This window comes from Rhinoderma darwinii, chromosome 10 (genome assembly GCF_050947455.1).
Source record: "Rhinoderma darwinii isolate aRhiDar2 chromosome 10, aRhiDar2.hap1, whole genome shotgun sequence".
Classification (NCBI taxonomy): Eukaryota; Metazoa; Chordata; class Amphibia; order Anura; family Rhinodermatidae; genus Rhinoderma; species Rhinoderma darwinii.
In genome coordinates this window covers 52,659,816-52,731,904 of record NC_134696.1, presented here as the reverse complement: position 1 = coordinate 52,731,904, position 72,089 = coordinate 52,659,816, and the positions used below count along the sequence as shown (strand labels likewise).

The following is a 72,089-nucleotide window of genomic DNA, read 5'->3' as shown; positions in this document are numbered from 1 at the left end:
TTACTAGTTAACATTTCCCATATGTCTACTTTATGTTTGCATCGTTTTTTGAACGTCCTTTTATTTTTCTATGACGTTACAAGGCTTAGAACTTTAGCAGGAATTTCTCATATTTTAAAGAAAATTTCAAAAGGCTATTTTTTCAGGGACCAGTTCAGTTCTGAGGTGGCTTTGAGGGCCTTATATATTAGAAAATGCCCAGAAGTCACCCCATTTTGAAAACTGCACCCCTCAAGGTATTCGAATCAGCATTCACAAAGTGTTTTAACCTTTTAGGCGTTTCACAGGAATTAAAGCAAAGTAGAGGTGAAATTTACAAATTTTATTTTTTTTGCCGAAATTCATTTCTAATAAAAAAAAAAATTGTAACACAGAAGGTTTTACCAGAGAATTGCAACTCAATATTTATTGCCCAGATTCTGCAGTTTTTAGAAATATCTCACATGTGGCCCTAGTGCGCTAATGGACTTAAACACCGGCCTCAGAAGCAAAGGAGCACCCAGTGGATTTTGGGCCTCCTTTTTTTTTTAGAATATATTTTAGGCACCTTGTCAGGTTTGAAGAGGTCTTGTGGTGCCAAAACGGTGGAAACACCCCAAAAGATACCCCATTTTGGAAACTACACCCCTCAAGGAATTTTTCTAGGGGTATAGTTAGCATTTGGACCGCACAGGTTTTTCGCTAAATTTATCAGAATTAGTCTGTAAAAATGAAAATCTACTTTTTACTGAAAAAACATAGAAATTTTTAATATTTACAAGAAATAATAGAGAAAATGCACCCCAACATATGTAAAGCAATATCTCCCGATTACGGCAATATCCCATATGTGGTAATAAACTGCTGATTGGACCCACAGCAAGGCTCAGAAAGGAAGGAGCGCAATTTGGATTTTGGAGCACGGATTTTGCTGGATTGGTTTTCGGTTCCATGTCGCGTTTGCAACACCCTGGAGGGACCAAAACAGGGGAAACCCTCCAAAAGTGACCCCATTTTGGAAACTACACCTATCAAAGGAATTTATCTAGGGGTATAGTTAGCATTTTGACCACACAGGTTTTTTGCAGACTTTAGTGGAATTAGGCAGTGAAAATAAAAATCAACTTTTTACTGAAAAAGCATAGAAATTTTACATTTTTACAAGGAATAAAGGAAAAAAAGAACCACAACATTTGTAAAGCATTTTCTCCTGATTACGGCAATACCCCATATGTGGTAATAAACTGCTGATTGGACCCATGGCAGCGCTCAGAAGGGAAGTAGCGCCATTTGGATGTTGGAGCACGGATTTTGCTGGATTGTTTTTCGGTGCCGCCTTTGCAACGCCCTGGAGGCACCAAAAACAGTGGAAGCTCCCCAATTTACCCCATTTTGGAAACACCCCTCAAGGAATTTATCTAGGGATATAGTGAGCATTTAGACTCCACGGGTCTTTTGCAGGATTTATTAGAATTAGGCGGAGAAAATTAATATCACAATTTTTTTACACTAAAATGTTGCATTTTCTAATTTTCACAAGGGATAAAAGGAGAAATAAACAACCAATTTTTGTAAAGCAATTTCTCCCGGGTACGGAAATACCCCACATGGGGTGATACATTTTTTTCATTAGAAATGAATTAACCCTTTCAAGACTGATGCATTTTTTGCTTTCTTATTTTCGTTTTTCACTACCCGCCTTCCAAGAGCCATAACGTTTTTCTTTTTCCGTCAGTAGTGTGATGTGAGGGCTTATTTCTTGCGGGAGGAATTGTAGTTTCTATTAATACCATTTAAAGTGCCATAAAAAGTACTGGAAAACTGAAAAAAAAAAATAGGAAAATATAGGAATATAGGAAAAAAATCTGATTACATTTTTTGGGGTTTTCGCTTTTACAGCTTTCGCCGTGCGGTAAAAACGAAAACTACAGCGATTTTGGCGGTTTAAATTATTTACGTTTTTTACAGTGTTCACCGTGCGAGTTAAATAACGGTATATTGTAATAGTTCGGCCTTTTACGGATGTAGCGCTATCAATTCTGTTTATTTTTAAGGTTGTTTTTTTTTTAACTTTAAACTTTTTTCTCTCTCACTACTAATAACTTTAATTCTTCTACACATTTTATTAGTCCGCGGGTACAATATGCTGCGATACTAATGTATTGCAGTATATTGTTATTTTTACAGACTCCTGTAACAGCGCGATCGCTGTTCCTGTCAGTTAGTCCCGGGTGTCAGCTGTAATACACAGCTGACACCCGCAGTGTATGGAGCGGGCTCAGCACGTGAGCCCGCTCCATACAACACCCCCGCACCATAACGTGCTATTAAGTCATAGTGCTCAAAGGGGTTAATGCAAAGCGGATGGTGTGAATATTGCAATTTTCCACTGATATGCCATTTTAGTGCATAATATGTGGTGCTGAGTTTGTGCCACAGAAGACCAATACCTCATAAAACGTTAAGCGAGTTCTCCCGGGTATGGCGATGCCATATATGTGGGCACAAACTGCTGTTTGGGCACGCTGCAGGGCTCAGAAGGGAGGGACGCCATTTCGCTTTTGGAGCGCAGATTTTGCTTGGTATTTTTTCTGTTTAGGGTTTTGCTGGTATTTCAGTTTATAATGTGGGGGCATATGTAATCTGTGCGGAGAACATCAGGGTATATGTAATCTGTGCGGAGAACATCAGGGCATAATAAGAGGCTATAATAATGCGGTAAATAAATAATTCATAGATATGTGGCCGGTGTCGCACTGATAAATGGCGCCCGATCTTATCCGCTTTTAGAAAACACTGCACATTTTGCATCGCCATATTCCTGGGAGCCAGAACTTCTTTCTTTTTTCACCACCGGAGCTGCGGGAGGGCTTATTTGTTGCGGGACAATCTGTACTTTTCATTGGTACCATTTTGGGGTACATGCGATTTTTTTTATCACTTTTTATTACATTTTTTTGTAAGCTGGGTGACCAAAAACAATTCTGACAATGTTTTTTAGTTTATTTTTTGCGGCGTTCACCATACACTATAAATGACCATTATATTTTATTCTGCGGGTCGGTAAGATTACGGCGATATCATATGAATATAGTTTTTTTTTATGTTTTGCAGCGTTTGCACAATAAAATCACTTTTTTATAAAATAATTTATTTTCTGTGTCTCCATATTCTAAGAGCTGTAACTTTTTTATTTTTCAGTCAAAAAAGCTGTGTAAGGGCTTGTTTTTTGCGGGACGGGTTGTAGTTTTTATTGGTATTATTTTCAGGTACATGCGACTTTTTGATCACTTTTTATTCTCTATTTTGGGAGAGGTGGTGACCAAAAAATAACGATTCTGGTGTCATTTTTTGTTTTGTTTTTTTTGGGGTGTTCATCGTGCGGGAAAGATAACATTATAGTTTTATAGTTGGGGTCGTTACGATCGCGGTGATACCAGATATGTGTACTTTTTTTAACGTGTTCATTTTTTTCCTATAATGAAAGACTTATTATAGGAAAAAAAATGCAGTGTTTGTTTATATGATTTATAACTTTTATTTTTACACTTTAAGGCCCCATGCACACGACAGCAAAAAACCTCCGTTATTGCGGTCCGCAAAAACGGAGCCATTCACTTTCATTGAACACTGACACCTTTCCGTAGCACTACGGAAGGGTGTCAGTGCCGTGGAAATGTTCCGGGAATTATGGAACATGTCCGTTCTTTCGCATTTTGCGGGCCGTGCTCCCATACTTTGTATGGGAGCACGGCCCGAAAATGCGGCTGTCAGTCAGCGGCCGGCCGTGCCCACAATCTCGGGCCGTGATTGCGGGCACGGTCGTGTGCATGGGGCCTAAAACATTTTTATTATCTTTTTTTTACTTGTCCCACTAGGGGACACTTAGACTTGCAGCTTTGATCGCTGTAGAGTACATTACACTACACATGTAGTGCAATGTACTCTAACTGTCATTGTGACGGGACAGTCACACTGACAGGAAGCCTCGAAGGACCGGCAGGAGGCTGCTCCTCCGAGGCTTATGTACATGGCAACCCGGAGGTCATTGTCTGACCTCCGATTGCCGTGACAAGCATCGGTAGCCCCCACAATCACTTTGTGGGGGCTGCCGACATGCTTCAAACCACTTAAATGCATTTATGGGGTTAATTGCCGAAATCAGCGGCGATGGTCCGCTGACCGGCAAGGCTGGAGTGTCTGCTGTCGGGGACAGCTGACTTCCCGGTTCCCGGGCACTGTCCGTTAGGACAGTGTGCGCCAGGAACTACTCCGCAATAGTACGTCTGGATGCGAGAACTAACCCCTCTGCAGGACGTACTATTGCAGAGCAGCGCGTGAAGAGGTTAAGCATAAAGCCCAACCTTTTACTTCTCCAGTGCCTGGCATTGATCTGGGTGTCTGTGACTAAATTAATCATGATGGGCTGGGGTTTATTTGCCTGTTTCTGTCTTGCTTCCTGCTCCTCTAATACCATTAGGACCAAAATTGTTTGTTCCAAAAGGTATCAGAATACAGTTCGGTTTACTCGCCATCAATTTGTCCCTCATTCCTGTAGCATCTGTCAATTTACTGGTCATAGTCAGATGTTCAGGATTTTTCCATGAGAGCAAGTGCCCCAATACTCATTAAAGGGAATGTGTCACCAAATAATATATTTTTTTTAAGTAAGTTACTTATATTTATTATATTTTTTACGTTTTTTTGCTGTATTTTTTTTTCCACAAGGTGGAGAGTTTTAAAAATGAAATAATAATTTTACATGTTCTCCTATATTAGCCACCAGAGGGAGCACTTCCCAGAATTACAGGGTGAATAAGGGAAAATAAGCTGACTCACAGTTGCCATAAATGTGGGAGGGAGACTCACCCCCTCCCAATGTTTGGCTACAAGCCAGGAAAAGGGGTCTTCAAATTGCTAAGCAGTGTCCAGCTCCATTTTGGGAGAGCTTTTTACAATTTAGCTGGCAGAGCTCTAGGAGACACCAAAAGGCTCATAATGATGAAAGTCAAGAGGGAAGACCCTGTGGTGAATGATTTTCAGTTGACAGGTTCACATGGCGTGTATATGTCGTGTTTTTTTGGCGCATTTTACATGCCAAAAACCGCATTAAAAAAATGCTTGATTATGCTTTTCATTTACATAATTGGTAAAGCACGCTTTTTTACACATGCGTTTTTAAAAAACAAGTCATGTAAATAAAGTATCGAGTCCATTCTTTTGCATGTAAGACGAGCAAAATGTTCCCATAGTCAACGGGAGTCCTAATTATGCACCAAAAAGCGCACACAAAATGTGTAAAAAGAATCAAACGTCAAAAAAACGGATAGCACACTGAAGCATTTCACTGAAGGGTGCTTGAGGCGTAACTATTTTTTTTGTAGGTTCCGCTGGACCTATTGGACTACGTTGTAGATTCGGTGGACTACTGTGATGATTTACGGTTTTTGCTTAAATAAAATGGTTAGCGAGGATTGTGTGGGGGAGTTTTTATTTCAATAAAAATATTTTCTTAGGTCTGTTTTTTTAATCCTTTATTACCACCTTAGTAACGGCAGTTATCTGTTTGACGATGTCCATTACTAAGGTAGGGCTTAATGATAGCCGGTAAAAAGGCTAATACTAACCCCCATTATTACCCCGGTACCCACCGCCACCAGGGGTATCGGGAGGAGCCGCGTACGATCCAGTACACGACCATGCTACGCACGCACACACACACACAGTTATAGGTGTACGGCAGGGGCCGCGAGCAGGGAAGGGGTCACAAGGGGTCTGCGATCGGGGGGGGGGACACGAGAGGGGGGGCTGTGAGAGGGAGACAGACAGAGACGCACACCTTACCTGCAGTGTGGCCGGTCTTTATAATGGCATTGGCTTTCCCCCCTACAAACCAGCTTCTATGAAGGGTCATGCGCAGTACAGAGTTAGATAGCGGAAGCAGAGAACGCAATGAACGGGAGACGTTCATTATATCCTATGCCCTGTGCTGCCGTATTCCATCTGTGTATGTGTCGTTAAGAGACACATACTCAGATTAAATAAAACATGGCAGCCCCCAGTAAGGCCTCATGCACACGACCGTATTTTTTCCCACCCGTAAATACTGGCGTAAATACGGGTCCGGTGTCACACGTATTCCACCCGTTTTGCACCAGTATTTACGAACCCGTGCCCGTAAATATGGGTCCGGTGTCACACGTATTCCACCCGTATTTACGAGCACGTTTTTGGCGGCAAAATAGCACTGCACTAATCGGCAGCCCCTTCTCTCTATCAGTGCAGGATAGAGAGAAGGGACAGCCTTTTCTGTAATAAAAGTTAAAGAAATTCATACTTACCCGGCCGTTGTCTTGGTGACGCGTCCCTCTCTTCACATCCAGCCCGACATCCCTGGATGACGCGGCAGTCCATGTGACCGCTGCAGCCTGTGATTGACCAGTGATTGGCTGCAGCGGTCACATGGCCTGAAACGTCATCCAGGACGTCGGGCCGGATGTCGAGAGGGACGCGTCACCAAGGCAACGGGCGGGAGACCGGACTGGAGGAAGCAGGAAGTTGTCGGTAAGTATGAACGTCTTTTATTTTTATTTTTTACAGGTTTATACTGATCGGTAGTCACTGTCCAGGGTGCTGAAAGAGTTACTGCCGATCAGTTAACTCTTTCAGCTCCCTGGACAGTGACTATTTACTGACGTCACTTAGGAACGCTGCCGTAATGACGGGTGCACACATGTAGCCACCCGTCATTACGAGAGCTCCATAGACTTCTATGGACTGTCCGTGCCGTTATTACGGCCTGAAATAGGACATGTTCTATCTTTTTCAACGGCACGGGCACCTTCCCGTGAGAAAACGGGAAGGCACCCGTCGCCAATAGAAGTCTATGAACCCGTTATTACGGGTCGTGATTACGACCCGTAATAACGGGAGTTTTTACGGTCGTGTGCATGAGGCCTAAAGTAAGAAAGTTTTAATTAAAAAAACATTGTGTGAAAAAATAAAGTCAATATAATATTTTATTAAACAAAAACACAAATGTATAAAAAAAAACAAAAAAAAAAACTAATAGTTTGGCATTGCTACATTTAGAAAAAAAAAAGGAGGCATTCATAGGATTACAATAACTATCTATGGGGCCCTCCCACCTTCTGTAGATAACAGGTAAGATCTGGATATATGAATACCCATAACTGTACGTGTGGACAAATCACACATCCAAACAGGAATAAATACAACAAGTACACATTTGTACCTTGTAATAATAACAATACTTTATTCAGATGCACATAAAAACATATTGGCCATCAAGACCTAAAATAAGACACAATTTAAAATGCATAGATATGGAGCACATAGAGGCTATTGTGAGTAGAATATACTAAGTAGATAACATCAAAATATATAGAGGGTAACTCGGGAAGGCATATACAAATGAAAACATTCAAATACCACAAGGGTGTTACTTACACCCAAGACTTCACAAGAAATCAATTAAGCCAGGATAAGTATAGACCGAGGAAGGCACACCACACGTATACTGGTATACGTGTGAGTGTAAAGATATCAACAAAGAGTAGCCATAATGAAGCCTAATCCCAAAAAACTATACCAACCGGTATATGTCATGTTGAGCCTAGATATGAGCACCACACTGCAAGCCCCGACGCACGTTTCGCGGTAGCTTTAGCAAGGGGTACCGCTTGTAGTGCCATCAGATCTGCCTCCTCCCTTTTCTAAAGTTCAGCTGTGCACAACAAGATTCACTGGTAATCCTCAGATTACTAGATGTTCTGGAGAGCTTAATAATAGAAGCTGTGGTGAGAAAAGCCCTTTTAACACTGTAATGAAGAGGACCATAACACAGACTCAGATATGGCTAATTTACGTTCACAGGAAGCATGCACCTATACATCATTGACTTGCAAAGCACACTTAAAGAGGCTCTGTCACCACATTATAAGCGCCCTATATTATACATGATGTGATCGGCGCTGTAATGTAGATTACAGCAGTGTTTTTTATTTAGAAAAACGATCAATTTTGACGGAGTTATGACCTATATTAGCTTTATGCTAATGAGTTTCTCAATGGACAACTGGGCGTGTTTTACTATATGACCAAGTGGGTGCTGTACAGAGGAGTGTATGACGCTGACCAATCAGCGTCATACACTTCTCTCCATTCATTTACACAGCACATAGCGATATAGCTATATCACTATGTGCAGTCACATAAATACACTATAACGCTACTCATGTGTCATGACAATGAATATACATTACCTCCAGCCAGGACGTGATGTGTATTCATTCTCCTGACTACTTCTGTAGCGTCTGTGTGACTTACAGCACAGCAGGCGTAGTCTCGGGAGATTACGCTGTAAACTGTCATCCACAGCGAGATCTCAGTAACTTGTTTTAATAATTATTGTCCAAACGGCCAGTTTCATCGTGGGCAGCTTTGGAACACTAAACCCCAGATGCATAATGGCGATTTAGTGACTTCAAACCTACTGTCAGGTTCCCTTTAAAATTCCTTAAAGGATGTATATCACTTTTCTTATTATTTTTTGTTTTAAACCATTATAAAATGAATTGCAGTATTATTTTTATTTTGTAATAATTATTTGTACACATTTTGTACACACCTACAAGGGGAGGTAGTCCTATAAGAAGTGAATGGTGTGGTGGCCAAGCATGCACAGTCCAGCTCCATTCACATAGAGGACTCCGGGAACCCCATTATCCCAACAATCGGACCCCCAGCGACTAGCCATTTATCACCTTTACTTCGAATAGGTGATAATTATTGAGGAAACCTCAAAAAGTGTTTAAAAAAGGGAAAAATACCTTTGCATAGAATCTTATTTAGATTACCTATGCCTTATTTACACGAACGTGTTTCACAGCCGTGATACGCCCGTCGCACGGACCTATGTAAGTCAATGGGGCCATTCAGACATTCCATGTTTTTCACGCAGCGTGTCCGCTGTGTGAAACTCACAGCATTTCCTATACTTTAGCGTATTTGTGCATCAGGCACACATTGAAGTCAATGGGTGCGTGAAACTCACGCGCAGCACACAGACGCACTTGTGTTATGCGCGTGATTCGCGCAACAGTTCAAGAGATTAAAGGGAAAAATAAAACCACCCACTCATTTCATTTTCTAAACCTCAAAACCACGTGTCATAAGGATGCCATATGCGCGAAAATCACACAGCCATACACCAAACACTGGATGACACACGGAACTGCAACGCGCAAAAAACGCAGCATTTCTTGCGCGCGCTAATCACACACGTTCGTGTAAATAAGACCTTACAAGTAGTTTTAGCTCTCTGGGCAAAGCTGAACAGCCTTTGTTCAAATCTCTGTTAATATCAAATATGGTCACAGAAAGGTTAACATTTTTGACAATAGGCTGGCTGTTAACAGGTGAGCAGCAAGTTCTTCTATAGTTATAGTTGCTCATCAGAATAAGTGAACAGGGTGGTAAAGTTACAAATTATTTGCCATTAATAAAAGGTTTCCTCTAAGTGTAAGTACTGGATTACAAAGTTCAGAGACATACCGGCAAGTCACCTTGTTTCGCATGAGGCTGATCCTTGTTGATGTTTAGAAGCGGAGGTCTATTAAGATGTCACTACAGTGATGCAGGATATGCATTCCTCCCACTAGTCCAAATTACAAATGTTTGACATTCAGGGTATGGTCTCATGTGGCAATCTTGCAGTCTTTGCTGCAAATGAAAATGGGTCCCATGCTTCGGGCCTATTCACGTCACGTTATTTCCTTCAGTCGGAGGTATACGCCGGGAGGAGTACCGATGTATACCTCAGATGGGAGGCACTGACGTATCCCATTGTATAGGTATACTGTGGGATACGACGCCCAAACTCCCCAGGCTCAGCGCTTAAGCACTGAGCCCGAGGAAGCCTGGGACATCATTATCAATACATGGACAGTGATGTTAGGGGAATTCAACTATGGAGTTCCCAGCCAGAGTATCGCAAGCGCTCTGGCCGGGGACTCCTATATTGTGAAATCCTGGATGTCAATGTCCATATATGGCCAGTGAAGTTAGGAGCTTTGTAATGCGAGAATCCCTGGCCAGAGCGTTGGCACTGTCAATATATGGACAGTGACATTATGGGTTTTGAGAAGCCGGAATCCCTGGTCAGAGAATCGGCAACACTCTGGCCGGGGATTCCGATCCTGGAGGAACCCCTGATGTCACTATCCATATAATGACAGTGACATTAGGGGCTTTGTAACGCGAGAATCCTCGGCCAGAGGGTTGGTCTGTTCACAGCACATATTTCCTTCCATCTAATGTATACAGTTGGATGAGTCCCGGGATACGTCACTAGAACTCCCCGGGCACATCGCTACATTAAGCACGGAGCCTGGGGAAGCCTCTAACGTCACTGTCCATATATGTACAGTGATGTCAGGGGCTTTCAACTACGGCGTCCTCGGCCAGAGCATTGCAAGCGCTCTGGCCAGGGACCAAGTTGGGAAAGCCCTTGACATCACTGTCCATATTTGAAACAGGGCCTTGGTGGGGTTGTTTTTGCAGCATGGGGATGTTTGCAAACCCAATTCAGATATGGGGTGAATTTCAGTCACAGAAATATATGCAATGGAAAAAGTGCCACGTGTGAACCTACACTAATGCCACAATCCAGGTACAAAACACTTGGATTGCTTGTTCATTTGCGGATCGTTCCCCTGTTTACACAGGGCAATTATCGGGAACGAGCATTCTATGAACGCTCGTCTGCCCGATAATCATCCTGTGAAAAAAAACCTTTATGGTGCGACTTCCTTACATACAATGAATCATTGATCAATCACATTTCACAAGTGGTCACAATGAAGTAGAAGTAGGAGGGCTGACGTGAGACACTGCAGAAGTTCCCTCTAGAATGGCGCTTTTTTTTTTTGTTATATATATCCTTTAGGCCAGGATCAAACGCAGTTTTGGGCACAGTTTTTTTTTAGCCAAACACAGAAGTGGACACAAAAGAAAGGCGATACATCAGTCTTTTCTTGCTTTTTGGATCAACTCCTGGCTGTGGCTAAAGAATTGAGGCAATAACTGCATCAAAAACGGTGTGTGTGATCCTGGCTTAACCCCTTGGAGACACAGCCAGTTTTGGCCTTGTGGACACAGATGATTTTTTCAAATCGGACGTGTCACTTTACGTGGTAATAACTTGGAAATGTTTTTACTTATTCAAGCGATTCTGAGATGGTTTTCTCGTGACATATTGTACTTTATGTTAGTGAAAAAAATTAGATCGATAAGTATTAATATTTATTAGTGAAAAACACCAAAATTTAGGGAAAATTTGGAAAAATTTGCATTTTTCTAAATTTAAATGTATCTGCTTGTAAAACAGATAGCAATACCACACAAAATAGTGACTAGTTTACATTTCTCATATGTCTACTTTATGTTTGCATCATTTTTTGAACGTTCTTTTATTTTTCTACGATGTTACAAGGCTTGAAACTTCAGCAGCAGTTTCTCACATTTTCAAAAGGCTATTTTTAGGGACCAGTTCAGCTCTGAAGTGGCCTGAGGGCATTATATATTAGAAAGTCCCCATAAACCACCCCATTTTAAAAACTGCACCACTCAAAGTATTCAAAACAGCATTAAGAAAGTGTTTTAACTCTTTAGGCGTTTCACAGGAATTAAAGCAGAGTGGAAATGAAATGTATAAATTAAATTTTTATTGCCAAAATTTATTTTTAGTAAATTTTTTCCTGCAATACAGGTTTTACCAGAGAAACGCAACTCAATATTTATTGCCCAGATTCTGCAGTTTTTAGAAATATCCCACATGTGGCTCTAAAACTGAAACACAGGCCTCCGAAGCAAAAGGAGCACCTAGTGGATTTTCAGGCCCCCTTTCTATTAGAAAATATGTTAGGCACCATATCAGGTTTGAAAAGGTCTTTTTGTGCAAAACATAGGGAAACCCCTCAAAAAGATACCATTTTGGAAACTACACCCCCAATGAATTTATCTAGGGGTGTAGTGAGCATTTTGACCCCACAGATTTTTTTCAGAATGAATTGGAAATAGGCTGTGAAAATGATAATCTAAATTTTTTCCCATAAAATGTAGTTCTAGCTTAGATCTTTCTCATTTTTACAAGGGCTAAAGGAGAAAAGGACCCCAATATTTGTAAAGCAATTTCTCCTGAGCACGGCAATACCCCATATGTGGACATAAATTGCTGCTCGTACCCACGGCATGGCTTAGAAGAGAAGAAGCTTTATTTGGCTTTTGGAGCTCATATTTTGCAGCCCCTGCGGGACCAAAATCAGTGGAAACCCCCCAAATTGACCCCATTTTGGAAACTACACTCCTGAAGGAATTTATTGAGGGGTATAGTGAGCATTTTGACCCCACTGTTTTTTTTTTTGCAGAATTTAGTGTAACTATGCCGTGAAATGAAAAATTCTATTTTGATAAAACGTGGACATTTTCAATTTTTACAAGGAATAAAAAGGAAAAAATGCAACATAACATTTGAAAACCAATTTCTCCCAATATCCCATATGTGGTGATAAACTGCTTTTTGGACCCACGGCAGGGCTCAAAAGGGAAGAAGCGCCATTTGGCTTTTAAAGCTCACGTTTTGCTGGAATAGTTTTTGGGTGTCCTGTCGCATTTGCAAAGCCCCTGAGGGACCAAAACAGTGGAAACCCCTCAAAAGTGACCCCATTTTGTAAACTAAAACCCTCAAGATATTTACAAAGGGGTATAGTGAGCATTTAGACCCCACAGGTTTTTTGCTGAAATTAGTGGAATTAGGCCGTGAAAATGAATATACACTAAAATATTGAATTTTTTAAATTTCCACAAGGGATAAAAGGGCAAAAAGCACCCCAACATTTGTAAAGCAATTTCTCCAGAGTATGGCAATACCCCACATGTGGTCATAAACTGCTGTTTGGACACACTGCAGGGCTCAGAAAGGCAGGATCACTATTAGGCATGCAGATTTTGCGGATTTGATATTTGGGCGCCGAGTCACATTTGCAAAAACCTTAAAAAGGTACCAGAGTATAGTGGAAGCCCTAAGGAAGTGACCGCATTTTCGAAACTACAAGACATTTATCATATGCCTGGACATATGACAGGGCTCAGAAGTGAAGAGAACCATATGCATGTGAGGTCTAATTTGGTGATTTTCACAGCATTGGCCCACAATTGCAGGGCTCCATGGTCAAATAGTAAAACAAACCCCCAAGTGACCCCTATCTTGGAAACTACTAAAGTAGGGCATATTAAAAGGGATGTAGTGAGCATTTTGACCAAACGTGTTTTTTCATTAGAAATGAATGCATAGCGGAAGGTGCGCAGTAAAAAATACAATTTTCCGCTGATATGCCATTGTAGTGCACAATATGTGGTGCCCAGTTTTTGCCACCGAAGACAAATCCCTCATAAAATGTTAAGCGGGTTTTCCCAAGTATGGTGAAGCCATATATGTGGACGTAAACTGCGGTTTGGGCATACTGTAGGGTTCAGAAGAAAGGGAGCGCCATTTGGAGCGCAGATTTTGCTTGGTAGTTTTTCTGTTCGGGGTATTGTTGGTATTTCAGTTTATAATGTGGGGGCATATGTAAGCTGGGCAGAGTACATCAGGGCATAATAAGAGGGTATAATAATGGCGTGAATAAATATTTCAGAGATATGTGGCCGGTGTCGCACTGATAAATGGAGCCCGATCTTATCTGCTCTTGGAACACTGCACATTTTGCATTGCCATATTCTGAGAGACAGAACTTTTTTTTATTTTTTCTCCACCGGAGCTGTGTGAGGGCTTATTTGTTGCGGTACAATCTGTAGTTTTCATTGGTACCATGTTGGGGTACATGCAAATTTTTTGATCACTTGTTCTTCCATTTTTGGCAACCAAGGTGACCAAAAACAAGCAATTCTTTTATTCTTTATTTTAATTTATTTTTTTACAGTGTTCACCGTGGGCTATAAAGGTCATTTTACTTTATTATGCAGGTCGATATGATTACGTCGATACCATATGTATATAGTTTATGTTCTACAGCGTTTTTTTTTTAAACATTTTTTTTGTGTCACCATATTCTGAGAGCCATAACTTTATTCTTCATTAAAAAAAAAAAAGGAAAAAAAAAGAAATAAAAAGCTGTGGAGGGCTTCTTTTTTTTTTTGCGGGATGGGCACTGGCGTAGCTATAGGGGGTCGCAGCGGTCACAATTGAGACCGGGCCCCGAAGTCAGGGGGGCCCACAGCCCCCCGCACCACATCAATAAAAAGTTACTATAGTAACTCGGGCCACGGGCCCGTTACTATAGTAACAGACTGTACTTACCTTCCAGGTTCCGGATCGCAGCGGAGGTCTTGACGTCACAGCGCTATGCGCCACGCACATCGAGACAGAACTACCGCCGCGGCGGAAGAGGAAGGTAAGATTAGTAGCCCTGACTGGCGGGGTCCGACTCCCGGGACCCGCCAATCAGCTGTTTTGAAGGGGCCGCAGCACTCGTACGAGAGCTGCTCCACTTCTTTCCGGTCACACTCTGAATCGGTGTCGGCGATTCAGTGTGAGCAAGTAGTGAAATGAAGGGGAAGCTGCTCGCGTACGAGTGCTGCAGCCCCTTCAAAACAGCTGATTTGCGGGTCCCAGGAGACACATCAGCTATTGATGGCCTATCCTGTGGATAGGCCATCAATGTTTAGGGACAGCACAAGCCCTAAGCCTACGATGTAGCAGGCTTAGGGGCCCATGAGACAGGATCACAGATTGTGTGATCCTGTTTGCTGGGCCCTGTATCTAAGCCAATCCCATGGTAGGCTTAGATACATGGCCCATGCGTGATCCGGTCTGCTGGGCCCTGTATATAAGCCTACCACATGGTAGGTTTAGATACAGGGCCCCAGCACACAGTAATCTTATACAGTATAAGATTACTGTCTGCTGGACCCTGTATCTAAGCCTACGTTGTGGTAGGCTTAGATACAGGGTTCCACAGACAGTATCACACATGGGCCCTGTATCTAAGCCCAACACATGTTACTAATAGTTTTTCTTGTGTGTTTTCTTACAGGTTCGGTCGTTTGACTACGTCGGATTCCTGGACTACTTCGATGACGGCTTTTTTTTTATTATCAATAAAATGGTTAATGAGGGTTGTGTGAGTTTTTTTTTAATTTCAATAAAATATTTCTTCTATGTCTGTGTTTTTTTTTTAAACTATATTACTACCGCCTTAGTAATGGCCGCCGGCTGATTGACAGCATCCATTGCTAAGGCGGGGCTTAGTGTTAGCCGTTGCACAGGCTAACACTAACCCCCTTTATTACCCCGGTACCCACCGCCACCAGGGGTGCTGGGAAGAGCTGGGTACGATCCAGTACCTGACCATCTGTAGTGATGGTCGGCCACTGGGGTGGCCGCAGACTGGTATTATCAGGAGGGGAAAGGCCAGATACAGTGGCCCTTCCCACCCTGGTGATGCTAGGCTGCTGCTGCTTTATTGTATCTGGCTGGTTATGAAAAATGGGGGGGGACCCCACGTCATTTAAAAAAAAAAAATTGTAAAGAACGATGTGGGGTCCCCCCCAATTTTCATAACCAGTCAGATACAACACATCAGCAGCAGGCAGCATTACCAGGGTGGTAGGTGCCACTGTTTTTGTCCTTCCCCAGCCTAATACTACCAGCCTGCAGCCGCCCCGGTGCCTGGCCGTTACTACAGATGGTCGGGTACTGGTTCGTACCCGGCTCTTCCCAGTACCCCTGGTGGCGGTGGGTACCGGGGTAATAATGGGGGTTAGTGTTGGCCTTTGCACCGGCTAACATTAAGCCCCGCCTTAGTAATGGAGGTTGTCAATCAGCCAGCAGCCATTACTAAGGCGGTGATAATAAAGTTTAAAAAGACACAAGCACTTAGAAAAAATATTTTATTGAAATAAAAAAAAAAACCCTCATTAACCATTTTATTGAGAATAAAAAAACGCTGTCATTGAAGTCCGCGTATCCGAAGTCCTACAAGCAAACCTGTAAAAAAAACACAAACACAAAAATAAATCAGTAATACATAAAGAAGCAAAATTATTATTCTTACCTTTCCTGGGTCCAGCGCTGTAGCCGCAATGTCAGCGAGCGGAGTCCTGTATCTAATCCTATCATGTGTGATACTGCCTTCCGGGCCACTGTATCTAATCCTATCATGTGTGGTACTGTCTGCTGAGTCATTGTATCTAATCCTATCATGTGTGAGGCTTCATTCAGACGAACGGGAATTACGTCCGTGCAACGCGTCGCACAGACCTATATTAGTCTATGGGGCCGTGCAGACATGTGCGTGATTTTTACTCAGCGTGAGTCCGCTGAAAAAGTCACGACATGTCCGTTCTTTCGCAGTTTTGCGCGAATCACGCACCCATTGATGTCAATAGGTGCGTGAAAACCATGCATGCCGCACGGAAGCACTTCCGTGCGAAATGCGTGATTCGCGCAACAGCTGTCAAAAGGATGAATGTAAACAGAAAAGCACCACGTGCTTTTCTGTTTACAAACATCCAATTGGAGTGTCATAATGATGGCGGCTGCGCAAAATTAGCACGCAGCCGCGCATCATAAGATGCTGCCACACGGAGCTGTTAGGCTGGGTTCACACGAACACATTAACGTCCGTAATGGACGGACGTATTTCGGCCAGAAGTCCCGGACCGAATTCAGTGCAGGGAGCCGGCTCCTAGCATCATAGTTATGTACGATGCTAGGAGTCCCTGCCTCTCCGTGGAACTACTGTCCCATACTGAAAATATGCTTACAGTACGGGACAGTTGTCCTGCAGCGAGGCAGGGACTCCTAGCATCGTACATAACTATGACGCTAGGAGCCCGGCTCCCTGCACTGAGTTCGGTCCGGGTCTTCCGGCCGAAATACGGCCGTCCATTACGGACGTTAATGTGCTCATGTGAACCCAGCCTTAAGTTGTTTTTGCGCAAACAAAACGCCGCGTTTTTGCGTGCGCAAAAACGCCACGCTCGTGTAAACTGTCTGCTCAGCCACTGTATCTAATCCTATCATGTGTGATACTGTCTGCTGAGCCAATGTATCTAATCCTATCCATAGTTTATAGGGTTGTAGTGCTATAGATATGCTATGCTGTCTTCTATACACACATTTTTTTTGGGGCGGACACATATGTATTGGGGCTATTTCCCCTGACATTTTAAGCCCTTAGGGTATGTTCACACGGCAGTGTCCATTACGGCTGAAATTACGGTGCTGTTTTCAGGAGAAAACAGCACCGTAATTTCAGCCGTAAAGGCATGTGCAGGCGTCTTTCACTGCGTCCATTACATACTTAATTGGAGCTGTTTTTCCATGGAGTCTATGGAAAACGGCTCCATTTACGTCTGAAGAAGTGACAGGCACTTTGACGCGGGCGTCTTTTTTACGCGCCGCCTTTTGACAGCGGCGCGTAAAAAAAAAAATGACCATCGGCACAGAACATCGTAAGACCCATTCTAATGAAGGGGGAAAGATGTTTGCCAACGCTTTTGAGCCGCATTTTCGGACGTAATTCAATGCTAAAACGCCCGAATTACGTCCGTAAATAATGTGTGAACCCAGCCTTAGTGCCGCCCCGGCTGCTAGTGCTGCATTGTTGGGTCACTTAGGAGACCCAGCGGTGCAGCTGAAAGCTGCGGACCGTCGGCCACGAGGAGTTTGCGGGGGGGGGGGCGGTGGGCAATAAGAACTTTTGCATCAGGGCCCATGAGCCTTTAGCTACGCCCCCGGGGTTATAGTTTTTATTGGTACGGTTTTGCTGTAAATGCGACTTTTTATTCTATATTTTGTGAGGGGTGGTGACCAAAAAAATAGCAGTTCTGGCATTGTTTTTTTTATGGAAAAATATATTGCAGTGTTCACCGTGTGGGGAAAAACAACATTATCATTTTACAGTTTGAGTCGTTATGGACACGGTGATACCAAATATGTGTACTTTTTTTTTTTTAACGGTTTCATTTTTTTCCTATAATGGAGACTTATTACCCACGTAGTGCGATGCATTAGAGTTGTCAGTTATTCACCGACATCAAGCCCATTAGACCCCGCCTCCATAGCAACAATCGGCAACGCTGCGCATCGCAGCGATGCCGATCGGCTACAAACCACTAAGATGCCGCGATCGCTTTCGATTGCGGCATCTACGGGGTTAATGGCAAGGAACGGAGCTAGCTCCATTCCCTGCAATTACAGCACGGTGTCAGCTGTAACATACAGCTGACATCGGCGGCTGATGTCGCAGGCTCAGCTTCTGAGCCTGCGCCATCTGGTTTCTCGGGACGGAACAGTTTAGACCCCGCCTCAGAATGGGACCTAACAGGCTTCCGTACTTGGCAGACAGGAGGCAATTGTTAGGCCTCCGGTCTACCGGAGCAATCATAACCACATCGCTGGGTTCCAATCTGCTGGTAAAACCTCATAGATGCAGCGCTCGCTTTTGAGCGCTGCATTTTAGGGGTTAATCAAGTGGATCAGAGACTGGCTCCGGTCCTGGCCATGCAGCAGGGTGTCATCTGCAATGAACGGCCGACACCCGCTGGCTTCTGAGTCCACACCATCATCATCGCATACTATTACGTTGCTTTGCCTTAAGTAATAGTATACGACAGGTCGCCAAGGGGTTAATGCAAGACATGTTCTCATCTGCGTAACTTATTTTGGGCATTTTATTTTACAGCAGATGCAGTTCAATAAACCCACAGTGTAATTTACGTAATTCTTGAAGCTGGATTACAAAAACTGGGGTTCCACATTGTAATTATTTTTTTACATCTCCGGTTTTGTCATCAGGAACGAGGGACCGGACGTTTGCCAGAATTTTCAGACTATTTATCTGGTGCCCCTATAACAATGGCAGTCACAGTGCCATCTGCAGCATCTCAACTGTCAAAGACAGCAGCTGGGGAATTTCGGTTATAAAACTTTTTAAAGGAATCTTCCTCAGAAATCCTGCTTTCTGCAGACTTTTGGTGCGGATTGCAATTCGACACATGGATTGCAGATTTTGAATATACAACCCCTGGAGGTTGCACTCCTCTTAATACATTTTACGCATCTACTGCTTTCCGTGCAGCAGAAATCTATGCCAGTTATGAGCGGCTATCTTTTTCCACTATAATTTATGTCAGAAATTGGCGTTCATTATAGTGAATTTTTTTGGTCCATGGTTGGCTTCCGCCCCCATAGTTTTTTTTTTTTGTTTTTTTTTTAAGTGTTGACAATCCAACTGAACAGACACGAGGTGTCGATAATGATCTGGAGCGCCGCTACGTTGTCCTCCTTGTTGGGAGACTTGATCAAAATGTCATCCAGGTACACGGTGACAAACAAGCCTGGTCCGAAGGAACAACATCACCACAGACAGGATTTTTGTAAAAACCTTTTGGGGCTATAGCCAGACCGAACGAAAGAGCCACAAACTGGTAATGGTGAGGTGGCACCGCAAAGCGCAGGAAGTGCTGGTGGGACTGGAAAATAGTAAAATGTGCAAATACTAGTCCTTCATGTCCACTGGGTAAAGGAAATCCCCGGTTTCTATGGAAGCAATGCCTGCTTGGAGGGATTCCATGCGGAAATGGTGGACCTTGACATATTCGTCGGGAAGGAGCAGAAAGAGTCTATTATTCCAAAAAAGGCGGCGGCCCTGAATGGGGACTAAGGAACAGCAGACTGGAAGAAATGCTCAGGAGGAAGATCGGTAAATTCGATTTTGTATCCGGAGTATACTACTTCCTGAACTCAGACATCAGAAATGTGCGAGAGCCAGACATCCTTGAAGTGTATAACTCTGCCCCCATCCGAACCGAGCAAAGCCACACCTTGAGGCAGAGTTGGGCTTACCAGCTCTGGCCTTGGCAGACTGAGGTCGGGGTCGCCAGAAAGGGCTAGCCTTAAAGGAAGGTGTGGCCTTCTGGTCCTGGTGGGACGGTTGTCTGGAAGACTAAGCGTGGGAGAACCCATGAAAACGAGGACCTACCACGGACATGGGCAGTCCTTTTGACCCTGTTCTGGGGAGTGGAGTGGTGCTCCTGCAACCAGTAGGCTCAGAGATAATTTCCTCCAGACTGGTCTTGAAAAGATGGCAACCTGAAGAAGGGAGCGCGGTCAGGGGACCGCTTGGAAGCCATATATGCAGACCAACCTTTTAGCCAGGTCATCTTGTGAATAGCAATGGTAGGGGCTGAAGTCTGAGCCACCAGTTAAGCATCGTCAAGTGAAGCCTTACACAGGTATTTGGATGGATTACAGAGAAAATGGGACAGAAACCAATTCCTCCGGAGAAGCTCTTGAGAGGCCATGACTGAGTTGGTGTGCCCATTCAGTGGCAGCTCTGCTGACCCAGTTCAAGGCACAAATAGGACGTAAAGGCTGACATGGCAAAGGATTACATGTGGCGATCCAGAGGATCCTTGAAGGCAGTTGCAACCACCATTGGCAAAGTAGTAGTGTTGGCCAGGCGGGAAATCGAAGGGTTCTCCCACCGGAGACTTCCCACGTGGAAGAGACCTCTTTCTGAAAAGAATATACAACATCCAACCGGCTAAAGTGAGTGAACTTATGGAAACTGTGTAGTCAAGTTCAGAAATCAGTTTGAAAGACAGTCTAGAATTGTAAAACGTGAAGAAAGGAAACCGAATTAGGCCAAAAGGAGAAAGTATGGCATCAGTGACCTGTAAGATGTCAAGGACCGCCTTAATAAGTACCTCAACAGAAGTGGACAGTTAGGAAGACCGCTTATCATCTGATTCCAAATCTTAAAAGTTAGTCGAGCAGACATGGCCCTGTAACGTGAGGAAGACGTGGACGGGAAATTGTCCCCCCAATTTTAACCTATTTGTATTGGATACTCCTTTTTTTCCCAGACCTGCCAAGTCACAGGAACGTTAGTATGGGATTGCCAGAACGATATAGAAGCAGGCAAGGCAGAGGCCAGTCAGACACCCACATTCAGCCAAGAGCAGGGATCAGATGAGCGAGTTACAGTCATTGTCTGTCTGAGGTTTGCAGACCACACTTAGTTTATAATCACACACACCCATGTTCGGGTGTATTTACACATGATAGTTTTGTAGAGTTTTTGCAACAATTAGCGCCAAATTGCTGCAAAAGCCAGCCACAAAACCAGCAGAGTAAATACACATTAAGGAGCCTCTCACACACACGAGCGTGTTTGGTCTGTACATCAGACCGAACACACTGCAGGGAACCGGGTTCCTAGCATCATAGTGATCTATGACGCTAGGATGTCACTGCCTCGCTGCGGGACAACTGTCCCGTACTGAAAACATGATTATGTTCCCTCTAAATTGTAAAGTGCTGCGTAACATGTTGGCGCTATATAAATAAAGATTATTATGAGATTTGTTTAAATAATTCTGTAATACGCTGCAGATTTTCTGCAATGAAATCCGGTGCAGAAAACCCGGAGCTAATCTGCCAAGTCTGAACAAACCCTATGGGTTAGTCACATAGACGTTTTTGTCAGTCAGAAAAAAAAAAAAATGTGTCTCTAAATTCCTTCAGGATTTTTGAAGTCGATTTTAAGATGTCAATGTTCTTAGAGGCATATTTTGGGTGAAAAAGAAGATTGTGAAGAAAAATATGACCATCAGAGACATCTGAATGAGGTCTTATTCCAGACTTCCTCGAAGAAGTTCACAGTGCAGAAATGCTAGTGACGTTATCAATAAATAAGAACTACGGACCTCTAGCACGGTCATCCTCATTTTACTGGACAGATTGCTAGACAACAGATTTGAGTTTGGTTTATTAAAAAATACGGATCTCAAACGGATTGATTCAGGTATAAATTTTTTTTTTTTTTTGCAGTGTTCCCTTTTAGGCTGTGTTGACACTGTTTTTTTTCGACTAGGAAACCGCGCTGCAAAACTTGTCAAAAACGGCCCGAAAATGCCTCCCATTGATTTCAAATGGGACACGGAGGCGTCTTTTTTCCACGAGCGGTAAAACCGCCTCGCGGGAAAAAGCAACACGCCCTATTTTCGGGCGTTTACGCCTCTGACCTCTCATTGACTTCAATGGGAGGCAGAGAAAGCGTATTTCGCTGCGTTTTATGCCTGCGGTGCTCAATGGCCGGGGGCGAAAAACGATGCGAAAATCGGCGTGCAGGGAGAGGAAAATCTGCCTCAAACTTCCAAATGGAATTTTGAGGCAGAAATTCCGCCTGCAAAAAAGCCGAAGGCAGTTTTTTTCAAATTATTCTCCACCAAGATGCATGGCTTCAGGTTTTAAGAGTACGAAACGTTTTGGGATGTTTTCTTGGATTGGCAGTGTAGTGTGACACCTAGTGGCAACATTAATCAGTGCAACCAGAGAATTACTCTGTTCAGACACGCAGTTTGTGTGTCATTTGTCCTACATCTTATTTTAGAAGTAGCCAGCCGTTACATTTAATAAAATTGGGAACAGCAATTCCGCCAAGTTTCTTTTTTTCCTGGAAACAAAAGCACCTCTAATATGGACAGGAAAAAACACAAGAGGTTAAATAGCCCCACCCCACCATTCCTCCTCAGTATATGTCTTCTTACAATGTCTGGTAACTTTACATATCTATTACTCATCATAAATAAGGGTGCGATCATGGAGGGTTTACTAGAAACCGAATTACCAGATCTTTTCAATGGATGCATCTGCTCTCTTTCTGTCCAGGATGCCGACAGAGCGTGTAGAGGCGGCCTTCAGATGATCTGGGGGGAAACGTGGAGGTTTTCATAAGCTACACAGATCACCTTTTTAATCCATTTTGCAAGTGTATTTTTTGCCACCTTCTTTCCCTTATTAGGACCATTAAATTGAGTGAACAGATTAAGATCTTTCCTCCACAAATTTGTGGACTCAATATATAGTAGGATCATCCTGCAGACAAATAGTGTGAAACTCTTCTTCCTTTTTGTTGGATTTTGACAAAATGAAGGAAGAACTACATCTTAGGACATTTGTAAGTTTGCAATAACCTTGGAAAAGAAGGTGGGATCTGGATGGAAAATAAGTCTATCATCTAGGATTCTAGGAAGGGGATCCCCAATAGTGAGGGCTTGAGTTTCTCCTACCCTTCTAGCTGTGGTTCTAGCTACCAAAAAGGCTGCCTTCCAAGAGAGATGATTTATCTTCGCAGAAGATATAAGTTCAAAAGGGAGATAACATCAAACCGCTCAATACTACACTTAAATTCCAAGGAGGTAGAACTACAGAAGGTCTGGGAGATAATCTGGATGCTGCCACAAAGAATCTTTTAATCCATCTATGGGAGGCAAGATCTCGATCAAAGAAAAAGACTCATAGCGGATACTTGAACTTTTAAAAGGGGATAGATTTTAGTCCTTTTCAAAGGCCTGATTGCAAAAAGTCCAATATTAGGATGATGAACATCAAGAAAAGCAATCACCACACCAGGATAAGAATTTCTTCCAGATCTTCCCATAAATTAAGTTAGTGACACTTTTTAGGACTGCCTCAGACAATGCTTTGGCTTTCAATATCAGGCCCTCAGAAGCCAGGCTGCTAAGTGGAATTTTTGAAGCTCTGAGTGTACAATTGGCCCATGATAGAGAAGATACGGGAGTGACGGTAGAATCAAAAAGGATCAGTTATCTTCAAATTGTTTAAGAGACCAAACAAGGCCCTTTTTGGCCATAGAGCGACCAAAATAAGACGGGTTTTCTCTAGCCTTAGTTTCTGTAAAACCCATGGAATCAAGGTGATAGGAGGGAAAGCATATGCTAGACTAAACAACCTTTTGTGAGCTAGTGGGTCTAACCCTATGGATTTTTCTTTGGGGTTTATAGAAAATAATTTTTGAGTTTTGTTTCCCTGGTTGGCAAATAGATCTACTTCCGGAACACCCCACCCGCTGGTAATCGGAAGAAAACCCTTTTGATTCAGGTACCACGCTGTGGAATTTACAGCTTTCCTGTTCAGAAAGTCTGCCTGTGTATTTAGAGTCCCTTTTAGATGGAGAGCTGAAGTGGACCCGAGTCTTGGTTCCGCACAGTAGAATATTTGCGAGGCAAAGAGTTCAAGATTTCTGTTTTGTGCCTCAGATATGCCATCGTAGTTATGTTGCCTTAATATACTCTTTTGTATGAGCCTCTGACTAGATGTTCTGCTGATCTTAGGGCCTCTAATACAGCTCTCAATTTTAGAAAATTTGAGGAGTGAAGGCTGTCTGAGACCACGTACCCTGGAACGTTCTTCCGGATACCACTGCACCCCATCCCAGTTTGCTTGCGTCTGTTGTCACTGTGATTATGGGAGAGGAATACCTGTGGAATTGTTGGCTTTATTGACTCCATCTTGAACTTGTGGTATACCACAAATTCGTTCAACGGTTTTATATTTATGATTATACTGTCTTTCCCGTTGTGTTTCCGGACCAAGAAAAGCTGTGAGTAGCGGCTGAGACCTCTTTCCTGGATGGTTGCTAGAGATATCACCTTCATGTATAATAATTTTGGTAGGCAGGGGGGGGGGGGGCAGGAGAACTCTATTTTGAACCCTTCCAATATGGAATTTTTTTTTACAATTATTCCTCCTACTTCCCTGGCGTGATTGTCTATCTTGGTTAGGTCTGTTCTGGTTAATCCTATAGGATTGTTGTCGATTACGAAAAATGGTTTCTTTTTTGGAACTCTAGGTACAGGAAGGGTTTTCTTTTTATCAGATGCCTTCTCTAAAAAGGTATCCAGATCTGGACCAAACACATTCCCCTTGAAAAGGGTATAGCAGTTTGTTTTTGGACAGTGGATCCCCAGAACACATTTTTAACCACAGGGCTCTTGTGGTGCTGGAGAGTACGCTTTTTATGGCTTCTGCAGAGGCATCCGCCAAAGAAACGGTGGCTAGGGAGAGAAGGGGGATCGACTCAATAATGTGTTCTCTAGGAGTGCCCTCTCTGAAGTGAACCTCAAGTTGATCAAGCCATCTAAACACAGATCTGGCTAAACAGGTGGCACCGATATTCATCTGTACTAGAGCGGAGGTAGCTTCCCAGGATTTTTTGAGGAGACTGTCTGCCTTCCTGTCCAATGGTTCTTTTAGTTGGGAAAAGTCCTCAAATGGGAGAATAGACTTTTTCCCCACCTTTATATACATTTTTGATATTTCAGACCAGGATTTACTTTCCTCTTTGTCCAGAGGGAATCGCCCTCTAATTTCATGAGGTACGGAGATCTGTTTCTCTGGAAATTTCCATTCATCCTCAATAAGTCCTTTGAGGTATTGATGTATAGGAAATTACTTGTTTTCTCTGGGTTCTTAGGCCCTCAAACATCTAATATTGGACAGACCGTGACTCTTGGACTTCTTTCATCCCCATTGTACTTCCCAATGCCCCTAGCAGTTCGACCATAAATTCAGATGAGAAATATTATTTCTCTTTCTGTTGTGTGGAGACAGATGCAATCTCTCCATCCTCTAGTACACCTGATACTGAGGGAATAGAACTGCCACCTTCAGAACCTTAATCCTCTTCCACCATGATTTTCCATTTTTTTAGGTGTGAGAGGGGGGTTACTTGGGAGGAATGTTTGAGAAAAGAATATCAGGGAGGATCGGATCTCCTGTTTGTCCATCCCTTTAGTTTCCTCCAGTAAAGATGGCTGCTCATCCCAGATAACTTTTTCTATACACATTTTACAGAAATTCTTCTTTTTTGAAGATAATTTTTTAGTGCAAATAGAACATCTATGAAACGGCGTTCCTTTTTTAGGCTTTGAAGGAAGCTCCTTTGTCACCTACACACAAGAAATAGACAAGATAACAGAATTAAGCCGCCGTGTTGTAAGAAAAGAACAGATCTCAACCCCTTCCCTGGAACAAACCTACGGATCCAGAGGCAACACAAGGCTCAGAAGAACCAGATTTGAGGGTCGGGTTATCCATCCCAAGGAAAGACTTGACAAACCCAAAACCAGTTGTCAGTACCAGAGATTTGCTCGACTCCCTGTAGGCCTTCAAACCGTTTCTCATTTATGGGAAAGGAGATTCCATGTGGATCTTCACTGAAGCTAGCGGTGCGTGCCACTAAACAAGAAGTACGTAATGGCGCAGACCGGAAGTGACAATGCCAGCGTGCGTCGCACAGTGGAGCGCACGCTATGCCTAGAGGAGTCAACGCTACTTCCCTCATGGAAGTAGCATGGCTAGGGACCTCCGAAGAGGACCACAGCCAGCATCAACCCCAGCTTTACCGGAACGGCGCAGGAGGGGTTGTCGTAGGTCCCGGATCCAGAAGGGAACAGGAACAGCAAAAGTAGTATGTAGGACCAAACCCCCGCTGCCTGGTGGATCCATTTGTTACTAGTCTTCCCTGCCACCAGCCCAGAGACAGTAGTATCCTCTTGTTGCCAGATATGGACAGGAAAAAACACTGAGGAACGGTGGGATATGGGCTATTTAACCTCTTGCTTTTTCCTGTCCATATTAGAGGCGGGGTCTTACCTCCTGTGGTGCGGTCATGGAAGGTGCCTTGAGAAAAATACCATTGAAATCAATGGTAATGCAAACGGAAACTATACTTTCCGTTCATCTGACGGAACAGATGACTGTAAATCCGAACGGAAGTTCAATGCTGAAGTGTACTAGCCATTAATGACAGATTAGTATGCACTGTATTCACTAACTGTGCCTTAAACAATGGGTAGGCAACCTTTCTTGTATGGGGTGCTGATAAAAAAAATTATAATAAATCAATCATGCAAACATGAAGAGTCATAAGACAAACTGCGACCATGTATGTGACATAAACCAATCAGTTAATTAAACTTACATTTCAGTGTGACCCTGGTCTCTGACTTTCTTGGCAAAGATGATCCATCTGTGGTGCATACAAGGCTACTGAATACCAGCTGGGGAAACTGCACACAGGAGAGTCCGCGGCTATTAAACACCAGTTTGGAGAGGCAGGGGTGCACATAGAAGAGACTGTGGCCACTGAAAACAAAAGTTAGGGGGAACTGCACACAGGACAGACTGGCTCCTAAATACCAGCTTGGGGACGTTGAACACAGGAGAGCGCGACTACTAAACACCACCTTGAGGGGGGGGGTGCACATAGGAGAGACCACGGCTACTAAACACCAGATTTGGAGAGGTGCACAGGAGACAGAGCATCTATTAAAGCACCAGATTTAGAGGGGTGCACATAGGAAAGGCTGCAGGTACTGGACAACAGCTTGGGGAGTGCACAGAGAGCTGCCAACTTTTTGATTTACAGAAAGGTTACTGAACTTTGTACTTTGTCCTTGCGGCACTGATCATTATGCTGAACACCAGGAGAGAGCAGTGCTGCATTGTGTGCTTGCCAAGTGTTCAGCAGAAGAAGAAACACAGCGCCGCTAAGAGCATAATAAAGTGCCGCTCCCTCTCCGTGTTCAGCGCCGCCACGCACACAACAGTGCTGGACACCAGGCGAGGGAAGCGTGTCAGCAAACAGTTTTCCACAGAAGGAAACTGCATATCAGAGCATTTTTGCCCTTTTATTATAGCAATTGTTAGTGGCCTCATCATTCAAAACACAAAAAACATATATAAAAGTTCTAAAGTGTAATAAAAAGGACAGTGACCCTTTCACCTGGTTAGGTTTTTGTGTGTCATGCTCTATATGCTACCTGGGGCGTTCATTTCATTATGTTGTATATTACAATGGTGAGTGAGTAGTGTGGAAAAAGGACAAATTATTTAGAAGTAAGCTTCAATATTGCAGGCTGTCCCAGTACATTCATAGAGACCGTTGTGGATAGGATGTACCTATTGGGCTGGATTTCGTTTAAAAGAAAATATATTAGTCAAAAAAATTATATACACACGCATATATATATATATATATATATGTATATATATATATATATGTGTGTGTGTGTGTGTTCAAGGGTAATAGTAATTCAATCAGATCATAGTGGCACTTTAGGAGTGAAGCAGGAGCCTGACTGGAAACTATGGACAACTTTCCCCACGTAATTATTAGATTTTTCTTAAACCTCCTTATTGACTACTATATACACCTTCATAAAAGGAAATAATATACAGTACCCCTTCAAATAGGGTTTACCAACTGCTTTTTGTCGGTCATGCGATGGAGGCTGGCCGCTGCAGCGACATGTCGTCCATAGTGAAGTCAATATCGCTGTCACCTGATGCTGCGCTGGATGCCATGTCATTACACAATAACAACAACAGGAAGTAGAGGACCCCAGTGATCGGCGGCGTGGAGAAGTAGATTAAAAAATATTTGTCTGGCCTGACATTTCAACCACTCGTATATCACACAGTGAAAGCACATATAGCATTCTGTTAGAGCTTAGGAAAACCTTTATTATTTAAAATAAAGACTGGTGTAGTAGAAGCTTAAAAAGACTGGTGTAGGAATTCTAAGTAAGTCTAAGAATGCATGACTGGTGGCAGGGCATAAAATACACTTTATGGTAAAACTCCTCCTCCCCCCCCCCCTTTTGGATGCACCGAACGATAATAAACAGCAAAGTGACGCACCAGGTTTCTGTGTATTCTGATCATTTTGTACAACAAAAGATGCCTTATACAATACAGAAATGTTTAAGCAATGACATACAAAAAAAACCTTTAAGTGGCAAATAAACAAAAAAAAAACAGAACTATAGCTTTCAGATTCTGAAAGAAAAATACTTTTTTTCAAAAATGACATAGCACCATAAATATTAATAATGCAGGGTAAAATAAAAAAATACCTTAACTGAAGGGAGTGCATAATACATGACAAATTAGAAGAATCTGGAAGGAGAAAGATTGTATAATGAAAAGCAAAAAAGTCACTTTTAGAATTGGAGTAAAACGTCATCTTATGGGATTTTTTTTATTTCGACCTGCTTTTGAGACTAAGGCAAACTGGTGTGTAAATCATCCTTCGGAGAAGATTGGCTACTAGTAAAAATAAAGGGAGCCCAATGTACCCACAAACTTTCTACTTCACCCTTTTCTAAGCAATGCTTTGGAATTATTAAAATAAGGGGGGGGAATGATGTAGGAGATGGGAGTACACTCAGTTGGATTCATCACTTGATGTGGACGCAATGTCCAGATCGATAGATCCATTGGTGACGACAAGACGGAGTCTTTTGGAGGGTGTGAAGGGATTGAAAGACACCTTTTTCTTCTTGTCATCACCAGTTAATTCGGGTTCCTGTGAGGTGAACAAGTTATTCACAGTCCCCTCTCTTACTGGCACCAGGCACTCGTGTGCTCCTGTAACAGAATGCCTCCTTTTGAGATTATTGTTTAAACCCAGTTCTACATATGGCTTTAGCGATAACTTCGGATCTAACTGCATTTCAACAGAGCACAGCCTGTGTGGAGCAGAAACACGTTTTTGAGGTCTAGCACTTGCAGCTTCATTTGTAGCTTTCATATGTCCGTTAAAGGCCAAATGTCCCTTCTTGGCTTCGATGGGACTTTCTTTTTGAACCAGCCCCTTCTTATTCTTGACCTGCACTGGTCCGGATCTAAAAGAGAACACCTTACTTACATATGACCTAGTTAGAGGTTTTGATGTTCCATTTTTACTGGCTTGCTCAATAGGAGATCTATGTGCAGTAGAAACCAATGCGGGCTTCTTAGTTTCTAGGTGATTGTGTACGTGTCCAGTTCGTGGACTATATTTACTCTTGGATTGGTGGGTCTTCCTTGCAAAAGACTGGCTTGAGCTTGGCATGCATGTGTGGTCAGGTAGTGTAACTTTAGATCTGCTCAGATTTACAGTGATATAACGAGTTAGTCCAAGCTTTTTGGGTGAAAAAGGTTCAGATTGCATTATGACGGAGCCTTGATCATTACTGACACTTGTGTATTCAGGTACGGAAGCAGTTGGTGACGAGTCCTGTGTCTCCTGAATTTCGAACAATATTTCTGAATGTGAGCTATTAGAGTCTACAAGGGACTCTGGAGCATTAGGCTGTGGATGACCCATAGAAAGATCAACATCAAGGTTCTGCCAATCTGAATCTAGTCTGGGACTTGATGTAAAGCTTCCGGACACAGTTTTTTCATTTTCCATGTCTGGTTCCAGTTGGGATTCAATAGCATTAGTGATCTGTATGCCAGATTGTGGATCACTGCAGGTTGAGATGCTTTCACGACATTCCACTAAAAGTTCCTCTTCTGAATTATCTTCATTACACGACGCATGAGTCAAAGAACTATCTATAGCACCTTTAACCAAAGAAATCGTTTTAGTTTGCGGAGATGACGGAGATGAACGGTGTTTTGGGAGCTGAAACGTGTCAGAGCCCGCACATAATCTCCGCTCGCCAGGACTGATATTTTGCCTTCGAAGTCTTACCACGACTTCCTTTCCAAGTTTACAACACTGGCTATCACTTTGTGTCCTTGAATCAAAGTAACCTCCACGACACTTTCTGAAGTTGTGCAGGACAATACGCACATCCTTTTGAACGGACCCTCGGGGCAACGCAGACTTCACTAACATTTGTTGCTTCATGGTTTTCAGAGGTTTTAACTTATTACAAAGACTAGAGCAGGAATATGGAGATGAGGGATACCTGAGACTTGAGGAAAAAGTGCTATTTTTGCCATTTTCAGGGCTCTTTTTGAGGCTGTTGGAAGTCCTGGAACCTTTGAAGAAAATGCACATATTAGAAACACCATGAATAATTCCACACATAGTAATACAAAGCTGGCAACAGAAGACACTACAGGTCAACAATGTAGTCACCCATGAACTGATAGTCATCTTGTATTTTATGGACTATTCTGCAGTCCAGGTATAGATAAGGTTCTATTCACATCACGTAAACCAGCCCGGCAGAGGCCAAAACACTCTTTTGGACTCCGTCAGGTGAATGTAGCCATATAGATAATTTTGGCATATACGCCGAAAGCTTTTCCTGGCATACGCGCTTAACCTAGGGCTTTAAAGTGAAGTGAACAAAGCCTAAGAATTATAGAAGATTGCGTCGTACAGACAAATGAAACAGATCATTACCCATACGAGCTTACATTAGCCACATTCTTCCTGGTAAAATAACCCCATGCTGTAATGTTACACAAAGGTTTAGATGGTATGGTAATGCAGTTTCGCTCCATAAATTTCTTAAACACACAAGATTTTTTTTAATGGTCCGTCGGGAAACACCATTGATCGTCTCTATACACTACATCTTTCAAGAACCAGCTCCAGTAACTATCCTTTAAAAACTATGCAATTGTTTCCTAGCTGCGTCAGCATGCGGTCTTATGACTGACCCACTTCCAGTACCAGAGAAACAAAGCATTACAGAACACCTATTGAATCAGTGGTCCATTCATTTAAAGAGGCTCTGTCACCAGATTATAAGTGCCCCGTCTCCTACATAATCTGATCGGCGCTGGAATGTAGGTGACAGCAGTGGTTTTTATTTTGAAATACAATCATTTTTGAGCAATTTTAGATTTATGCTAATTAGTTTCTTAACAGACAACTGGGCGTTTAACTTTTTACCAACTGGGTGTTGTACAGAGAAGTGTATGACGCTGACCAATCAGTGACCAATCAGCATCATACACTTCTCATTGTTCCAGCCCAGCTTCTTTCACTGCACAATCACGCCGTAACAATGGGCTGGAACAAAGAGAAGTGCATGACGTGGATTGGTCAGCGTCATACACTCCTCTGTACAACGCCCAGTTGGTAAAAAGTAAAAAACACGCCCAGTTGTCGATTAAGAAACTAATTAGCATAAATCTAAACATCGCACAAAAAGGATTCTTTTTCAAAATAAAAACCACTGTTATCTACATTACAGCGACGATCAGATTATGTAGGAGATAGAGCATTTATAATCTGGTTCGAGGGACCCTGTTCTCATGCTCGGTGGGATCCTAGCAGTGGGGCCCCCAGCAATCAGACAAGAATCCCCTCTCCTGTGGACCGGTGATAATTTTAGATTCTGGGACTACCGCTTATAGGACCAGCTCCCAGGACCAAACAGGGCAGAAAAGGGTTAAAAAGACAAAACTCATGATGATAGTCAGGTTAAGAACGCTGCAACAGCATGCTTATTGTAATAACAGGTAAACAACGGCTTCGGTAGAGACAACAAAAAACCCTTCTTACTTGAGATGCGCTTTTTCTTCCTGGTAGCGCCATTCTGGTTTTGTTTGTCACTGTGACGCATCAGCCTTTGCAGACGACCATCGGTCTCTCGGAGCTGGTATTTCTCTAATGAGGTAGATTCAGAAGTCTCTTCTTTTTGCAGCCTGAAAGCTCCTTCCCCTTTTCTAGAGAAAAAGATTTCCTATTATTGCTCTTTGTATATAGGAGTTTACAATTAGATACTACCCACAAGTAATAACTGCACGGACTCATAAGCGTATGTTCACAATAAGCAGGTTAGTTGCAGACATTTCTATACCATAAACCTGAATGGGGTTTGTGAAAACCCAAGCACATGCTGCAGAAACCACCGCATTCACATGAATAGAAGGGATTTTCAGTTGAAGACATTTTTGCAACAAATCTGCTGCATATGAACATACCTTAACTAGGCTATCAACTGGGTTGGTCTAATTTAAAAGTGGGGTTTGCCTTACTAATGGGGGTGTATGTGATTGGATGTTTGGGTCGTAGTGTTAAAGAGGCTCTGTCACCAGATTTTGCAGCCCCTATCTGCTATTGCAGCAGATCGGCGCTGCAATGTAGATTACAGTAACGTTTTTATTTAAAAAAAATGAGCATTTTTGGCCAAGTTATGACCATTTTCGTATTTATGCAAATGAGGCTTGCAAAAGTACAACTGGGCGTGTTTAAAAGTAAAAGTACAACTGGGCGTGTATTATGTGCGTACATCGGGGCGTGTTTACTACTTTTACTAGCTGGGCTTTCTGATGAGAAGTATCATCCACTTCTCTTCAGAACGCCCAGCTTCTGGCAGTGCAGCACTGTGACGTCACTCACAGGTCCTGCATCGTGTCGGCACCAGAGGCTACAGTTGATTCTGCAGCAGCATCAGCAGGTAAGTAGCTACATCGACTTACCTGCAAACGCCGATGCTGCTGCAGAATCATCTGTAGCCTCTGGTGTCGATGTGTCCTTGCTCGTCTGACACGATGCAGGACCTGGGGCAGGAAGTGAGTGACGTCACAGCGTGATCTCTGGAGAACACGGCTGTGTCTGCACTGCCAGAAGCTGGGCGTTGTGAAGAGAAGTGGATGATACTTCTATACACAACGCCCAGCTAGTAAAAGTAGTAAACACGCCCCGATGTACGCACATAATACACGCCCAGTTGTACTTTTGCAAGCCTCATTTGCATAAATACGAAAATGGTCATAACTTGGCCAAAAATGCTCGTTTTTTAAAAATAAAAACGTTACTGTAATCTACATTGCAGCGCCGATCTGCTGCAATAGCAGATAGGGGTTGCAAAATCTGGTGACAGAGCCTCTTTAAGTGACAGATCCGTGACATCTGGCCCCATAACATATGAGATCTAGTTGGACGGGATGACTGATCAATTATAAAATCACCATTGGTCATGTGGTGCAAATCTTTGTCCGAATATAAAATGATGAGATGCGGCTCTTATTGTAACTTTTCATGGCCAAGGGGTCTATGCAAGGTGTAACGGACCATATACACATATGACATGTACAAATATGGCGATCAGCTGACTATGTTCTAGCGTGAGGTTGCTATAGCATCAGAGCATGCGTAGTAGAATACCAAGCATGATACGTACAACACGAGCGCTATCGTAATTATATATACCCAGCTACGTATAGTAGAGTGCTTGCTTCCTGTGGAGGGCGGAGTGACTGCGGACACTTTCCCTTAATAACCACTCTCCTCTGGACTTATGCTTTTGACAGACACGGAGTGACCGGTAGGTGTTGTCTTGATCTCCTAAAACTGTATTTTTGGTGATCTGTTTTATTATGGGTTACATGTATTATATTGGTACTATTAAGATACTAACGGACTTGTTAGTCTTATTGTTAAGGAGGTTTTAGACACTTATGTATATTAAATTAACTCACAGGATACGATGTCATTAGATCTCTGAGTGTCTTATTATGGATATGTAAGTTCATTTGGACCTGGAATCATTTGGCTGTGTGCACCGCCCTGTGTTGGGGCTTCTCTTATGCTGCTACTGCTGCTGAACATATACGATCTAAGCTATCGACTGACCATAGAGACAGAAATTATGTAAAGTAAACCAAACCACCATTGTTCCTTTCCAACAAGCAAAAAAAAAAAAAAAAACACCTCACCTCTCGCAAGTGCAGCACTCACACATCTCATTTTTCTCCCCAAAAAAACTGTCTCCATAGAAGCACGTGATTTCTTCTTCTGGTTTGATGTCCCTGAGAACTTTTACACAAGCAGCGTTTCCATCAGCTGGAATAAACTAAATAGAGAACAGATTAGAGAGAAGTTATTATAAAATGCGCTCTTTTACTTACTTTTCAATAAAAAAATTATATACGTCTAATTAAAAAGGGGTTTCCAAACTTTGGTAAATAAAAAAATGTAGAATGAGAAGTTCTGTACATTCTAATAAAGGTTGGGGCAGATTTACAGTCCAAAAGTTAGAAAGGCAGAAGCTGCAACAAATTTCTCACAATAGCACAAATTTATCTTTCTAACGTTTCCTCTTGGCGGACGTACTTTATACCAATCTTTTGCGTCAAAAGCTGCGATATTTGGTATAGCCGAAAATCATAACCCACAAAATAAAGTTGACATATTTATACCGCACAAAAACATTGCTTGCTCCTTAGCCCCTGAGGGGTTAATGGAGCGGAGATGTACAGGGCCATTTATATGGATACACCTAAATAAAATGGGAATGGTTGGTGATATTAACTTCCTGCTTGTGGCCCATTAGTATATGGGAGGGGGAAACTTTTCAAGCTCGGTGTTGACCATGGCGGCCATTTTAAAGTCGGCCATTTTGTATCCAACTTTAGTTTTTTCAATGGGAAGAGGGTCATGTGACACATCAAACTTATCGAGAATTTCACAAGAAAAACAATGGTGTGCTTGGTTTTAACGTTACTTTATTCTTTCATGAGTTATTTACAAGTTTCTGACCACTTATAAAATGTGTACAAAGTGCTGCCCATTGTGTTGGATTGTCAATGCAACCCTCTTCTCCCACTCTTCACACACTGATAGCAACACCGCAGAAGAAATGCTAGCACAGGCTTACAGTATCCGTAGTTTCCTCCCATTGAAAAAACGAAAGTTGGATACAAAATGGCCGACTTCAAAATGGCCTCCATGGTCAACACCCAGCTTGAAAAGTTTCCCCCCTCCCGTATACTAATGTGCCACAAACAGGAAGTTAATATCACCAACCATTCCCATTTTATTTAGGTGTATCCGTATAAATGGCCCACCCTGTAGAACCAGACACAACCCATGGACGGGTGTAGCACAGTTTTGGAAGAAAGCTGCCATGTTTTTATAATCCTGGACAATGCTTAACAAAAAACTAAAATCTATTCATGAAGCAGAGGGCAGAAAAAAGTTTAGTGAATAATAATGTTGGTAAGTTATGCAAAAAATTATACATAAAAACAGTCATGAACACAACCAGGGGGCTCATTCACATGACCATATAAAAACATAGCACTAAATGCAAACCTACAATACCAGTATTTTTCATGCAGATGGACCATGTTGTTTCTGTAGTTTTCTTTTTTAGATTGCTGACACAAATATGGGAGGTTAGAGCACCAAAGTTCAGACCCCACCAACAATGTTCAAAGAGGTAATCCAGACTAATTTCAACTCCTGTACCAAACCCTTACAATTTTACTTGTATTTTAAAGCCTAGCTCTATGCGGACCTCAGATGGCATATCACGTCACTGCTCAGAGTCTGGTTTGTTTGTTTTTTGCTGCGATAACGTGCCATACATTGTTCACATTGTTTCAGGAATTTCCCTCCCCAAATAGACGGTACGTCAGTCATCAGAGACGTCCTGTACAGGAAGCTAGCTATTCTAAAAAAAAAAAAAATCTAGGAGTTCGTGTGGTTCCACCATGCTTGTGTTTTCCACATACGCAGTCTTGCTCTGCCGAGCTAAAATGTCGGGAGTCGTAGTCTAACGTAATGCTGATGCTACAGACAAGCTCCACAGCAGAAAGGAAAAAAAAACAAAAATAAAAAACAGCGTACGCACGAAACGGTACGTTACAAATTTCCCTCAAAGTAATAAACTTGAGGTTTTATCTGGTCTAGACAGGTTTTGGAGTTTTTATTTTTAGGAAGTTTTTCATTTCTGAAGATCACAAGCACAAAGATTTCACATGTTGGACACTTTGTACGCCCAATTTTTCTTAAACCATCAGTGTACAAAGCATTATACTGGCGGCTGACACAATATGAATGGTCCCTTTTAAAATCAGGGGTTATATGTAAAATGTGCCAATAAAGCTGCACCCACGGACTTAACAGGGGTTGTCTGGGTAAGAAGACACATTTTCAAGTCCTTTATCTTACCCAACAAAAGTAGCAATAATGTGGGTTGAAACTGATTGAGTTCGAGGGGGGGGGGGGGGGTACAGAAACGTTGAAAACTTCTTCCCCTCAGCGCTAATGATTGGCAGGAAGCCTAGTAGCACATGTCACGTCTAGTGGCATCTTATCTGGCCACCCCAATCCACATTTCATTTGCTGCAATTGTACTCACTAGTTCTGCTTTATTAGGGCACGTTACAGATACGCATTACAAAAAAATGTATACGTTTTACTTTGGTAGTCTTACTGAAAAATACTATACATCAAAACTGTGCAAAACAAATACAAGCAAACATACCTTGCAGTTAGGTCGGCAGTCTGATGGACATGGAAAAGAGCGAAAAAAATAAATAAAAGATGGGGTGGGAGCAATCAACATATTACATAAGAAAGTTTTCATACAAGGCCTCCTGCACACAACTGTAAGGGATTTTACGGTCCGCAAATAAGGATCCGACGGCTCTGGTTACACAACCGTAGCCGTCCGCAATTGCAGTAGCGCCAGTACACTTCTATGGGCGAGTCCGTGCCACAATTACAGACAATAGCACATATATTTTGCGGATCATTTCTACAGCCCGGACACATCCATAAGTATGCGGAAGGGTGTCCGTGGACTATAGAAATTAATAGGTCCACAATTTCATCCTTCATTACAGATGAAAATTACGGTTGTGTGCATGGGGCCCAACATAAGAAACAGTCCGTGAATTACCCAAATAAACAGAGCTTTTACAGATAACAGACCAAAATGGATAATTCTCTTAAAACAAACGTTTTTATTGGAAACATTTTTAAGGCATATTCTCATATTAAGCATATATGGCATTTACTCAGGTGCAAGTGCCATCCCATTCGTCGATCCCTGGGTGCCACACACTCCATACAATAGACAAAATGTATGGAGAGTGCAGTGGCCAGGAACTGGCGAATGTGGGTCACCAAACCCTCATTCTACCAATAGATTGGTCCAGCCTTTGGGATCCTTCCCTATCAGGCATTTACAGCAGGTCCTCAAATTCCACACATGCAATTCAGACCACGAGATGATGCTACCAATAGACCCAACTAGGAGCCACAATAGTATAGGAATCAGATCCCCATGTAGTGGCCAAGGACTGCGGAGACCTTACTAAAAGTTTGAGGGGGAACAAGAAATCTGTGCCTTGTAGCAAACAAAGTTCTGGTTGAAATTCACATATTGAGAAAGTGTTTAACACACAACAGCCGGAGAGTTATAACCTTTTGAAGTAAAGGCTCTACTATTTGTCAAGGCCGAGTTAGATGGATGTGTTACATGGATGACACTGATGCAACTTTTTTGCATGCCCCTTTGGTAAGTAGCTTCAGTTCCCCCATAGTAGTGATAGTCTATATGAAGCCATGTGTTGCTCCACCCCTCTGTACTGCGCTATAGGTATATTAGCCAAAGTGTTAGAGACCCACACCAGCTAATAGCACTGGTCGAGACCCGCACTGATGTCTACCAGTGGCATACTTGAAATCTATTTGGCCAACACCACATTATAGTCTTTATTTATTAAAATAGAAAAGGGGACATACCCAAGTGTACAGCAAGAGTAAATGGCTTGTTTAAACATACAGCGGCTAGTGACTTCATAAATGATACAGTAGCCAATTATTGCATGTTCTCCAGAAAAGAAGTAAATAAGATCACATACCATGATTGATGAACGCTGCAGGACCAAGCCAAAGCTGTGCGCATTTCTTTCTGGTAGAGTACATGACACTAAAGTCGTTTTCACCAAAGCGTAGGAGGCTCTCATCAGCTTTAGTAAGCTCCGCTATGCAGCCTACAAGCAAGGCAATTTTTTCATTCTTTGCCCTGGAAAGAAAAAATAATATATCTCAGAAGTACTTTTTAAAAATTATTTTATTACATATGGAAAAACAAAAACAAAAACAGCTTTTTTTGCTTACTTTTATGTTGGCGCATGGCTTTATAGGTCCATAGGACATTAATTGTGTCTGGTCATTCAGTTGCCATAGATGAACAATCAGCTGTCTAGTAAGAGGGCTGAAGCTGGCCATAAACAGATTTTCATATCTTTTTTTTATGTCTCACTTGAAATGACAGATTAAGGCCTCATGCACATGACCGTAGGCATGTGCACGGCCATGATTTTCAGGTTGGATGGTCGTGGAATGTCACCCAAAGGCCGTGCACATTAATTTCTATGAGCCTGGACCGCAAAACACGACCGTAATAAGACATGTCCGTTCTTTATGCGGTCCAAGCTCCCGGGCCATGCACGCCCGTGCAAACCACGGTCGTGTGTATGGGCCCATTGAAATGAATGGGGCCGCAAGTCACCTGCAGATTTGCGGGTGAAATGCGGCCGCAAAAATAAGTTTGTGTGCATGGGGCCTAACTGTGAAACAATCAATTCCCAGTATACATACCAAGGCTTTGTAGCAACAACTTTGGCTCCATTCATTTCCAAGGAGTACCGATTGCAAGAAAGGATCATGAAGCCACTTTCTGGTAGTAACATTCTCAGATATCGGAATATCTAGAAGCAACCCAAAAGAATGAGAAGTACAAATTTACCATGCAGATAAAAACCCATTTACATTCTTTAAATCACTAAACGTGTACAGCCATATAAAGATCCAGGTTTGTAAAGCCCTCTAACACTATAAAGGATATGAATAGTAGGTCCTCTCTGACAGTCCATGAATACGACACTTACATGTGTTTTCAGCAGGGTTTCCTGCTGCGGGGTGCGGTTTTTGAGGTAATGATTAGCCCCAGTTACAAGTGAATGGAACGCGGCCTCCAATTCTCTCTTCTTTCGGAATGTATGCAGCGCCTCCCGCAAGTGATGTTGTCTCCTTATAGATGGCAAAGGACTGCAAAACATAGATACCGTTAAACAAACTGCACACGGTCATTTTTAATAACATTCCAGTTTTCCCACGTTCCACCTCTGTAATTTAGACTGCAAGATCATTATAATCCAATAAAAGGACGAAATGGGTTGCAGCCCCTTAGGTTTTTTTTCTGCTCCAGGTGAGGCACTAAGCAATGAGAGGCTTGTCTGTTGCATAAAGCTATTCCTGGGAAAAAGTAGAAGTGTCCGCTATGCTTTACCTAACAATACAGCACCTTAGTTCTAAGGTCAAGTGTTCAGACTCCTGCTGATCAGACATTGATGGCTAGTGCTATCAATATCGGAGAGGACCCCTTTACCAAATGTGAACATTTACCAGCATACTTTACTGTGCCACATGAATGAGGACTAAGGGTAATGAGTTTAAAAGGGTTCTCCTGGCATTTTATATTGATGAACTATCCTAAGATAGGTCAACAATATCAGATTGAACAGCTAATTGATGGGATAACCACGTTGGGCACCTTGGCCCTATCAGGTGACCGGTGGGGGTCCCAGGAGTTAAATCCCAACCGATCTGATATTGATTACCTATCTTAAAGGATAGGCCATCAATATAAAATGCCCAGAGAACCCCTTTAAAGCAAAGCGTGTATTCCTGCCACATTAGCAGAGATACAAGATCTATGCAGCTTCTAATGTTCTGGATTTACCTCCATTCTCAGTAGTGACTTTTCCAAAAAACGCTTAGAAGACGTAAACCCTTTATCAGTCTATTGTACTGGCAGGTTTGAGAAAAATAAATGATACAATTCTGCGACATCCGAAGGAATTACGAGTCTTCAGATCCAAAAGCGCTCCAGATATTTTGCAAACAGTTTAGCTTACACGAACACTAGGATTGTGAACACCTACAAAATCGTGTCAATAGAGAGAGACCCTCCTGTTCTCCTCAATGACCCAAATATTTCCAGCTTATAAGGCAAAGCAACTGCAGTAATAGATATAAATTAAGTAATGTAAATGTCATGTCCTAGTACAGCGTCACTGGTGCTGGCAAGGAATTTATGGCAACATTTTCTAATGGGTTCAAGGTATAAAATGTTGAATTTGATGGATTTACAGCTTTTTTTCAACCTCCCAAAACGATGTAATAATTAAAGATTCACCCCAAAAAAAAAGCCAAGACATAATAGTAAGAACTAGAACGGCACAGGTCGGGTGCAAAAGCAAGTTGGAGACCCGAGCCGACAACGCACCTGACGTTCATTTTGTGTGTTCGGAATCCTAGGTATGGGTCGAGCACCAAGCTGGTCGCCAAGTCGTCATTTTCACAGAGCTCTCTTGCCGTCAATCTGTTAGAACCCATGGTATTATGGAGCTTTGGATCATGCTGTAAATATCTGGTAAACAAAGAGAGAACAACGTTACAGGCACGGCATGAGATGACCTTCATATCATTATCAATAACATCCAACTCTCACTCCCAAAACATATTCTGAAATGTACAAGTAGGAAAGCACTTGTAAAGTTAGAAATTAAATCCCAATAAATATTATCTTCCATGAGAAACGGCCCTGCGTGACTGCAGATGGTATACCCGCGTTTACGCTTCATGCGCTACACGGTTCTGATTCTTTACAGAGGGGTTTACAATGCTATTACATATTGCTACGGTTTTAGTGAAAATTGCAGGGAAAAATAAAACTTTATTTTTTTTTTAAAGAGATTTACTAAGCAAAAAGGTGCATTAATTCTGACAAATTGTCCCCCCAAAAAAAGTGTGCAAAATTACGTGTTTCAGACACATTTTACATCTTCCTCGATTGGTTTTGAAATGTCTAAGGCCAAATTTCACATGTGTGTGGATTTCCCACGTGAGTTTGCATGCGGCAAATCCGCAGCGTAATAAAGTATCAGAGAAGTAGATGGGATTTCAGGAAATCTCAGGTACATGCTGCGATTTTTTTTCTACACGAAAGTTGACTTGCGGTGCGTATTTTAATATCTGCACCATGTTAATTTATCTTGCGTTTCCACTTGCGAATTGTATCTGACTAGTTCTATGGTAAAACGCACCAAAAACCGCATATTTTTCGCCGCAAAATACACAACGTTTGCCTGTAGCCTAAGGGGAGTCATAAAATGCAACTAACTTTTTACTAGCGTGCGCCATTTGTTTTTTACACCAAATTACTGGTGTGAAGTACCAGCCTAGAGGTGGCATAAGCAAGAGGCAACCAAATGGTCTATAGAGCTGCTCAAAACTTATTATACAGCGGGCGCCCCAATGATAAATGTAATGCAGTTTCTGCCTGTCTAGTCTTATCCGGTCTCAATTTAGGACAGAATCAATAGATCTACCCTGATGTTTTTGTGACTACCTGTCCTTTTAAACTCTGGGGCTTTCATTAAGTCTGGGACCCGCTGCATCTCATTAGACACAAATCATTCAAATAGCTCTGATGGGTTAAATAAACAGAATCTGCTACGGAGTTAAATTCCTGGAGGAAATCCTACACGACACCCGGTATATGCACCAGGAACGTTACATCCATACGGTCAGACAAAAGACAATGTTTAATGTTTCCCTCGGAAACCGCTCCGTATTTTCAGATGGTTTTTAGGAAGCGTGTGAACATAGCCTTACTCTGAAGGAATACAATTCTACAGCTCTCACAGAGCTATATACAAGGATGTTCTAGTAAAATAATGGGTGGTAGTAACTGAGTAAAAACTAAGAATAAGGGTATGTTCACACACACACTAATTACGGACGTAATTCGGGCGTTTTTGCCCCGAATTACGTCCGAAAAATGTGCCTCGATAGTGTTGACAAACATCTGCCCATTGAAAGCAATGGGCTGACATTTGTCTGTTCACACGAGGCGTATATGTATGCACCGCTGTCAAATGACGGCGCGTAAATGGACGCCCGTGTCAAAGAAGTGACCTGTCACTTCTTGGGGTGTAATTGGAGCCGTTATTCATTGACTCCAATGAAAAGCAGCGCCAATTACGTCCGTAATGGACGCGGCGTCCAAGCGCCTGCACATGCCGTTACGGCTGAAATTACGGGGATGTTTTCTCCTGAAAACATCCCCGTAATTTCAGCCGTTACGGACGCTGTCGTGTGAACATACCCTAAAGGGGGCCATACGCAGAGATTTGTAGGGCGATGTTCGGACAATCATTGGCACAATGCATATTTGTTAACCCGATACGCATACTACATACACTTTCCAGAGGATATTGACAGTTCTAATCGTACAATGGTGCCCATACATGTCCAATGAGGCAAGGACATTACCCGACGACGTATGGATGTTACGGATATACGGCGATAACAGCTCCTGAATTTCAGACGTTTTGACAAGTGCACACGTTTTTCGCGGCGTCCATTACGGACGTAATTGGAGCTGTTTTTCAATGGAGTCAATGAAAAACGGCTCCAATTACGTCCCAAGAAGTGACATGCACTTCTTTTTCGCGGGCGTCTTTTTACAGCGATGCGTAAAAATACACCTCGCCTGCACAGAACATCGTAAAATCCATTGAATTTAATGGGCAGATGTTAGGGAACAGTTTTATCAGGCGTAATTCGAGGCGTAAAACGCCTGAATTACATCCATAAATAGGGCCTGTGAACATACCCTTACAAGACAAGCATTATAAAACTAGACCAGACAAGCGGAAACAGCGTCAATTTTATCACTGTGGCGCACGCTGTAACACAAATTTGGCGAATCTTGCGCCATCTACTGGCTGGTATATAGGACGAACGCGGTTTAAAAAAAAAAAATCCAGCACATTCTACCTTTCCCGTTAGCCACGCCCCTTTTTCCAGACTCTTCAAACCGGTCTAGGAAGGTGCAAAAGTTTTCTAAAATACAATAAACTTTCTGGCGCATTTTGCTTAATAAATCTCCCCCACTGTTTGTCAATGTCTAGACAGAATTTTGCACATGTAAGTCAGGTCAGACCAGGTGCAGAGTGAGAAGATTGTAAACTAACAGGACTGACTCCCAGGAGAGGGAAAGAAAGCCATTCCCTAAGGAATTTATCCTTCTTTCCTCCGCAGGGTCTACAATTAAAAACAACAACAAAACACTGAAAAGCAGACTAGTTCATTCCAGCTGAAACAGAGGGCTCGGATATGTGAAGGCGAGTTTTATCTTGGCTTCGTGGCTTTCCATCCATAACAGGATTCGTTGTACGTCTGATGCAAACAGGGCGCAATTGACCAGATTTTGAGTTCCATTGCTGCTCCATAGTTGACGGCAAGAACAGCGCTACACGATTCCTGCCCTCAAAACACAAGTATTGCAGTGCATTACATGAGCGATCTAGTGACTGCATGGTAAGTGCGCTAGAGAAACTGAAATATCTTGTCATTTAAGCCGCATGGGTAAATGTAGTCAATAAAAGATAAAATCACAATGCCAGAATTTTTATTTTTTTGTTACTTGCTCCCCCCCCCCAAAAATGAACTAAATAGAGATAAAAAAAAAAAGCTCTATGTACCCCAAGATGGTACCGATAAAAACTACAACTCGTCCCGCAAAAAAACCAAACACTGCTCCATCGACGGAAAAAATAAATTGCTCTCAGATTATTGGGACACAAAACAACATTTTTAACAGTTAGGGTATGTTCACACACCCTATTTACGGACGTAATTGGGGCGTTTTACGCCTCGAATTACGTCTGAAAATACAGCTCCAAACATCTGCCCATTGAAATCAATGGGTCTTACGATGTTTTGTGCAGACGGGTTTTTTGTTTTTTTTACGCGCCGCTGTCAAAAGACGGCGCGTAAAAAGACGCCCGCATCAAAGAAGTGCATGTCACTTCTTGAGACGTAATTGGAGCAGTTTTTCATTGACTCCATTGAAAAACAGCTTCAATTACGTCCGTAATTGATGCCGTGAAAAACGCGGGTATGAGCAATTACGTCTGAAATTCAGGAGCTGTTTTCGCCTGAAAACAGCTCTGGAATTCCAGACGTAATGGACGTTGGCGTGAACATACCCTCAGGGTATGTTCACACGCTAAGTGAAAAACTTCTGAAAATACAGAGCTGTTTTCAAAGGAAAACCACTCCTGATTTTCATACGTTTTTTAAGCCACTCGCGCTTTTCACGGCCGTTTTCTGGAGCTTTTTTCAATAGAGTCTATGAAAAACGGCTCCAAAAACGGCCCAAGAAGTGACGTGCACTTCTTATTCGGGGACATTTTCATGCGGCCGTTTTGAAAAGCGGCCGTATAAAAAAAAGTGAGCACCAAGTTTATAAATATATGGTGGCATTTCCTGTGACAACTCACGTCTCCATCAGTGATTCACCAGAACACCGGTCACAATCACTTCTCACCGCGTGCGACATCCTGTAAGTGCCCTGCAACATTTCACCACAGTAGGGAAAAAAACGTCCAGCCATGTCCTTACCTGGACATGCACAGTCAGCGCGCGATTATGAACGCCAAAGAAGGCAAGAGCGACCCAACAGACTACCTTTAGGAAGGGTTCACACTGTGCGCTTTTATTGCATTTTTTTTGTTTTGGTGGATGAACTCCCACATCTCGCAATCAACCAAATAAAATGCATGCTGAAAGAACAGTGTGAACCAAGCCTTAATGGATATTTATGGATAGAGGATAAATGTCTGATCGCTGGGAGCCCCACAGATCACTACAATAGGGGTCTTGAGCCCCCTCTACCTCCTCACTACACTAACGTGTGAGGATTTTAGGGCTACACGCACACAGGTAAACACAGGCAATTCCGCAGGTAAAATCCACACCTTAAGCTCAATGCATACGATGCGTATTACAAGCGGTTTTGCCATGCGTATTTGCGTGTGGCAAATCCGCAGCGTAAGGGCAGATTCAGACGAACGTTGCATTTTTGCGCGCGCAAAAACCATTTGACAGCTGCGTGTGTCATCCGTGTCTGATGCGCGTGTCTGATGAGGCTAGTCGACGCCCGTCACTGTCCAAGGTGCTGAAAGAGCTAACTGATCGGCAGTAACTCTTTCAGCACCCTCGACAGTGAATGCCGAACACAAGATCGAGAAACCTGTTAAAAAAAAAGAAAAAGTTCGTACTTACCGAGAACTTCTCTCCCGGCCGTTGCCTTGGTGAGGAGTCCATGGTGACGCGCCTCTCCTGACATCGGGCCCCACCTCCCTGGATGACGCGGCAGTCCATGTGACCGCTGCAGCCTGTGCTTGGCCTGTGATTGGCTGGAGCTGTCACTTGGACTGAATTGTCATCCCGGGAGGTCAGACTGGAAGAAGAAGCCGGGAGTTATCGGTAAGTCAGAACTTTGTTTTTTTTTTACAGGTTCATGTATATTGGGATCGGCAGTCACTGTCCAGGGTGCTGAAACAGTTTAACTCTTTCAGCACCCTGGACAGTGACTATCTCCTGACGTCGCGTACCAGAATTTTTTTTTCAGAGTTCGGCCGAACCCGGTGAAGTTCGGTTCGATTGTCTGGGTTCGCTCATCTCAAAGACACTCCATTTGGATGTTTGGAAACAGAAAAGCACGTGGTGCTTTTCTGGTTACATTCATCCTTTTGACAGCTGGTGCGCTGTTTCAGTCGGTTCAGTGGTTTTCACGCACCCATTGACTTCAATGGGTGCGTGATGCGCGAAATACGCGGAGATATTGAACCCGTTGCGCTTTTTGCGCAGCTGACAAACGCTGCGCAAAAAGCACGGACTGTCTGTACTGCCCCATAGACTTGTATTGGTCTGTGCGTGGCGCGTGAAAACCACGCGGCCCGCACGGACCGAATACACGCTCGTGTGAATCCCCCCTAATACAGTACCAGCATAGTCAATGAGATTCCAGGAAATCTCATGCACACGTTGCAGTATTTTTCGGGACGGAGTATTTTAAAATCCGCAACATGTCAATTTATCTTGCGTTTCTGCTTTCGAATTGTATCTGCCTAGTGTGTTGAAAAAATAAAAATCGCACCAAAATCCGCAGCATGAAAACGCGTCGAAAAACACACCAAAACACACGATTTTGTGCGATTTTTACCTGCAAATTTCCTGTATTTTTTGTGCGTATTCTCTGCGACAAAATACGCAACGCATGCGTGTTGCCTAATAGCTCATTTTTTGATGCGTTTTTAAATTCTGATGCGTTTATTTTCATTTATAAACTTGTCAGGTACAATTTGCAAGCAAGATAAATTGACATGCTGCGGATTTTAAAATGCGCAACGCATCTATTTACATGCAGAAAAATTCTGCATCACGAGATGAAATTACTTGAAATCGCATTTACTTTGATGGTACCGTATTAGGCCCCATGCACACGGCCATGCGCAATTTCGGGCCGTACACCCATACAAATTATCGGAGTACGCCCTGTACAACACGGAAAAAAAAAAACGGACATGCACCATAATTCCAGGCACAGACACTCATCTGTAGCGATACGGAAATGTTTTCCGCGGCCGATAGAACTGAATGGGGCCGGCTGAATTTACGGTCGTGTTAATTGAGTGCATTTAGCCTAAAGGGGTTTTACATATCAATATTGACCACCAGCAGCCCCATAGGAATGAATGGCGCGGTGGCTGATCATTATTACTGGACGCACAGGGACAGCCAGGCAAGTCCATTCTCAGGATCGGTGGGGGTCCCAGTAGTCAGACCCCCACCGATCAGATATTTATCACCTCTCCTGTGGATAGGTAAAAAATATTGAATATGGTAAAAAAACAAACATTTGAAATGGTGGTCACGCATGCGTCTTGCCGCTGCATTTAACGTCTATGAAGCCGATGGAAACAGCCGTGCGCTGTACTCGAAAACCGCGCGGATTGACTGTGATGTGTTAACATGTCCCAGCGTACAAACGCGTCCATGAGGCTCCATTGTCATTCGGAGGCCGAGTGTGTCCTTTAGGCTGATATACATTACTATACTGCAAAAGAAAAGGGAAGGAATAGGATAGTAGACTGCGCAATTGTATCCCGCAGAGTCCACTAAAAAAAAATACATTAAAACGTATTTGTTTTATTGAACATGGAAGCCGGCAGGTGACAGTGCACGGCATACGCATACGTCGTGGGTTTTTCATGCCGATAAGCAGATATTATAGACCACGGGTGACTGTTGGGTTATACAGATGCCCAATAGTGGTGTCCGTCACACACAGACTTATCCATTTTTACGTGTAAGTCATTACCGCTCATGATCCTTTATAATGTAGCCATTAAAAGGAAAGTTATAGCCATTGGGTGACGGTCGCCACTATTTAGTATCCGTCACAATGTATCGTTAATGTATGTCGGGAGCTTTTCTCCATGTAAACATCCTACAAAGGCAAAAATCGCGAGGTGAACATAGGCGAAGGGCTCAAGGAAGTGTTGGCAGAGAATCATGGACGTGAAAAACGGAGGCCACACGAAACGCACTCACGTGAAACACGCTCCGCTTTTTGCGCACGCACATCGGACACGCTCACGAGAAAGAAGCCGAAGGTTCTCAGACCTGGAGAAATGTGAGACTAAGTAGTGATCATGGGGGAGGGAGGGAGGTGTGCAGTGTCCTGGAACTAATCCCACAGAACTCTACCGCCAGCCTTGTACTGACAGGGAACAATAGAGCGCATTGAACAGCACAGTAAATAGACATCTTTATTTCGTCTTCTGCGGCATCAGTGGGACATGCGATTGCTGGTGGGGAACTACAAGTCCCAGCGAGCCAAGCCAAAGTGCTCCAGTCCTGTGTGTGAACAGACTCTACTCAGCGCGGCCCGTTATCAGCCACTTCCCGCGCACTGCTAGATCCCTGAAAGCAGGAAACCCCCTTCACGGCCGTGCCCGGCAGCTCATGTTTCCGCTCCCAGAATCCTTTGCAAGGCGGGCTTTTATCCCGACCTGACCCAGCGATGTCTATAGCCCACTCCGCGGCCCGGGAGCAAACAGATCGTCCTCCCTCCCAATTAAGCAGCCTTACCGAGCCTGTGTGTCCGTTTTAGGGTCTTCCACCCGTAACTCACTCTCCCGCTTCCGCCCTTCTCTATAGCCTCCGCCTCTTCTTTTTTTTCTTAGTAGTGATATGACCCGCCTACGTTAGATAAGTCGCGCTCTTCATTGGGACTTAGCGTGTGACCTCTTTTTCCTAATAGGCTGTAGCAAGCGTCAGTCAAGCAATCTTGACGTTTTTATTGGTCAGAATCTATGTCAGTCATTGTTTGAGTCGACTTTCTCCTCCCACTGCGTGACGTTTTCTGGCCGTACTGCTCGTGCAGCGTGCTCCAGGGGCGGCTTTGTTAGGAGCTGCCGGTCCTTCTTTTCTCTTTTTGCTCCCGCACTCTTCGGAGTTTTTACGGCAGTTGTTGGTGATAATATTTAGAAATTCTGGAAATTATCCTTAAAAATGTACATAGACATTTTGCATGCCCAGGAAATAGTATCTTGTTAATAAATATGAGCAACAGTTTTTTGCGTAAAATATTGATGGAAATTGACACCAGTCATGTGTAAGGCCTCGTGCACACGGCCGTGCCCGTAATCGCGGCCTGCGATGGTAGGCCGCATTTTCGTGCCGTGCTCCCAAAGTACACCCTACTTTAGCAATACGGAAAGGTGTCCGCGTAATCCAATCAGGTCTGGTCCGTAATTGTGGACCGTATTGTCTAAAGACCCATTCACACGACCGTGAAAAATCTCCGTAATTACGGATTGCAATTACAGACCCGCCCGGTTCTGTTGGCGGGGGACACCTTTCCATATCGCTACGGAAGGGTGTCCGTGCCGGGAATTATGGAGCATGTCCTACTTTTTGTTTTTTACGTACTTTGTATGGGAGCACGGCACGAAAATGCGGCTGGTGATTACGGGGCACGGCTGTGTGCATGAGGCGTAAGGAAGAGAAATGCTTTATGATGACGCGTTTTACATTTTTTTGCTGACATTGGTCGTAATGCTCTGCGAGAGACATCAAAAGTTCCATGAATAGATATCCTGGTAAAATCGCTCAAAATACAGCAAATTTGACATTTGATAAATTTGGCACAACCGATTAGACATTGCACCAAATATTTTAGAGTGAAAATACAGCGATCCTAGCGTTTTTAACTTCTTGCACTATGACGTTATTGTACGAGGGGAGAAGTATGGCGTGGGCTCATGTATTACAACTGATGATCAAGATAGGAAAACCTTCCAAAATAAATGGAATAAAAAAGTGATCGAAAAGTCGTATGTACCCAAAATGGTACCGATAAAAACAGCTTGCCCTGCAAAAAATACGATCTCACCCCGCTTTATCAAAGTAAAAAAGTTATAGCGAGACAAAACATATTTTTTTAACAAGTTGTTTTATAATAAAACATTTTAAAAAACGATCTACATTTAGTATCGTTGTAATTGTTTTGATCCCCAGAATTTGTACCGCAAAGTGTAAGCAATAAAATCAAAACTCAAAAAGCAAGCCCTCGTACTTCTACGTCGTCGGAAAAATAAAATAGTTAAAGAGGCTCTGTCACCAGATTATAAGTGCCCCGTCTCCTACATAATCTGATTGGCGCTGTAATGTAGATAACAGCAGTGGTTTTTATTTTGAAAAACGATCATTTTTGAGCAAGTTATGAGCAATTTTAGATTTATGCTAATTTGTTTCTTAATAGACAACTGGGCGTGTTTTTACTTTTTACCAAGTGGGTGTTGTACAGAGGAGTGTATGACGCTGACCAATCAGTGACCAATCAGCGTCATACACTTCTCATTGTTCCAGCCCAGCTTCTTTCACTGAACAATCACACTGTAAGGCCGGATTCACAAGAGCGTGTGCGTTTTGCGCGTGCAAAAAAAACGCAGCGTTTTGTGCGCGTTGCACTTCCATGTGTCATCAGTGGTGGCTGCATGATTTTCACGCATATGCCATGCTTGTGACATGCGGTTTTGAAGTTTAGAAAAAGAAATGAAGGAAGTGCTTTTATTTTTTCCTTCATTGCTTTATCTACTGTTGCGCGAATCACGCGCAACACACGGAAGAGCTTCCGTGTGCCGTGCGCGATTATCATTCACCCATTGACTTCAATGGGTGCATGATGCACGAAAAACGGCCAAGTATAGGACATGTCGTGAGTTTTACGCAGCGGACATATGCTGCTTGAAAATCACGGACTGTCTGAACGGCCCCATTCACTAACATAGGTCCGTGCGACGCGCATGATTTTCGCCCATTTTACGGCTGAAAAAACGGCTCCATTACGCCTACAAACATCTGCCCATTGCTTTCAATGGGTTTTACGGTGTTCTGTTCCCACGAGGTGTAATTTTACGCGTCGCTGTCAAAATACATCGCGTAAAATGACGGCTCGTCAAAAGAAGTGCAGGACACTTATTGGGACATTTTTGGAGGCGTTTTTCATTGACTCCATTGAAAAACAGCTCCAAAAATGGCCGTAAAACACGACGCGAAAATCGCAAGTTCCTACAAAAACGTCTGAAGATCAGGAGCTGTTTTCGCCTGAAAACAGCTCCGTATTTTCAGCTGTTTTTAGTCACTGCGTGTGAACATACCCTAACAATGGGCTGGAACAATGAGAAGTGTAGGACACTGATTAGTCACTGATTGGTCAGCGTCATACACTCCTCTGTACAACGGCCAGTTGGGAAAAAGTAAAAACACGCCCACTTGTCTATTAAGAAACAAATTAGCATAAATCTAAAATTGTTCATAACTTGCTCAAAAATGATCGTTTTTCAAAATAAAAACCACTGTTGTTATCTACATTCCAGCGCCGATCACATTATGTAGGAGATAGGCCACTTATAATCTGGTGACAGAGACTCTTTAAAGGTGTTATCAGGCCATCAATATAAGATTGTGGGGGTCCAACTCAAGGGGGAAGTGTGGCGCTATTTACAAGGGGGATGTGCAGCTATCTACAAGGGGGCTGTGTGGTGCTGTTTACAAAGGGGGCTGTGTGGTGCTGTTTACAAGGGGGGCTGTGTCGCACTATACACAAGGGAGGCTGTGCGGCACTATCTACAAGGGGGGGCTCTGTGTGGCGCTATCTACAACATGGAGCTGTGTGTGGCTCTATCTACAATGGGGATGTGTGTGGCGCTATCTACAAGAGAGGGGCTGTGTGTGGCACTATCTACAAGGGGGGGTGTGGCGCTATTAACAATAGGGCTGTGTGGCGCTACCTACAAGAGAGGGACTGTGTGGCACTATCTAAAAGAGGGGCTGTGTGTGGTGCTATTTACAAGGGGGGCTGTGTGTGACGATATCTACAAGGGGGGGGTGTGGTGCTTGTTACAAGGGGGCGATGTGTGTGACGATATCTACAAGGGGGGCTGTGTGGCGTTAACTACAAGGGGGCTGTGTGTGGACCTATCTACAGGGGGCTGTGTGGCGTTATATTCAAGAGGGGGCTGTGTGTGAAGCTATCTACTGTGGGCTGTGTGGCGCTATCTACAGGTGGCTGTGTGGTGCTATCTACAGGGGGCTGTATGTGGCGCTATCTACAGGGGGCTGTGTGTGGCGCTACCTACAGGGGGCTGTGTGGTGCTATCTACAGGGGGCTGAGTGTGGCGCTATCTACAGGGGGCTGTGTGTGGTGCAATCTACAGGGGGCTGTGTGTGGCCTCTTTAATTTATTTTCTTTTAATTTAATTTATTTTTATGTTAACTCCCTTATATAACTATATCGCTTGTAAAATGTAGAAATAGTTTTATGTTTGAGTTACATTAAAAAAATGGTGGAAAAAAAATTACACCTCGTTGATTGGTAGAGAAAGCAAACATGGCGAGGGGGAAGGAGATGTCAGTAAATAAGTTGGGGGGGCAATCTGAATCTTTGCCTCGGGGGCAGGAGAACCTAGCTATTGCTCTGTTATGGTGTACCGCGTCACTTGGCACATTCGTCCCTCATAAGGATTGATGGAGCTAAAGAGACGTTGTACAACCAGTCACTGAAAAAAGAAAAAGCTTGTCATGACAGCCCTGCAGGTGTTCTTCTATCTAGTGAACAGACTCGAGTTTGCAACATAGTTGGATACATTTTCCTCCATTTTTTTTTTACAATATTGCTCATCCAGGTCGGATACGCTGCTCAGTTTTTACGCTACGTATCTGACCTGTGGGAACCCGGCCTAATTTTATGAAACAGCAGATTAAGGTCTCAATCAGACAACTGTGAAGCAACCACATTTTTGTCTCCATATTAGACCGGACAGCGGTAATAGATGTCATCAGCACAGTGACTCATTGGTTGTTGCCCGAGGTCTCTAAGCTGCGTGTGGACCAATATGAGACCGATATAAAAGTGTTTCAATGCCTGTAGAGACGTTATTGTGACCTGTGCATCAGGACATTGATGGAGATTTACTAAGCAAAATGCAATACAATTCTGGTAAAAAATATGGCAAAAAACCAGCGTACACGAAGTGCATCGAGTCTAATGTGTGTTTTATACACGTTTTTCATCTCACTAGACAGTTTGGTCTAGACAGTGTCTAGAAAAAAAGGTGTATTGCTAAGAGTCGTAAAATACACCAGATTTGTTAATGGTGTGCGCCATTTTTTAGCTCAAAATATTGGTGTAAAGTTTGCCAGCCGTGAGGTTGGCGTAAGGCAGAGAAAAGTATCTAACATGCCTTGGAAGATGCGACAAAAAAGCAGTGGCGCCACTGTGATAAATGTGGTGCAGTTTCTGCCTGTCAGGTCTAGTTTTATACTGTCTATGTTTAAGACAATATTAATAAATTCCCCCCATGATATCTAATTTTTTAGATATCTTTTAAACGGTCTAAACACAAAATTAATGTTGCATACACTGCTGGTTCACTCTTCAGTAAAATAAAATAATATTGTGTACACAAGAGTTTAGGTTTCTGATGTGTAGTTTGTCGTTTACTTTATATTAACCATTAATAACCTCAATGATAGCATGCCAGGGTGTGTAAGTGCGTGGAGCTCATACGCGATACTGAATAAATCGAGATGTCTGGAATATTTTGTTTCCATTTATCATTTGCGTATCATTAACATGTCTATCGATCCTGTGATTTGCACAATTCCAAAACTTTCCTTCTTGGTGTTGCAATTTCAATGTTGCGGAGTGTAGATGTGTGGTCAATACAAAGAACTATCCCACAATCTGCTATTTCCAAGGACTCGACATAGAACCAGTGAAAATTCATTGCATGTGGAAGGAAGACGTTTCAATAAAGGAAAGGGTTCCTCACAGAGGAGTCAAACTGGAATGCCCTACCCCAAGAAGTAGTAATGGCAGATACTATGTCAGCATTTAAAAAAAGGTCTAGATGTTTATTTGCTGACGAATGGCATTGAGGGTTATAACTAATCTAGCAATCAAAGACATGTAATTAATTGAGAAAGGTTGAACTTGATGGACCTGTGCATCTGCATCCACAAAAGTTTAGATAAGGGGGTTAATTAAAGTTGCACCTATGGACTATACTTTGGTAGGGCATCTAATAGATGCCCTTATAATAAGTGCTCTGTTTATAACCGATGCTATTCTGTCATGATGAGCGCATCGTTCGCGTTCAATGACGGAATAGTACGTCACTGGAGGAACCGCCATTACGACCCCCCACCCGGAGCACACAAGATCTGTGACAGCTCCTTCTCCAGGGACAAATCGCGAGGTCCCCGCCGATTAACCCCTTAGAAGCCGCGTTCAGTATTAAATATTACCACTAACATAAAGTCCAATGTGTCATGAGAAAACAATCTCAGAATCGCTTGGATAGGTATAAGCATTCCAGAGTTCTTAACACATAAAGTGACACGTCAGATTTTAAAAATGGGCTCTGAGCCTTAAGGTCCAAACATTTTTTCCAGTTGAAACTAAATACTATCATATAATTAAGGGCCGGTTCACATCAGCGTTCGCTTTCCGTTCAGGGGTTCCGTCGGAGGTTTCCGTCAGGTGAACCCCTCAACGGAAAGTCAAACGGAAACCTTAGCTTCCGTTTGCATCACCATTGATATCAATGGTGACGGAAACATTGCTAAGGGTTTCCGTTTGTCACCATTGCGGCAGGTTTCCGTTTTTTTGCCGGAATCAATAGCGCAGTCGACTGCACTATTGATTCCATTGAATAAACGGAAACCTGCCGGAATGGTGACAAACGGAAACTGTTAGCAATGTTTCCGTCACCATTGATATCAATGGTGATGCAAACGGAAGCTAAGGTTTCCGTTGAGGGGTTCAACCGACGGAAACCTCAGATGGATCCCCTGAACGGAAAGCCAACACTGATGTGAACCAGCCCTAAGACATATTAGAAGTTGGGACCATTTTGTGTCCTCACCAAATAAAGAGGTTACCACACTCATCAGAGCACCTATGTCTCTTTAGCTCACATCGGCCTGTGTCCCCATGATTGGAGGGGGACACAGCTGATGGACCCCACCAAACATAACTTCTGGCATGTCTCTTTGACAAGTCAGAAGTTAGATATACAGTAACTGAAATTGCATTGATGAAACACAGCAAGACCAGACATGTTTACACAGTGCAGTTTTGGTAAAGTTTTTACATGTGCTTGTTTTTTTAAAATTTTTCTTTGATATTTTTCCTACTTTTGTAATCAACTCCTGCAATGTTCTTGGCAACTGTCACATTTCAGCACTACAACCTTAAATTTTTATAAAAAAATAAATAAACAACCCATAGTAAGGCCTCATGCACACGACCGTAAAAACTCCCGTTATTACGGGTCGTAATTACGACCCGTAATAACGGGCTCATAGACTTCTATTGGCGACGGGTGCCTTCCCGTTTTCTCACGGGAAGGTGCCCGTGCCGTTGAAAAAGATAGAACATGTCCTATTTCAGGCCGTAATAACGGCACGGACAGTCCATAGAAGTCTATGGAGCTCTCGTAATGACGGGTGGCTACATGTGTGCACCCGTCATTACGGCAGCGTTGCTAAGCGACGTCAGTAAATAGTCACTGTCCAGGGAGCTGAAAGAGTTAACTGATCGGCAGTAACTCTTTCAGCACCCTGGACAGTGACTACCGATCAGTATAAACCTGTAAAAAATAAATATAAATAATATATAATATAAATAAAAATAAAAGACGTTCATACTTACCGACAACTTCCTGCTTCCTCCAGTCCGGTCTCCCGCCCGTTGCCTTGGTAACGCGTCCCTCTCGACATCCGGCCCGACGTCCTGGATGACGTTTCAGGCCATGTGACCGCTGCAGCCAATCACAGGTCAATCACAGGCTGCAGCGGTCACATGGACTGCCGCGTCATCCAGGGATGTCGGGCTGGATGTGAAGAGAGGGACGCGTCACCAAGACAACGGCCGGGTAAGTATGAATTTCTTTAACTTTTATTACAGAAAAGGCTGTCCCTTCTCTCTATCCTGCACTGATAGAGAGAAGGGGCTGCCGATTAGTGCAGTACTATTTTGCCGCCAAAAACGTGCTCGTAAATACGGGTGGAATACGTGTGACACCGGACCCAAATTTACGGGCACGGGTTCGTAAATACTGGTGCAAAACGGGTGGAATACGTGTGACACCGGACCCGTATTTACGCCAGTATTTACGGGTGGGAAAAAATACGGTCGTGTGCATGAGGCCTTAATATTTGAAGTTGCATGCAATGTCATTATTTCTTATAATGTGTACTAAGCAAACCAACCACTGTATCAAACGCCACACAAGTGTAAAACAAAAATTTCAGACTCCTTAATTTCAAAAGGTAAATGTACAGTGTTGGAGCCATTAGACTCTGCAGAATCGTGACTAGCCCACATTACTAATGGATGTAATGTCACAATAGGCAACACATTACCCACAGCTATCCTGTTCAGCAAGACCCTCTCAGTATTTTATAGCAGGAGACCGGTGCAGATTTTTTAATAAAATCATATAAGTTAAATGTACAATACAATGTAATATGGAAACATTTTTCAAGTCTTGGAAAACTCTGTTGTGTACATGCACATGGTCATGCAAACATTAATCTTACATGTGCTTCCACAGATCACATTTCACAAGCTGCATAAAACCAGTTGGTTATTACTGCTGCAAGTTCAATGACGGACGGCATGCCTTGAGCCTAAGGAAAAGGACTGTCCTTCAAAGGTACTTGGAAGGTCTGTAAAGAAGGATTCTACTTTCTTTTTATAAAAAACGTGCTCTTTTTCATTTGTTTCAGTGGCCACCTCCATATGCACGCTATTTATGATTTAGGCCTGGTTGTAATGATCTTGATGAAAAGATCTGTGAAATCGTTAATCAGATGATTTATTGGAACCGTTCACTAGGACTATTTATACAGTGATTATCGCAACAATGTTGGATCGATTATAAACCAAATCTCAGCATGTAAACCCAGCTTTAGGCCTCATGCCCACTTCAGTTATTTTCTTCAGTTTGCTATCCATTATTTTAACGAATATCACACTGGCACATTCATTTCTATGGGGCCATGCACACTTCCGTTGTTTTAACGGAACCGGATGGAGATCCGACAAAAATAGGACAGGTCCTACTCCTGTCTGTTTTTGACGGAACAGTATCGGCCATCTCATTCATTTGGCCTGTCGAAACAACGGACTGCACACCGAAGCCATCCGTGTGCGGTCTCGTTACTGTGCATGAGGCCTTACTCAGTGCATGTTTATTCTTCTCTATTGCAAACTATATACTTTTGTGTTACATTCAAAGTGCATCATACAATAGGATCTTTAAAACCTATTCATAAGGCAGATGGGCTGACAACTGATGCCATGGAGGGAGAGGTTTTCAAGCTCTGGTGACAGCCCTCATCTGTAAAATATAGCGGAGCCTTGGCTGAAGTTGCTGTTCTGTCTTCTACTGCTGGAGAATACATGCATGCAACTCTCTTGGGAAAGAGGGTGAGTTCAGTGACATAAAATAAATTATAGGTTTGTTACACAGACCACATGTTATCTGTATATATACCTTCAGAAATATCTCTAGAGGATACTGCAGAATTAAAGTGTTATCATGTTCCATATGTCCCATTGTAGAGCATATGTTCGGAGGGTAACAACAAAAAAAGGGCCAAGAAACAAATATCTTACGGTGAAGCACCTCACTACGAGGTCTGAGTCTATTGCTTTACAAGTGTTTTATGGATCTTCTTTTTGGCATTAATTACCCTGAAACGATATAAGAAGTCTGAAACAGTAAGGGTATGTTCACACGATTAACAAAATACGTCGGAAAATACGGAGCTGTTTTCAAGGGAAATCAGCTCCTGATTTTCAGACGTTTTTTGAGCAACTCGCGTTTTTCGTGCCGTATTTTGAGAGCGACGCGTAAAATAAAGGCTCGTGAGAACAGAACATCGTGAAACCCATTGCAGGCAAAGGGCAGATGTTTGCAGGCGTAATTGAGCCGTCTTTTCAGGCGTAATTTGAGGTGTAAAACGCTTGAATTACGTCTGAAAATAGGTTGTGTGAACATACCCTCAAAGAATCCTGTCCATTGAAACGTGACAAAGTAAGTTCTCAACCTAAATTATTTTTGTTTTAGACAAATCTGAAAAATAATATACGAAGAGAGTAGAAAAAAATGGACTTTTCCTTGGCCCTACTTCGTTTTCCAATTAATCCAGTTCAAACGAGGTTTACTGATTTCCAGAACTTTATTTGAAAGAAAGTAAAAGCAACGCCTTTTCAGAACCTGACCTACTCCTTCAGTAGTCAGGTCATAGTCCTATTTATATACAACTAGCAGTTACCCGGCTTCGCACTGGTCTATTTGTTTGTTTTTTATGTGTGTGGTTAAAAACTTTTGTTTCCTACTGATGAAGCTCGGTCAGCAGCCATGCACTTTGCCACAGGAGTCTTTCGTCTAAGTGCAGGGTTTTTGGAGGCATGACTGGTCTGAAAGGGGTTCAATTTATGAGAATGCTGAAATCCAGTATAGGTACAGTGTAGTAAAGGTACAGTCTGTTCCCGGCATGTCAAGAAAAATGGCTGGATTGCTATGGAAACGCGGTGTAAAACAAAAATGACTGGCTTGTTATGGTAACCGGGTGTGAAACTGTGTGTATGTCAGTGAGGCTAAGAATGAAGAACCTGCGAACTTCTATTGGCTAATACAGGTCATCTGATGTGATATGGAGGAGGACCCTTGATGTGGAAGCCAGTGGTGCCATATTTGCTTTTGTATTGCAATTTTTTGTGAATATGTCAAAAACGGTAGGCTCTAGAGAGCTGAAACACGGTCTAAAACATTAGAAATACTTACGTGCCAAATTTGGTGCAGATTGGTCCAGTCGTTTGGCCGTGCATAAAGAGTGAACAACATAAATTCATATGCTCCCTCTGCACCCCGTTGGCCCCCCGCAAAATATCGCGGGGTGCCGATGTTTGCTATGGCAACCAGGAAGCGTAGTAACGACTTCCTCGTCGGCCAGGGACGGAAGACTATTAGACATAAGTAGTGCAGTGTATTGTACAGGGGATCAGAAGATCAGATCTTCAAGTCCCCTAGTAAGTGTAAAAAAAAAAAAAAAAGTTTTTGAAAAATAAATAAATAAAAGTTTTATCTAATAAAAACTAATAATTATTATTCATCTAATAAAAACACGCCCCGTTTACTTGATCAAGTGCTTTATCTTTAGAAAGAAAAAACGACATAATAGTTATCGCCGTGTTCGTATCGGCCTGAACTATAAAAATATCACATTATTTATGCCGCACGTGAACATCGTAAAAATGTAAAATAAAAGACAACGGCAGAAATTCCTTTTTTGGTCACCTTGTTTCCGAAAAATTGAATAAAAAGTCATCAAAAAGTCGCAAGTACCAAAAACTGGTACCAATAAAAATTACAATTTGTCACGCAAAAAACAAGCCCTCACACAGCTCCGTCGACAAAAAAATAAAAAAGTTATAGCTCTCAGGATATGGTGACACTAAGGGTATGTTCACACGAGGTCATTACGTCCGTAATTGACGGACGTATTTCGGTCGCAAGTACCGGACCGAACACAGTGCAGGGAGCCGGGCTCCTAGCATCATAGTTATGTACGATGCTAGGAGTCCCTGCCTCGCTGCCGGACAACTGTCCCGTACTGTAATCATGTTTTCAATACGGGACAGTAGTTCCACGGAGAGGCAGGGACTCCTAGCGTCGTACATAACTATGATGCTAGGAGCCCGTCTCCCTGCACTGTGTTCGGTCCGGTACTTGCGGCCGAAATACGTCCGTCAATTACTGACGTAATGACCTCATGTGAACATACCCTCACACATTATTTTATTTAGTAAAAAGCGTTTTTATTGTGTAACAGTAGTAAAACATATAAAAACTATATAAATTTGGTATTGCCATAATCGTATCGAACCGCAGAATAGAGTAAACATGTTGTTTATACTGCACAGAGAACGCCGTTAAAAATTTATAAAAAAAAGTGAGAGAATTTCTGTTTTTTGGTCTCCTCACCTCCCAAAAAATGGAATAAAAACTGATAAAAAAAATCGCATGTACCCCAAAATTATACTAATAAAAACTACAGCTCGTCCCATGAAAATCAAGCACTCACACAGCTCGTCAACGGAAAAATAAAACGTTATGACTCTCGGAACGCAATAATGAAAAACGACGGCCCAGGCTAATTTATATGTGCAGCAGTTCTTCAACTAAAACCCCACGTGATTATTTGCAGCCCCCACTGGTAGACCCTGTAAATGTAGCGGAGACTATGACATTTTGGGATCTGTGCTACATATGGGGCTAGTGAAGAAGTCAAAGATTAGGCAATGCTGGGGTGCGGATGTTTTGTACAATCCCCCGGACACTCTTTAGAAGTGCGACTCCTGCACCCAAAAATCTGGCCTGTGCATAAAGGATTGGTTCAAAGCGGACGTCACAACACATGGATCATTTTATTATTCATTCACCCCATTATTACATCATCCTATTATGACCTGTTGTCCCAGCTTACATATACCCTGATGTACTCCGCCTAGCTTACATATACCCTGATGTACTCCTCACAGCTTACATACAGTGAAGGAAATAAGTATTTGATCCCTTGCTGATTTTGTAAATTTGCCCACTGTCAAAGACATGAACAGTCTAGAATTTTTAGGCTAGGTTAATTTTACCAGTGAGAGATAGATTATATAAAAAAAAATAAAAAAAATAACATTGTCAAAATTATATATATATAGTTGCATTGTGCACAGAGAAATAAGTATTTGATCCCCTACCAACCATTAAGAGTTCAGCCTCCTCCAGACCAGTTACACGCTCCAAATCAACTTGGTGCCTGCATTAAAGACAGCTGTCGTAAATGGTCACCTGTATAAAAGACTCCTGTCCAAAGACTCAATTAATCAGTCTGACTCTAACCTCTACAACATGGGCAAGACCAAAGAGCTTTCTAAGGATGTCAGGGACAAGATCATAGACCTGCACAAGGCTGGAATGGGCTGCAAAACCATAAGTAAGACGCTGGGTGAGAAGGAGACAACTGTTGGTGCAATAGTAAGAAAATGGAAGACATACAAAATGACTGTCAATCGACATCGATCTGGGGCTCCATGCAAAATCTCACCTCGTGGGGTATCCTTGATCCTGAAGAAGGTGAGAGCTCAGCCGAAAACTACACGGGGAGAACTTGTTAATGAACTCAAGGCAGCTGGTAACACATTACGCCGTAATGGATTAAAATCCTGCAGTGCCCGCAAGGTCCCCCTGCTCAAGAAGGCACATGTACAGGCCCGTCTGAAGTTTGCAAATGAACATCTGGATGATTCTGAGAGTGATTGGGAGAAGGTGCTGTGGTCAGATGAGACTAAAATTGAGCTCTTTGGCATTAACTCAACTCGCCGTGTTTGGAGGAAGAGAAATGCTGCCTATGACCCAAAGAACACCGTCCCCACTGTCAAGCATGGAGGTGGAAACATTATGTTTTGGGGGTGTTTCTCTGCTAAGGGCACAGGACTACTTCACCGCATCAATGGGAGAATGGATGGAGCCATGTACCGTCAAATCCTGAGTGACAACCTCCTTCCCTCCAGCAGGACATTAAAAATGGCTCGTGGCTGGGTCTTCCAGCACGACAATGACCTGAAACATACAGCCAAGGCAACAAAGGAGTGGCTCAAAAAGAAGCACATTAAGGTCATGGAGTGGCCTAGCCGGTCTCCAGACCTTAATCCCATCGAAAACTTATGGAGGGAGCTGAAGATCCGAGTTGCCAAGCGACAGCCTCGAAATCTTAATGATTTACAGATAATCTGAAAAGAGGAGTGGGCCAAAATTCCATCTAACATGTGTGCAAACCTCATCATCAACTACAAAAAACATCTGAGTGCTGTGCTTGCCAACAAGGGTTTTGCCACCAAGTATTAAGTCTTGCTTGCCAAAGGGATCAAATACTTATTTCTCTGTGCACAATGCAAATAAATATATATAATTTTGACAATGTGATTTTCAGTTTTTTTATAAATATAATCTGTCTCTCACTGGTAAAATCAATGTAGCCTAAAAATTCTAGACTGTTCGTGTCTTTGACTGTTCATGTCTTTCACTGTATATATATATATATATATATATATATATATATATATATATATATATATATATATATATATATATATATATATATATATATAAATATGTATATATATATATATATTATATTATATATATATATTATATTATATATTATATATATATATATATATATATACATACACACACAGTATATATATATATATATATATGTACACACACACACACGAAAAATGTCAGAGAGACTTTACACCGCTGAAGAGGCAGGACCAAATAAGCAAGCCAGGTATGGCTTCAGAATTTATAAGTTGTGGGAATTTCACACCAGATACACACAAACATTCCGGATGAAGGGAAAGACAGTGTAATACAGCCCACAAACTGCCCCTCCTTTATAACCACAAGCGATAAGATTGTCTGGGACCTCTTGCATTTACTGTTTGATACCGTGTGTATCTGGATAATTGGTACACGAGTGTACCCCTTATTAAAATGTTTGGTGGAAAAAAAAAAATGACGTGTGGGATGGTCCGAAAAGAAAACAGTGACACCTTCCCAAGACTTTCGTAAATCAATCCTTGCAAATTAGTGAAATGAGGGCATTGCACAATGAATGGATCCTCTGCCTAAAATATAAAGACAAGAAAAATGTCTGAGCAAACACTCGTTCATCGGCTGATTGTATAGTTTAGGCAGCATAAAATATTATCTGTCACAATCTGTGGGTATTGTGGACCCACTGGGCTGTACCACCTTGACGGTATGGCAGCTGGCCAACAGGATACAAGTCAAAGTCTATAGTTCGTATAGGTGTACCTGTGGTAAATACAGACAGTAGCAGGATAGGCTCGGATGGAACCTTGGCAGCAGGCAGACACCAGGCATGGTGTAACCAGACAGGCGTAGTATACAGCACAACACGACTCCAACTCCACACGGCACAGGAACAAGATAGCATGTGATACCCCTGTATCACATGCTATCTTGTTCCTGTGCCGTGTAGAGTTGGAGTCGTGTTGTGCTATATACTACGCCTGTCTGCTTACACCATGCCTGGAGTCTGCCTGCTGTACAGGTAGCAGGAAAGGGAACACTGGAACTGGAAAACACTAATGGGACTATTTACAGAGACAGACACAGGTAGGTACAAACAACGCTCAGGCAATGCAGGAAGGGGCAGGGCCCTTCTTATAGTCCAGGGTGATCTGGGAGCAATCAGCTCAAATCTAAGACGTGTGTGCTCTGGCTCATTGAGGTCGGGAATGAGCTTGAGCGCGCACTCTAGTGGTCACTGCAGGACAGGATGGCCGCATGTGCTGGCATCTCTGGGGAGGACGAGGTCTGCAGGAAGATAGGAATCTGCGGTCAGCGACCACGGACGTTACATCATCGTTGTTGGCAGCACATCTCTTTGTAAACGGAGATGCGCTGCCGATATGATAGAAATGTTTAGGGACGAGCGATCGGAGTAACGAGCATGAAGTGCTCTAAAATTTCCTGGTAGACGGCTGCGTTGACTCTGGACTTGATATAACACAGTGGAGTATAGGTAATGTTATTAATGTCACATAAAAGGCAGATGTATCTACCCTGAGGGTTTTCTTGGAGTTCATGGAAGGCAAAGGCGATTGAGTTTTTTACAGTAATTAAAACTCCTCTATGTTTGGCTGAACACGAAGCCAGGTATATATGCCAAAATGCTTTATTGCTATATTTAGAAGTTTTATGTCTATGGAAATGTGTCCCTTTACAAACAATACGTCACAATTCAGGGATGTAGCTTCCATCCAAAGCATTTGAAGGGGCTATTAAGCCCTCTAACATTCAGTGAGGCTATTATTAATACCATTCTGACAGTGAAAAAAAGCAAGAGATGATTACTCTAATTGAGAGACAGGCGTAGAAAAAAAGCACGTATGTTACTGTGTAACCGGAATACACGAGTATAATCATACTAAACAAAAGCAAAACAGCAAACAATATAAAGCATAATAACACATGGTGCATATTACACATAGTAAGCTCCAAAGGGGGGAAACAAAGAGTTCCATTGAGAAGTTGTAATAAAGCATACAGGTAAAATGAGAAATTCTAACCTGAAGTAACAATAATGAAAGACCTCAAGTAACAGGTCCAGAGGAGGCCACTGTCTTCTGCTGGAATGTGGGAAGGGTGACGGTATTTACCCAGGAGTGGGGAACCATCAACAGGCAAAATCTTCCAGCGTTGAAGGAGTTCCAATCCTCTTTCCACAGATGAAGCAATTGAGGACTAGCCATAGAGGGAAATGAGAATCTTTGTGGGTAACCCCTTTTTGTACTTGATGTTCTGATCATGTAGTGATCTGGTCACTCGGAGAAAGTTTTGACGAGCTTTTAAAGTAGGTGCTGACAGATCCGGGAACAAAGAAATCAACAAGAGTACCCAATTTACGTGAATCGAACATTGAGCTTGTTTACATGATAGAGATGCACCCTAGTCAGGGTTACCTCGGGGCCTTTTCCGTGGCTGTTTTAGACTTTGGGAGTCTCTGTACTCGATCGATTTTGAGGTCTAGGTCTGAGAGAGCTGCAACAGTCTTTAGAAATAAACGCTTCAGGAACGCAGAAAGTTCTGACAGTGGGACATCTTCAGAAATGCCTCTCACCTTTATGTTGTTACGTCTCGATCTGTCCTCAGTATCTGTTGCATTATTCTTAAGCCATTTCACTCCATCTTCAAGTGAATTATGTGGATTCACTAGCTCGATATGTGCCACGGAAAACTCCTCTGTTTTGCGCTCCAGGGGGTCAGTGTCTCTCCAATACTATTGGCATTCGACTGAAGCTTCTGTACCAAGGAAGATACACTATTATTTATGCCTTTTTGAAGAAGAACTAATATGCCTTTTAAAGTGTCCACTGTAATACGTGCATCCGAGGAGGGAAACTGTGAGATATCACACTGGTTGTCAATAGCAGATTGAAGGAGCATTTCATCCCCTTCATTTGAACATCTCTTATGGTCTGGATCCTTGCTGGCTTGAGAAGCCTTGAAGGACGGCTCCGGCCACTGTTCATGAGCATGTCTAGTTTTAGCAGCAGTGTAAAACAGGCCATTATCATCTTGTGAACTGTGAGAAAGGGACACTGGGGGAGAGCACGGTGGAGAAATAATTGCAGAGGTGTTGATCGCCCCCTGAGGTGTTTTAGCAGTACTGAAGAACTCTGTTTCATTGGAGCAGGTTTCACTCATCTTCTACTCATATTGAATGTAGCACATTTTCTGACCAGAAATAGGTAGTATAAGGTGCTTAGCTGCTGCACTTGTAATAGATCATATGGGGGCAAGAACTTTATAGAATAAGCGTATGTGCACACGTTGTGTTTTCAGCTGTTTTCCGGGCCGTAAACGTTCCGAAAAACGGCTGAAAAATCGGAAGCAGAAGGCCTCCAAACATCTGCCCATTGATTTCAATGGGAAAAACTGAGTTCTGTTCCGACAGGGCGTTTTTTACACTGCCGTTTTTCAAAACAGCCTCGTAAAAAAAAACGCCTGCAAGAAAGAAGTGCATGTCACTTCTTCAGCCATTTTTAGAGCCGTTTTTCATGAAAAACGCGACTGAATAAAAATGGCTGAAAATCAGGAGCTGTTTTCCCTTGAAAACAGCTCCGTATTTTCAGACGTTTTTTATTTCGTGTGTGCACGTACCCTTATAGTTGGCTAGAACACATCAACTGTCATAGAAGCCCTTCAGCTGAGTTTCAGTATACTGAGAAAAGTAGCAGAATAGCAGGCAGGGACCTTGAAGTTGTAGATGGCTTATGGATTCACAGTATGATTGTAATGGATTTGCCTGACACAGCTTCTTTGTCGACGCCCGTGTTTAATCAGCCTGCATCTGTGCCTAGGTCTGTTAGAGTGACTCGATCTGCTACCAATCAGGCTGGGAGGCTGAGGAGTGGGAGAACCTATCACAGCCTGGCCAGACGGAGCTAGCTCCCGCCCTCTGTCTATTTATACCTTCATTTCCTGCTCCTCCAGTGCCTGTGATTCTTTCCTGTTTCCTGGCTCTGCTGCTCCTGCTATTATTATTCCTTGCTTTATTTGGACCCTGGCTTTACTAACTACGCTTCTGCTCTGCGTTTGGTACCTCGTACACTCCTGGTTTGACTCGGCTCGTTCACTACTCCTGTTGCTCACGGTGTTGCCGTGGGCAACTGCCCCATTTCCCTTAGCTTCTGTATACCCATGTCTGTTTGTCTGTCGCACACATATTGAGCGTAGGGACCGTCGCCCAGTTGTACGCCGTCGCCTAGGACGGGCCGTGCAAGTAGGCAGGGACTGAGTGGCGGGTAGATTAGGGCTCACCTGTCTGTCTCCCTACCCCGTCATTACATAATCACAGCCCCATATACCTTTTCTACCCTGGTCCCTGACACAACTATGGACTCCCTTGAGACCCTGGCTCAGCAAATGCAGGGCCTCTCCCTACAGGTCCAAGCCCTGGCTCAGAGGGGCAACCAGCGTGATGCTACCCTGGTAGTGCCCCCCACTTCACCTCTTGAACCCCACCTCAAGTTGCCTGACCGGTTCTCAAGGGATCGGAAGACTTTTTTCTCCTTTCGGGAGAGTTGTAGGCTCTATTTCCGTCTAAGGCCCCACTCCTTAGGTTCTGAGAGCCAGCGAGTGGGTATAATTATCTCCCGACTCCAGGACGGGCCCCAAGAATGGGCCTTCTCCATGGCTCCTGACGCCCCTGAACTTTCCTCTGTTGATTTTTTTTTTTCTGCTCTCGGGCTCATATATGACAAGACTGACAAGGCTGCCTTTGCCGAGAGTCAGCTGGTGACCTTACGTCAGGGTAAGAGACCCGTTGAGGAGTACTGTTCTGACTTTAGGAAGTGGTGTGGAGCTTCTCGGTGGAATGACCCTGCCTTGAGGTGCCAGTTTAGATTGGGTCTGTCGAACGCCCTGAAAGATCTGTTAGTTAGCTATCCCTCTTCAGACTCTCTAGATCAGGTTATGGCTTTAGCGGTACGTCTTGACAAACGTCTCAGGGAACGACGACTTGAAAGTTTTTGTGCTTTCTCCTCTGGCTCCCCCATGATGGCTCCCGAGGTTCAGTTGCTTCGTTCTTCCACGGAAAACTCGGATGAACCAATACAACTCGGGGCCTCCGTGTCTCCCCAACAACGTAGAGAGCTCCGCAGGAAGAATGGTCTCTGCTTCTACTGTGGGGATGACAAGCATCAAGTGAACAACTATCCTAGGCGTAAGAATAAGCAGCCAGAAGAACTTCCGCGCCTAAGTGACCATCGGGGAGGTCACTTGGGCGCACAGGTATATCCCGTAAATATGAGGCCTAATAAAATCTTGCTTCCCTTTCAGGTCTCTTTTGAGGGTAGGTCTGCCTCCGGCAGTGCCTTCGTGGACTCAGAGTCCTCTGCTAATATTATGTGTGTGGAATTTGCTATGTCTCTAGCTATGCCTTTAAATGATTTGCCTAAACCTGTCCCGGTAGTGGGTATCGACTCCACTCCACTTGCTAATGGTTATTTTACACAGCATACCCCTGCATTTGAACTCATGGTTGACTCCATGCATTTGGAGCAGTGTTCTGTGTTGGTGATGCTGGGATTATCGTCCGATTTGGTTTTAGGCCTTCCTTGGTTGCAGATGCATAATCCCACGTTTAACTGGAATACTGGGGATCTTACTAAATGGGGTAATGAATGCATGACGTCCTGTTTTTCTATTAATTTGGTTTCTCTCGCTGATGAGGTGAACACTCTACCTGAGTTTATTCAGGACTTCGCTGATGTTTTTTCTAAAAAAGCCTCCGAAAAGATACCACCTCATAGAGAGTACGATTGTGCAATCGATTTGGTACCAGGAGCTAAGCTCCCTAAAGGTAGGATATTTAATCTCTCTTGTCCTGAACGTGAAGCCATGAGAGAATATATCCAGGAAAGCCTTGCCAAGGGTTACATCCGCCCCTCTACTTCTCCGGTAGGTGCTGGCTTCTTCTTCATAGGGAAGAAGGATGGTGGTCTTAGGCCATGCATCGATTACCGGAACTTGAATAAGGTCACTGTATGGAACCAATATCCCCTTCCTTTGATTCCTGATCTCTTCAATAAGGTTCAGGGGGCCCAATGGTTCTCTAAGTTTGATCTTCGGGGCCTTATAACCTTATCCGAATCAGGGAAGGGGATGAGTGGAAGACTGCGTTTAACACGCCCGAAGGTCATTTCGAATACCTCGTCATGCCCTTTGGGTTGTGTAATGCTCCCGCGGTCTTCCAGAATTTCATAAATGAGGTTTTAAGAGACTACCTGGGGCTATTTCTTGTAGTGTACCTTGATGATATACTTGTGTTTTCCAAGGACTGGTCCTCCCACATTGAGCATATCAGGAAGGTGCTCCAGGCCCTTTGGCAAAACAAACTCTTTGCTAAAACTGAAAAATGTGTGTTTGGGGTGCAGGAGATACCATTTTTGGGTCAAATTCTCACTCCTAACGAATTCTTGATGGACCCTGCCAAGGGTCAGGCTGTGGTGGAATGGGTCCAACCTGCCTCCCTGAAGGCTTTACAGTGCTTCCTGGGGTTCGCTAATTATTACAGGAGATTTATTGCTAACTTCTCGGTCATCGCTAAGCCTCTTATGGACCTTACTCGCAAGGGTGCTGATCTCCTCCACTGGCCTCCGGAGGCGGTTCAGGCTTTTGAGGTCCTTAAGAGGTGCTTTGTCTCTGCCCCAGTACTGATTCAGCCTAACCAAATGAAGGAATTCATCGTGGAGGTTGACGCCTCCGAGGTGGGAGTGGGTGCTGTCTTGTCCCAGGGTACCAGGGGTCTTACCCATCTCCGTCCCTGTGCCTACTTCTCCAGGAAGTTCTCCCCCACTGAGAGTAACTATAATGTTGGCAACCGCGAACTCTTAGCCATTAAATGGGCATTGGAAGAGTGGCGCCACTTCCTGGAGGGGGCTAGGCACCAGGTAACGGTTCTTACCGACCACAAGAATCTGGTTTTCCTCGAATCTAGACTGCTTCAGCAAGATGTCCCACTTTTTACCCCTCAAGAAATTACCCAATGCCAAGATGTTAGCTACCTTTTTTGTCAAACACATCCTGCGTCTCCATGGGGTTCCTGTCAATATTGTTTCTGACAGAGGGGTACAATTTGTTTCATTGTTTTGGAGAGCCTTCTGTAGAAATTGGACATTGATCTGTCCTTCTCCTCAGCCTTCCATCCTGAAACTAATGGCCAAACAAAGAGTACTAATCAGTCTCTATAACAATATTTAAGGTGTTTTATCTCTGACTGTCAATATGATTGGGTCTCCTTCATTCCCTTCGCCGAATTTTCCCTTAATAACCGGGTCAGTAACTCGTCGGGTGTCTCCCCCTTTTTCTGTAATTTTGGATTTAATCCACGGTTCTCCTCCGTTTCACCTGGTGGTTCCAACAATCCCGAGGTAGATGTCGTTCATCGGGAACTGTGCACAGTCTGGGCCCATGTTCAGAAGAACCTTGAGGCGTCCCAGAGCATCCAAAAGACTCAGGCAGATAAGAGACGTTCTATTAACCCCTTGTTTGTGGTCGGGGATCTAGTGTGGCTGTCCTCAAAAAATTTGCGCCTTAAAGTCCCGTCCAAAAAATTTGCTCCCTGGTATATAGGGCCGTACAAGATCATTGAGGTCCTTAACCCTGTCTCCTTCCGGCTGGAGTTACCCCCCGTCCTTTCAGATACACAACGTGTTCCATGCCTCCCTCCTGAAAAGTTTCTCCCCGACCTTGGCTACCTCGAGGAAACCTCCGGTCCCTGTTCTTACTCCTGAAAGGGTAGAATTCGAGGTGGCCAAGATTGTGGACAGCAGGATAGTACAGGACTGCCTCCAGTACCTGGTCCATTGGAGAGGTTACGGGCCTAAGGAGAGGACTTGGGTACCCGCACGGGATGTTCACGCCGGGTTATTGCTCAGGAAGTTCCATCTTCAGTTCCCCAACAAGCTAGGAAGGGTCCAGTGGCCCCTCATAAAAGGGGGGTACTGTAATGGATTTGCCTGCACAGCTTCTTTGTCGACGCCCGTGGTAAATCAGCCTGCATCTGTGCCTAGGTCTGTTAGAGTGACTCGATCTGCTACCAATCAGGCTGGGAGGCTGAGGAGTGGGAGAACCTATCACAGCCTGGCCAGACGGAGCTAGCTCCCGCCCTCTGTCTATTTATACCTTCATTTCCTGCTCCTCCAGTGCCTGTGATTCTTTCCTGTTTCCTGGCTCTGCTGCTCCTGCTATTATTATTCCTTGCTTCATTTGGACCCTGGCTTTACTGACTACGCTTCTTCTCTGCATTTGGCACCTCGTACACTCCTGGTTTGACTCGGCTCGTTCACTACTCCTGTTGCTCACGGTGTTGCCGTGGGCAACTGCCCCATTTCCCTTAGATTCTGTGTACCCTAGTCTGTTTGTCTGTCGTACACATATTGAGCGTAGGGACCGTCGCCCAGTTGTACGCCGTCACCTAGGACGGGCCGTGCAAGTAGGCAGGGACTGAGTGGCGGGTAGATTAGGGCTCACCTACTCCGTCTGTCTCCCTACTCCGTCATTACAATGATGTTCAGGAATCCGGTAGGAATATTGTCCAACAGAATGAAAAACCTGCTATATGACCTCTGTAGGGACAGTATAATGAATGCTTGTGTGCAGTACCCACTGGAGAATCAGGTGGTCAGCTGCCAGGAGACACAAACGGGGGTTGCTTGAAAGGCACCACTGAGATACAGCAGGATGGAGGCTGTGTGTAGGCCTCAGGCCTGTAGTGGAGGTAAGGCTGTGGAGCGGCAGTGGAGGAGATAGGTCAGGCACTTGTAAATCGGAAGCCAAGAACTGACTAATAGCTGTTGCAGGTGATCCACCAGCTGTCACCCCTCCATCCAGAGGAGAAGCGGTGTGAGTGCCGCGAGCAGCGTGATCTGAGGAAGTCACGTGGTGATGAAACGCGTAAGCGTATTGCCTTTGGTCTGAAGTCACACGCTGGGAATATGTGAATCTACCCACCATATTGCTTGGATACATGTGCGATCTAAGCTACGCTGCGTATGCTCTGCTGAGTCCTGCACGGACTGAATCTGCTGGCTAATCTGCTACTCTTTGGGCTCCAACTGCACGTTTTCTTGCAAGCCACAAAAGGAAATATACAACTGGGACGGACCATCTTCATGCTCAGCCACTACTGCCATTGGGTTTCTCCCTAAGCTGTTGGCCATTACACTGCCCGTTGGAGAAACAATGTGCTTATAATCAATAGGCTGAAACTGTCTGTGGGAACTGATGGTCATACACTGACGTACACTGCAGAGACTGCGTCATATGGCGATAAGTATATGTTTAGGGAAAGTGCCTTTGATTGACTGCAGTTGAACTTATCCTATGTTTTGTGTGCCATGCTAAAGTAACCACTATGACATTGAGGATGCAACAACGCTAATTATCGTGTTAATCACTCGTATGATTTACATATGACTAAATCTGTTCAAGAATTACTCTATGATCGCAACTATATGCAACATTGTTCGGGCACACTATATGCTCTTATACACAAACAGGATATATGTTATATGTGGGCTATCGATTATTGACCCGGCCGGGCTTGTGACGTCTATGTATGTTTGTTATCGTTATCGTATGTGTTTTGGTTTTTGTGTTGTGTTTATTTTGTGATTTAGACATAGGATTGCAATTGGTGCTACCCTTGTCATATGAAAAAAAATATATTTTTTTTAACATTCTTTGTTTATGTTTATTTTCATCAAAAACAAGGAATTTAACCCCTTCAGGACTGAGCCTGTTTTGGCCTTCAGGACGAAGCCGATTTTTCAAATCTGACATGTGTCCCTTTATGTGGTGATAACTCCGGAATGCTTTTGCCTATCCAAGTGATTCTGAGATTGTTTTCTCGTGACATATTGTACTTTATGTTACGCAAAAAATTTGGTCGATAAATTCAATATTTATTTGTAAAAAACACCAAAATTTGAAGAAAATTTGCAAAAATTAGCATTTTTCTAAATTTAAATGTATCTGCTTGTAAAACAGATAGTAATACCACACAAAATAG

The 72,089-nt window shown here is 43.2% G+C and overlaps 1 protein-coding gene across 2 annotated transcripts; it reads right to left on the bottom strand.

Moving 5' to 3' along the window:
- Positions 1 to 28,391: 28,391 nt before the first annotated feature.
- KMT5C (lysine methyltransferase 5C) lies at positions 28,392 to 48,536 on the bottom strand. 2 transcript variants are annotated; one of them, XM_075839934.1, is made up of 9 exons: positions 48,429 to 48,536; positions 40,705 to 40,848; positions 39,305 to 39,464; positions 39,015 to 39,124; positions 38,273 to 38,436; positions 36,889 to 36,908; positions 34,334 to 34,470; positions 32,175 to 32,338; positions 28,392 to 30,694 (listed from the first exon to the last, which is right to left on the bottom strand). In XM_075839934.1, exons 2-9 carry the CDS (start codon positions 40,812 to 40,814, stop codon positions 29,106 to 29,108), a joined length of 2,454 nt encoding a protein of 817 aa, XP_075696049.1. In that variant the 5' UTR covers positions 40,815 to 40,848; positions 48,429 to 48,536; the 3' UTR covers positions 28,392 to 29,105. The 2 variants fall into 2 exon arrangements, with proteins under 2 accessions (XP_075696049.1, XP_075696048.1); XM_075839933.1 differs by lacking the exon at positions 48,429 to 48,536 and adding an exon at positions 47,889 to 47,960.
- Between the last annotated feature and the right edge of the window lie 23,553 nt (positions 48,537 to 72,089).

Bases quoted from the DNA above. Each gene is read 5' to 3' on its own strand.
- KMT5C (XM_075839934.1), bottom strand. From the start codon at position 40,814: ATGGGTTCTAACAGATTGACGGCAAGAGAGCTCTGTGAAAATGACGAC. The intron at 32,339-34,333 runs GTGAGGTGTTTT...CTTTTTCTCTAG, and splicing joins GAGTGCTGCACTTGCGAGAG to AAAAGGGGAAGGAGCTTTCA. The intron at 30,695-32,174 runs GTAAGAAGGGTT...TTTTCTTCAAAG, and splicing joins GAAGAAAAAGCGCATCTCAA to GTTCCAGGACTTCCAACAGC.